A 68373-nucleotide genomic window follows, 5' to 3' on the forward strand; every position below is an offset into this window, starting at 1 on the left:
ACACTGGAAGGACCAGGGGCTCAGACTGGCCAGCCTCAGCCAGGTACCTGCCCACCAGGTCCCACCAGATCCACAAGGCCCCTCCAGGCCCCTCCAGGCCCCACCAGGCCCCACCAGGCCCCACCAGGCCCCTCCAGGCCACTCCAGGCCACTCCAGGCCCCACCAGGCCCCTCCAGGCCCCTCCAGGCCCCACCAGGCCCCACCAGGCCCCTCCAGGCCCCTCCAGGCCCCACCAGGCCCCACCAGGCCCCTCCAGGCCCCTCCAGGCCCCACCAGGCCCCACCAGGCCCCTCCAGGCCCCACCAGGCCCCTCCAGGCCACTCCAGGCCCCTCCAGGCCCCTCCAGGCCCCACCAGGCCCCTCCAGGCCCCTCCAGGCCCCACCAGGCCCCTCCAGGCCCCTCCAGGCCCCACCAGGCCCCTCCAGGCCCCACCAGGCCTCTCCAGGCCCCTCCAGGCCCCTCCAGGCCCCACCAGGCCCCTCCAGGCCCCTCCAGGCCCCACCAGGCCCCTCCAGGCCCCTCCAGGCCCCACCAGGCCCCTCCAGGCCCCACCAGGCCCCACCAGGCCCCCCCAGGCCCCACCAGGCCCCTCCAGGCCACTCCAGGCCCCACCAGGCCCCTCCAGGCCCCTCCAGGTCCCGCCAGGCCCCACCAGGCCCCTCCAGGCCCCACCAGGCCCCACCAGGCCCCTCCAGGCCCCACCAGGCCCCTCCAGGCCCCACCAGGCCCCTCCAGGCCCCTCCAGGCCCCACCAGGCCCCACCAGGCCCCCCCAGGCCCCACCAGGCCCCTCCAGGCCACTCCAGGCCCCACCAGGCCCCTCCAGGCCCCTCCAGGTCCTGCCAGGCCCCACCAGGCCCCTCCAGGCCCCACCAGGCCCCTCCAGGCCCCACCAGGCCCCACCAGGCCCCTCCAGGCCCCACCAGGTCCTGCCAGATGCCACCAGATCCAGGAAGAGCCCAGGCTGCTCCCCACAGCAGAGCTCATCTGAGGCTTCGGACAAAGCCCACCCCTGGCCTCACACAGGGAGGAGCTGGCGAGCTTGTGCCTGTGAAGGACACAGCCTGCATCTGTCAGGGCGAGGGCTCTCTCAGTCCAGCTCGGTGTGGTCGTGTCGTGTGTCACATTCACGGGTCTGCGTGGCCCTGGCTACTTCTAGGACCCAGAACCTAAGCAGATGGTACCAGAGCAAAAGCAGGACAGTCCTCTTAGCCTCACACCCACGTCTCCTACCAGTTCTCCCGGCTCCACAGGTGGACATCCAGGCCCTGCTGGACCAGGGGGTGGGCATCGCCCCACACGCACCAGGAGACCATGCTGGGTGTGCTGGGCAGACCTCCCCAAGTAGCCTTCTGATCTGCAAAGTAGAAGCAACAGCTCCTGGCCACTGTTTGCCAGAAGACAAAGAAATTGTTACCAAAATCTCGGCTCCCAGCCCACCGATGCTGAACAGAAATAGGGAGACAGAGTTTGGAAGAAACAGAGTGGCCTTATTGCTTTTCCCGGAGGAAGAACACGGCAGGCTAGCACCTCAAGAACTGTGCCCCCTCCCAGGGGATCATAAGGAGCCTTCCAGGTGGAACTCGTAGTCCAGGGTAAGTGGTTAGGATCAAAGAGGTGACGTGGGTTTGCACCCTTCTTCTCCTCGCGTTGTTTTAAAAGTCACCACTGAGGTCAGGCAGCCAGGTAGCTGGGTCCGCTCGTCTCTGGGTTATCGGCCTGGGGCCTTCTTTCTGCAAATGCAAACAGCTCTGAGGGGTGATTTGCTGTAAGATAGTGCAGGTGGAGCAAATACCAGCTGCAGGACGTGGTGTACACAGCGTCAGGGGGTGACAGGCCAGCTTCATGAAGGACAAGCCTAGTTATGGACACTACAGATTAGTAAAGTTAAAATGAAACTAAGGCTGAGGAACGCTTCACAACCACCCAGGAGTGTGGGTGGGTCTCGGGGCTTAGGCGAACACCCGGGGCCACAGCAGCTCCAGAGGACCAGCCAGGGCTCCTCAGATCGCGCACGGAGCAGATGCACGTCACAGGGCTTTGTCTTTAGCATTTCTACCCCGGCTGGGTCAGGCCTACAGGTCCGCCCTCACACCCGGCCGGCACACTGGCCTGCTCTGCCTCAGAAACGTGCGCAGGGAAGTCAGGCAGCCCACGAACGCGCAGCCGCAGCGATGGCACCGGCGTGCCCAGCGTTCTTAAAAGCAGAGGTGCTCGTGTCTCCCGGAGGACACGGGCGTGGAGCGGGGTGCACAGCGTCTCCGTGGAGGCGGCCGTCTGGCCCCGCTGCACTGCTGACGTCGGCGGGCTGATCACTGCTGCCCGAGTGGTCAGAGCCAGGGAGGTCAGTCCGCAGGATCCCTGTGCGCCTTTCTTCTGGCCTGCAGGGCAGGCAGAGGAGGCTCGGCCTCCGATGGGGGAGCAGAGCCAGCACCAGCAGGAGAAACAGGTCCTGGAGGGCCTCTCCATGGCGGTGGCAGTCGCCCACCCACTCCGTGCGAGGGCCGCTCATCCACCACCCCAGCTGTCTGGCAGTTACGTGATGTCCGTGGTTCAGTGGTCTCTCAGGCAGCACAGTCCTCTTGGTCACGGAGACCATGCTTCTGTCCAGACCAACCAGCCTCCCAAACTGGAGTCTGCTTGCGGGGAGCCCCCGCTTTGGGTACCCCTGTGTGGTCTGGCTGGCTGCTCCCAATCTAAAGGGCCCAGGGTCTCCCCAGAGCCCCTCAGATCCTGCAGTGGTGTAGGGGTGTCCCTGGGCCCGCCAAAATCAGGGTCGAGAGATTCCAGGGTCCCCATCCCTTGCAGTTCCTTCAGCAACTCCATTTTGATGTTTTATCCACTTTTATTTACGTATATTTTTGGTTATCTATTCATCCGATCAATCTGTCAGGGTTGAACTTTAACTTTCTTTAATTTTTACTTTATACTGGAGAGTGGTAAAAGAACCCGCCTGCCGATGCAGGAGACGTAAGACACGCTGGTTCAATCCCTGGGCTGGGAAGGTCCCTGGAAGAGGGCGTGGCAGTCCCCGTGGACAGAGGTCCTGGCGGACTGCAGTCCACAGGGTCACAAAGAGCCGGACACGACCGACGCGACTTGGAACAGCACAGAATTGATTAACAGGGCTGTGCTAGTTTCAGGGATACGGCAAAGGGATGCACTCTCGCGTGTACAGGTATCTATTCTTTTTCAAATTCTTCTCCCATTTAGGTTATTAGAAAATATCGAGCAGCATTCCATGTAGAGCCTTGTTCGTCATCTGTGTTGAATACAGCAGTGTGTGCGAGTCAGTCCCAAACTCCCTAACTATCCCCCCCGCCTCAGCTCTCCCCGCCAGTAACTGTAAATTCCTTACCTAAGTCTGTGAGTCCGCTTCTGTTTTGTAAATAAGTTCATTTGTATCCTTTTTTTTTTTTGATTCTACACATAAATAATATCATATGATATTTGTCTTCCTCTGGTTCCTATTAAATCTTTGAATGTGACGTGGGTTGAAAAAGGCTCATGAAGTCAGGCTGCTCCTGTCCTGATGCCCAGGACGGGGGTGTGTCTGTCCCTCGGAGGCTCCAGCCGCCCCCGCCCCCAAGCATGAGGCTGCCCTGCAGTTTCCTTGCTGTGTGGGCTCCAGCCTGGCCCTAGTCGCACCCACAGGATTGCAGGCAGAGGAAATGGGCCCCCGACTCTGTGCGGATAAGGATTCCCTGAATGTTCCCGCTGACCTTGGCTAAGTCCAGCCTCCTCAGCAGTGCATAAGTTCAAGCTCTCCTCAAGGTCAAAGCAGGACTGGGTGTCCGCTGCGCCTGCTTAACGAGCCATGAAATGAGCCGGGTGGGCAGTTGCTTCTCACGTCCCAGCCTCAGCTTGAATGAGGGCCTGGACGTTGGGGGAGGGAAGCTTCTTGTCACAACAGCTCCAGGCACTGCCCTGTGTGACCACCTCTGACTGAAGGATGAACATATATGCACACACCCCATTTCCCATTATCTTGAATTTTTCCTGTAATTAGTTCCTCCATTATCATTTTGGGAGAATGTTAACATCATTGATCTTCGTTTTTTTGTTATGAGGAGCCTGGATGGGAGGCCCCCAGAGTTGGGGCTCCCTCACTCAGACGCTCTCCCGACCTCCCCCACAGACCCCCCTGCGCCCCGAGCCCCCAGGCCCTTCTGGCTCAGTGAGGACCCCAGCCCTGAGCTCTTGTCTCCTCTGTTAGCAAAGCCTGGGTCTCTGTTGGAGAGAAATCTGAGGAAACACCACCCGTAATCCTGAGACTGTAACAAATCCTTTTCCACGTTTTCAGCACTGATGTGGACACTGCACGTGACCTCTGTCTCAGGACACAGACCATTGTTCTAGAACGTACTTGACACTGTTTCTCAAGACCCAAGTCACGTTGGAGCCTGTTGTGACTACATCGTATTCAATAGCTTCCTCCGCTGCGATTCGCCTCCCGCCCTCCAGCGCTGAAAGGTCCTCTTCCTCCGTGTGTGCGTTTTACACATTTTGTTTGTTTGTTCGTTTGTTTAGTTGTGAAGTTGTGTCTGACTCTTTTTGACCCCGTGGACTGTAGCCCACCAGGCTCCTCTGTCTCTGGACTTCTCTAGGCAGGAGTCCTGGAGCGGGAGCCATTGCCTCCTCCAGGGGATCTTCCCAAACCAGCGATCGATCTCCTGTCTCCTGCATTGCAGGCGAGTTTTTTACCGCTGAGCCACTGGGGAAGCCATTACCACAAATATCTTTAGGAATGGAGGCCTTTTTGTTGTTGCTATTATGTTTTTATTTTTCAACTGAATAGTTTCCTTCTGAGGTCGATGGGATGAATAGTTTTAAGAGTCTTGACTTTCAAAAAGGCTGACTGACAGACTGCAGGGCTGTGACACTTGCCTCTGGGGGGACCCGGGTGGGTCCTCAGGATGGAGCTGAGGCGGGCACTTGGGACAGAGGACAGGCCCGGCTCTGGGGTCCCCCGCAAGTGTCACGTCTCGGCGTCATCATCCCCAACAGGAGGCACCCTCCTGCAGCCCCTCACCGAGTGCGTGGCCAGGACCCTGGTCTAGGTTCCGCGGGACAGTGCAGGGCGGAGGCCTCCTCAGAGCTCAGTGATCCGGTTCTGACACCCCCACCTCCCTCCCTCTCTCTTCCCCTCTCTCTCTCTCTCCATTCTGCTGTGAGCAGAAGGAGGCAGAGAGGCCCGTGTGACCTGGACCTACCCCACCCCTTGACGGCCCTCAAGGCTGGAGACTCACCAGGCCACCAGAGCCCTGAGCACGGGAAGCATGAGAGGCCACACGCTGTCGAATTACGACGCTGAGCCTTGGCCTCAGCCGCGCCCACTGTGGGCCAGTTCACACTTCGTGCCTTCCCCCGTCAGGGGTCCACACGTCTGCCCTGGACAGCCAGCTTTGCAGCTGCCCACCGCAGGGCAAGGCCACGCTAGCCCAGGGCTGTCTGCGGGACGGGGCCCTGCTGTAGGAAGCGGCCTCCGCCCGGAGAGGCTGTCGTGGAGCCTCCAAGAAAGTGATTCTGGGGCCCCTGCTCACCCTGGAGAAGGAGCGAGGCGCCGCTTGCCTGGCCGTGAGCGGAGCCCCAGGCAGCCGTCCGGGGGTCCCGGGCCTCTCAGTCCTGGACGCAGCCACGCTCAAGGGCTGAGTGCGCCCGGCTCCCTGTGGGCGCGGTGCCACGTACGCTCAGCCAACAAACAGGTGAGTGGTCCAGAGGGTTAATCAAGATGTGTGAAAGTGCAGGGCCTCAACCCCAGGGGGCCCTTTCCAGGGAGCCATGGCCAGCAGCACAGGTGGAGGTGGGCGGGCGGGGCCGCCCAGGACCCACAGGAGGACGGGGCCGACGGCCGTCCTGCTGCCTCTGCTTGCTGCCCAGGGCGCCTGAACGGCTCCAGGCTGGAGCAGATGCCGCCTCCCAGGTGGGGACAAGAGCGGAGAGGGGGCTGTGGCCCTGGGGCATCAGTGGAGGGTGACCCTTCCAGACCAGCAGGGTCCGAGGGACTTGGACCCTCTCGGGTGATTCTAGCACTCGGTACAGCAGGGCCCGTGGCCCCGGGGGTCACTCACCTCCAGGCAGCTGCTCTAGGATACGGCCGACACCCAGCCTCCTGGATGGGGAGGAGCAGGGGCTTCCTGACCTCTGGGCCCGGGACAGGGCCCTGCACACGCTTGGTAGCTCAGCTGGTAAAGAATCCTCCTGCCTAAAAACCACTACAACATTGTAAAGTAATTAGCCTCCAATTAAAATAAATTAATCAATTGGGAAAAAAAAAGAATCCGCCTGCAATGTTCAATCCCCTGGTGAAGGGATAGGCTGCCTGCTCCAGCTTTCTTGCCTGGAGAATCCCATGGACAGAGGTGTCTGGCGGGCTACAGTCCATGGAGTTGCAAAGAGTCGGACACGACTGACTGACTGAGCACAGCACATGTGTACGCATATCAACACCCACATGTGTGCACACGTATGTCAATGCACCGGCACACATGTACATGCATCAGTACACATGTGTGCACACACCCCACACAGGAATGTGTGTACACACGTGCACACCCATCCACATCTGTGTGTGCACACGTATGTCCCTTGTCCTTCAGCTCCTCCCAAAGGGGCACGTCCTGATTTCCCTGTGATGGGCCTGAGTGTCCAGCGTCTGAGCCCTCGGGCACTGCTTGGGAAGGCCCTCCCCACTGTCAGAGCCCTGTGGGTGGCAGCCCTGCTCGCGCGGCTCCCCTGCCATCAGGACCAAGACCTGGGCCTTCTGGCCACCAGGGCCTGTGTTTCGGGGGCACCAGTACCCATGGCTCCAGGGCCTCCGTCTCAGGCCAAGCCTGGTGTGCCCACCTCGGTTTACCCACTTGTGCAGCGAGCTGAGGGGCCACCAACCCTGGTAGGGGACGACACAGTGCCACTTGCCCAGATCCTGGCCGGTTTTTCCTGCATCCCTGCGGTTTCCTGACAAAGGGGAGCATGTTAGCATTTCAAGTGTTCTCACCTCTTGCTATTTTTGCAAGAGGCCTGAGCACAATTGTTAAAAATAGAAATAATGAGGGAAAGCAGAAGCTCTGACCTTGAGTCCTGAGGCCGGGACAGGGTTCCCAGTCCCCTCTCTGGCTTGAGATGATAAATGATCATGGTGCTGTGTCTGCCCTTAGCTAATTTATCCTTGGCTTAAAGAGAAAGGTTCTGCCTTTTTTTCTTTGTGGGGGCAGGAGCTGGAATGGTGCTCAGGCCTCACCGCTGAATCCGGTCTTCTGAGGCATCCTCTGTCTGGACCTGCTGTGGGGACCCAGTTCCAGGGCCCCCAGGAGCCTCACACCCCCTATACTGGCTGAAGACCAGTGTGTCCCTCCCAGACGTCTGAGGATGTGCAGGAAATCAGCCTCCACCTCCTGCTGCCAAGCTGCACGTAAACACTGCCAAGCGATCAGAAGACGGGCCCTCCTGCACCCACGCCAGTGGGACCAGGGCGTCGTGCCCGCTATTCGCCTCCTGGGCTTGTTTGCAGCAGGTTGGAGATCTGGTATGTGGGGCGCACTGACCCTTCTGGGCTCTCCGGGGGCCCCAGCGGGCTCCTGAGGCCCCAGTGCGCTCCTGAGTCAGGAGGACCTGTGGGAGGACCCGGGTAGAGGCCTGGGACTCTTTTCCAGTTCCCACACCTGCGTATGGCTGTGTGCCAGCCCCCAGCCCAGGACGCGAGTCTCTGAAGTGCACGCACAGCTCTGTACAAGCTCCAGAGCAAGCTCCCCGCCGCTGTGGAGCCAGAGAGCTGGTGCCTCCGACCTCACATGGAGCCTGGGCCACCACTCGCCTCCCTCAGCTGGTGGCCAGCCCTTAGCACGTGGGGTCCTTTGGGCAGAAGGAGCTGCAGAGGGTGGGTGGGGTGGCCGGCCCGTGTGGTCTGATACGTGTGAGCTGGGGGCTGCGTGGTCTCAGGAGCTGCCCCCACCAAGGCTCTGGGACGGGTGGCCTGAGGCCCAGAAGTCTAGGAGGGACTCCAAATTCTGCAGCAGGCGTGCTCCTCGAGTAACACGGCCGTCTTTAAAAAATGTGCATAAACAGAAACTTTATACAATATTCTGGTATATAAAGTTATGCAAACCAAAGTGGCTCTTTAAGAAGAGCCATCTGAGGCCGGGGCAGGATACTGCAGTTCTGGAATCCTGTTCTGCTTCCATCTTCACTTAGCAGCGAACTGAAATGATTTTTGTATATATAAGTGGAGGGAACAGATATAAAGAAGACTCTCTCTTGATGTGCGAATCTTATGAAATTGAAGTTCAGGTGTCCATGGTGAAGTTTCGTTGGGCCCCAGCCTCCCACCAGTGACACCGGCAGAGGCTAAGTCACCCCAGAGCCCTGACCTCCTGCGTTGGGCTTGATGAAGGGCTGGGGAGAGCCGAGGAGGCTGGTGACCCAGGCATCCCGGAGGCCCAGCTCTTCTAGGCAGAGGAGAAATGATGCATCTCAGGAACTGGGAATAACTTGCCCAGAGGCTGATGGATCATGGCTGAAGCAGCCACTTCTTTGAGCGCCGTCTGGAGGCCAGCCAGGCCCTCCTGCCTGCACCCGAGTAGACACAGAAACGGCAGGTCTGCAGGTGGTGTGGGGCAGAGGGTGATCAGGCCCCAGGGGAGCAGCGGCTGGGTTGGCAGCTGGGCCGGCAGGGGCCCCAAGGAAGCCCCTCAGGGCCTCTCTGCTGGAAGAGGAGCTCTCTGGCCTCCCCTTCCCCTTCCAGCGCTCTTCCCGGGCCGCGTGCCATCCACCGGGTGCTGGTCTGAGTTCTGGGCACTTCCCACACTGTTCCACTGCTCACGCTTCCCAGGTGGCTCAGGGGTAAAGATCCACCGGCCAATGCAGGAGACACCTGGGTCAGGAAGACCCCCTGCAGGAGGGCATGGCAACCCACCCCAGTATTCTTGCCTGGAAAGCTCCATGGACAGAGGAGCCTGGTGGTCTCCCGTCCGCAGGGTCAAAAGAGTCGCACACAACTGAGCACGCGATACTCACTGCCTACTCACCCTGCTGCTTACAAGGTGGGCGGGCGGGATGGTGGCTGGTCCAAGCAGGGGTCCGTCTCCTTCTGTCTCACCGATGGGGCTCTGGGGTGAGACGAGACCCAGGCGTCCCTGCACCATTTCTACTGCAGACTGAGCATTTGGGTCCCCAACACATTTGGGTATTGAGACCTAACACCCGAAGTGACTGTATCAGGAGATGGCTTTGGCGGGGGCGGGTGAGGTCCATGCGGTGCAAGCCTCGTGAACGGGGTCAGTGCCCTTGTGAGAGGAGACCCCAGGAAGCTCTTCTCCCCTTCGGCCAGGAGGACTCAGTGAGAAGGCAGCCAGCTGGTGACCAGGAAGGGAGATCTCACCAGACGCCCAGACCTAGACATCCAGCCTCCAGCAGAGAAATCAGCATTTCTGTTAAAGTCCCCTGACTGCCCTGAGAGACCCACGGGGACCACGGGAGCTGAAGGGACGTGGACGCGGGCGCCCTGCACCCCGCCGCTGCTGAAGGGATATGGACGCGGGCGCCCTGCACCCCGCTACTGCAGACATAGGACGGAGGCGGGACTGGAACAGGGGGCGGCGGGGGCGGTGAATATTCTGCTGCTTCCAAGCCCAGTGGTTTCAGAGAATGGTTTTGTTTTTCGATTGGCCTCGTAGGTATTTAAAACATCAGCCACACCCCAAATTCTTTGTTCTTGGTCCAAAGACACTGAATTGGGGTCACAGCTGAGGCTCCAGACCCTGGGGGTCTCCTCAGCCTTGTGGGAGCCTGGCGACTTTGTCCAAGGGGCCCTTCCCAGGTATTCAAGATGGAGCAATGCCCCCCAGTCGCGCCTCGGCCCCTGCTGCCCGTCGCTGCTGGCCGTGTGCCCAGAATCCGAGGGAGCTACTCCAGGTTCCTGTGAATTACGCAGGCCACACCCCTGCGGGCAATGCAGGGCCTTGGGAGCCTCTGAGGGAAACCAAACCCTGGGGTCTCCCCTCACCCATCCTGCAGCACAAAGGGTGTGTGTCCAGCAGGGGACGCCAGCCCGGGGGCAGGAAGCCGTGTGACTACAGGCGGAGTTTCTGGAGAGTTCCCATTCCTCTGTGTCATGGTGGGTACCAGTGTTTGTCCAGCCTTCCACTCCTGCTTCTTCACTTCTCATTAACCCTATTTTTACTCCAAAGTGCTGAGGCCTCTGAAAACCATTCAGATCTTCGCACCTGCCTTCTGAAGTGAGAGGGCAGGCTGAACGTCAGATGTGAAGCGGAAGAAGAGACCTTTGCCAAGGCTGTGTCCCAGGAAGGGTCCTCTCCCCTGCAGGCCCCCAAGGCCTGGGGCAGGGCACTTTCCAAAGAGAACTTGCTGCCCCCGCAGCCTCTCAGAGGCCTCCCCTGGCTCCTCAGAGAAAATCAAGACAGCTCTGGGCGGCCCCAGTGTGGACCACAGTCAGACCCTGTCTGCAGGGCACACCCCAGGGAGGGCTCTGTTCAGAGGGACGGGTGGGGACGGCGGTCCGGGAGGTTCGGGGCGCCTGCTGTGTTGACTCAGGTCACAGAAGAGCTTGAGAGAAGTGAGTCCACTTGGCACCTGGCTCTCCTCCAGCCTGGAGCTGGTGACATGGGCTTGGGCCATTGGGACCCCCTCCTGTCTTGGCCGGCCTCAGTCCCTCTGTCCCAACCTGGGATCAGTCCCCACCGAGGGCCCCGCCCTGCTGCTCCTGCCCTGGGTGCCACGCCCAGCCTTTCTCCAACCACTCCTCCTGTGGCTCAGCTGGTTCCCAGGAGCCGGCCCAGCTCTGGCGGGCCCATGTTCATCTTTGGAGAGAGTGCAGACGAGGAGCCGAAGCTTTGGGAAGAGGCTGAAGCCACAGGCTCTTTTGGCCAAACGCAGTGATTTCCCTGGAGCGCACTCAGCCCTGTCCTGATTCTGCTGCAGCACCGGCGAGGCTGGGGCGGGTCGGGCCTCAGTCACAGGAGCCCCGGGCCGGTGGGGGTCTGTCGACCTTGCGTCTGACAGAGTAAGCGGGGGTGGGGGGGATGGGGGGGCCTTTGGCTTTCACCCCTCGGTGAGGGCCTGGGCTGGAGAGGCTCAAAAAGGAGGAGCTGCTTTCCTTGTCTTCTCATAAAGACAACGGGATTTGGCCAAGGAGGTTCCTGCAGGTGTCTGCAGAACAAAGGGGGAGGAGGAAGGCCAGAGGCCTCCGTGGGGCCCGGAGTGAATGCCGTCCCTGTGAGACTGGTCTGGGCCAGGCCGTGCCCAGAGGCAGGGCGGGAGGGCGTGGGCGCTGTCGCTGCAACCGCTCGACGGGCAGGGAAGCTGGAGCGGGGAGCACACCTGGTCAGGCGTCACCTGGGCTGCCGCTCAAGGCTCGGTCTGCAGGCTCTGCCCACGTGTCCCAGGCAGCGCACCACCTGTCACCACAGTGATGGCACAGAGGTGTGATGAAAGCCATCTGCCGTCGTAAAGCACGACATCGCTTTTCTGCTAAGCCAAGCCTAGGGCTCAGCCAAGAAACGGCCTATAAAATCCCAAATAATGACCTCACGGCATACTTTCCAATGTAAAGACCATTCTGGGCAGCTGTTTCCAGATTCTTTAGGTTAAGCCACTTTACACCCTGGCTTTTACCGTGTTCGCCATCTGACCCTACCAAACGCTACCCCGCAAGCCGTCTCAAGATGCAGGCCCTGTCCTTCTGGGTGACATGTGGCAGGGCTGTGCTCCTGAGCCATTTGCCCGCAGACGCCCCGGCAGGCTGGGCCAGAAACACCCATGGCCTCCACGGTCTCCAGAGTGCCAGGAAGGAGGTGCCGGGCTCTGTCCTGTATCTGTTTCCATGGTAACAAAGAGAACACAGGTTTTGTCTGGTCTGGACATAAGGCCCTAATTCAGGGGGTTGCCCCTGGAGAGAGCTGTGGGAGGCCCCTCTGGCCAGGTCCCCCCGACTCTAGAGGAGTCATGGGATCTTCACAAGCTGGGTGGGGTCCTCAAACGTGGCTCGTCACTGGAAGCATGGCTGAGGCAGCCGGCAGCGTGTTGGACGGTGCCGTCAGGGTGGACCTGAAGCTGGAGGGGCGTCAGGGGACCCCGGGAGGACCGGCACCCCACCATGTCAGCAGGAGGTGTCTGCTCTAGAGCCAGAAAGTTGACAGCTCTGATTAAGAAGTTTTGCTGTAATTTATTCTCTCACTTGAATCTTGCATTTGCCTTTAAATATCAAATCTTATTTGTCTGATATTTGCATTTTCATTCTAATCAGTAAGCCTGTAAATTACATTCATGCATAAAATAATGATGTTTGTTGAACACCTTTTTACAAAATGCCTGCTTCTAAAATTATTCCCCTATACCCAGGAAAACACAGAATAGTGTCACTGGTAACTTGGAGACAAAATTGTCTAGTCCGTCTTCTCAGTTTTGGCTTTTGACACTCAGATTAGCAGTGGACAACCAGTAAAGTCCCTCGGCCGTCTCAGGGAAACGGACGACTCAGTGAATAATGTCTTTAGTTACCGGGCCCTCCTCCTGCCCGGACCTCCCAAACTGGGGGCCACGGCCTGGATGACGCAGGGCCCCAGTACTCAGTGTGCCTTTCTGCTTGGGTTGAAGGCGCCTCCACTGTGGTGCCTGGTTGTTCCCAGGACGGAGCACTGTGCTGTTGCCGGTGCCGCAGCCGGCCGACCCGGCAAGCAGCGTCCAGCCCCAGACCCACAAACCAGCCCTGAAGCTCCTGGGGGAGCGTCTCTGCCCCGGCGCCCAGACGCTCCGCCAGACCCGAGTCCTCCTCCTCCACCTGCAGGTCTCCACCCTCGGGGCGCGCCCCGGGCCACAGAGATCTCACACAGTTCTGAGCACCCCACCTTCCCCCACCCCTGCTATCCCAGAGGCCCGGCTTTCTCCTCTTTTCCGGCAGATTCCACAGCGTTTTCCCTCTCCCACTGGCCTTTTCAGAGAAATACCTCTTGTCTTACAACATCTGCCGTCCCCACTGTTTGCTTTCTACGGCGTTTGGTCTCGGTTTGTTCTGCCGGAATCATCCCTTCTTTATTTGGGCTTGTTTTATTGTTCTTTTCCTAGTTTCTTTAGCTGAAAGTTCGGTTCACTCAGTCATCGCCGTTTCCCAGCAAACGCAGTTTTCACTCCAGGTTTCCTCTGAGGCCCCTCTGGCGGCCATGCATGGGTTTTCATAGGGACTATTCTCATAGTGTTCACTTTCAAATAGTCTAATTTGCCTTTTCGTTTCCTTCATAAACCCCAAATTATTTATAGCAGTGTTTTCACTCCTGGTATTAATTTCCAGGTAGAAATATTTTTAAAGCTTACCTTTTTTTTAAAATGAAACTGCATTCTGTTCAGTGAACAGACTGTAGATGATACACGCCAAGTGTATCTGTATACACGTATGTGGGTATATGTAAATCCAGACTCCATGAACCAACCGTAGATTATATACGCTTATGTATGTGTATGCACGCACACACACACATGCACACACACACTCAGTGAATAGACTATAAATTTCCTTCCTTTAAAATTTCTTGACAATCTTCCTGATAGTCAGATGGTCAGTTTTTGGTGGCTATACTATGTGATAGAAAACAATATAAATTATGTATTTGAGCGATATCAAATGTACAAAATAAAGTCAAGCTTTTTTATTGTTTGATTCGCTCTTTCTCTTTTTTTCTGGCTTTTGATGTGTTGTGTTTTAGTTAGCACAAAGGGGCTCTGTTTCCCAGGGGCCCTCAGGCTCTGGCTGCACGCGGGGGAGTGAATGGGCCAGAGTCCCCGCAGGAGGTGCCTGATGGGCCGCCCGCCAGGTCAGGGGGCCGGGTTCATCCACAGGACGCTTCCCCCAACCCAGACGGCTCTGGTCTTCTTGTCCCCCTCCTGCTAGTGGTCAGAGTAAACCCCCTGCGGAGGCCCATCACTCCCACCAGCCCCAGGTCCAGGCAGGCGGGGAGGGCAGGGGTCTCCCCATGCTCTTTCATCCCCCAGACGAGGGTTAAAGCCCCGAAGCCTGGGACGCCTGGGCAGGCACAAACGGATACCCTGTGCAGACCAGGACCCCGCCCACCACCCGGAGGCCAGCGTTCCCACCAGGCCAGCTGCCCCCACCCCCAGCTCCCGGAATAGCCTGTGGCCAGGGCAGGCCTGTGGTAAACAGCCCAGGAGCCTCCCCGGTGGGTCTCAGATGAGTCATCCTCTGAAAACACAGGACTGTGGGTGCCGGCCCAAGGCGGAGGGCAGGGCCCTGCAGGCCTCCTTCCTGCTCGGCAGGCTGGACACAGGCTGGGCCGGGGGCGGGCAGGCTGAGCGAGCCACAGGGAGGGGCAAGCCAACGGGCAGGCTACGCTGCTCTCCTCTGTGCCTCGGGAAGGATGGTCCTGGCCCCCCGGAATGTCCCCCGGGCACTGAGGCAGGACCACGTTCACCCCGCACCCAGCAGTCCTGCCCACCCGGCACTCAACGCCCACGTCAGGGCACAGGGCTCCTCCCAGCCTGGCCCAGCCGCCTGGGCACCCCTTCCGAAGGTGACACTGGATTAGGTTCCAGGGCTGGTCCCACCACCTCACACGTCATCCACGAGGTGCTCACAACACCTCTTCGGCACAAAGGCCGCCACTTCCCTGCCCTTCCCTGTCCAGGCACCAGCTTTCTTGCTTGAAAAGACTAACTGTGCCCCTGCCAGGCCCTCTGGCCTCTCCCTGCACCCCCGGGAGGTTGGCACACCAAAACGTTCACTTCCCTGAGGATGACGGTCTCACCGAGGCAGGACTCAAGGAGCACCTGGCAAGTGGGGAACCAGGGGTCCTAAACGGGTACGAGGCAGGGACCTCACCCCTGGATCAATCCCCGGGACCTCGCCTCTCTCCGCCTGAAACACTCCCCCTCGTTGGGACTCCCCTTGTCCTCTGCCCAGCCCCTGCTTCCCGGGGCCCACCCAGCCCTGCAGCCAGCACCTCCTCCAGTCCTTGCAGGGCAGCCACGGGGCCCGGGGCAGATTGCCTTCAAGAAGCCCAGGGAGAGGTTGTCCAACGGAGAAAGGGGCTCCAGACCAGGATCCTCAACAGACACAGGACTGGGCTGGGCCTGCCCGGACGCCAGCCCCCCAGGCCTCCAAGCTGCTGTTCTCTCCAGGCCAGGTTTCTACACAAATGTCATTTTCTCAGGGGCTGTACCTGCTAAACAGCCATCTCCGCACCCAGAACGTGCGCTATTCCCTCTCTGGGGCACCAGCTTGATCTTCCCATGTAATTCCTGGGGCCGCTCGACTTGGCTAACACTGATGCGCTGGAGCGCCAGTCTTGGGAAGAAAGCCGTCCCCAGACCTGCCCCCTGGTCTCGGAGTAAGACATTTAGCCTCCCTGTGCCCTTCGTGAAGCAGCTCGCCTGGCCCAGTCTCTGCCCGGGACAGCACAGCGGAGGCCTGAGGGAGCTTCAGCCCCGCGCGTCTGTGTGCACATGTGCTTTACCGACTGCGCTACAGCCTTTGACCGTGTGGGTCACAAGAAGCTGCGGAACATTCTTAAAGAGAAGGGAATACCAGACCACCTGACTGCCTCCTGATAAATCTGTCTGCAGGCAAAGAAGCAACAGTTAGAACTGGACATGGAACAACAGACTGGTTCCAAATTGGGAAAGGAGTACGTCAAGGCTGTATATTGTCACCCTGCTTATTTAACTTCTATGCAGAGTACATCATGAGAAACACTGAGCTGGAGGAAGCACAAGCTGGAATCAAGATTGCTGGGAGAAATATCAATAACCTCAGATATGCAGATGACACCACCTTAATAGTAGAAAGCAAAGAGGAACTAAAGAGTCTCTTGAGGAAGGTGAAAAGGAAAGTGAAAAAGCTGGTTTAAAACTCAACATTCAAAAAACTAAGACCACTGGCATCTGGTCCCATCACTTCATGGCAAATAGATGGGGAAACAATGGAAACAGTGACAGACTTTATTTAATCACTGTGGATGGTGACTGCAGCCATGAAATTAAAAGATACTTGCTCCTTGGAGAAGGAAATGGCAACCCACTCCAGTGTTCTTGCCTGGAGAATCCCAGGGACGGGGAAGCCTGGTGGGCTGCCGTCTATGGGGTCGCACAGAGTCGGACATGACTGAAGCGACTTAGCAGCAGCAGCTCCTTGGAAGGAAAGCTATGAACAATCTAGACAGCATATTAAAAATCAGAGACATCATTTTACCAATAAAAGTCCATATAGTCAAAGTTATAGTTTTCCAATAGTCATGTGCAGATGTGAAAGTTGGACCATAAAGAAGGCTGAGCACTGAAGAACTGATGTTTTCAAATTGTGTTGTTGGAGAAGACTCTTGAGAGTCCCTTGGACTGCAAGGAGATCATACCAGTCAATCCTAAAGGAAATCAACCCTAAATATTCATTGGAAGGATTGATGCTGAAGCTGAAGCTCCAATACTTTGGCCACCTGATGAGAAGAGTCCACTCATTGAAAGACCCTGATGCTCAGCAAAGTTGAGGGCAAGAGAAGCGGGTGACAGAGGGTGAGATGGTTCGATGACATCACTAACTCAATGGATATGAGTTTGAACAAATTCAGGGAGACAGTGATGGACACGGAAGCCTGGTGTGCTGCGTCCGTGGGGTTGCAGAGTCAGACATGACTGAGTGACTGAATAGCACAGTGCATACCCGTCTGTGTGTCTGCGTATGTGTCATCTGTCTGTGCCTGTGCCTCTCTGTGTGTGGGTGTGTATGTGTGTGTCTGTGCATGTCTGTGCATGTATATGTTTCCTTTTTGTGATTTCCGAGGATGAGTCCATTAAACCAAACCAAATTACTTCTCAGAGCAAAATATGAAGGAACCAGGCAGAAAGATTTGGCCAGGAGTTTCCATTCTCTGACCTCCTGTGGTGGTGGTGGTGGTTTAGTCGCTAAGTCATGTCCAACTCTTGCAACCCCAAGGACTGTAGCCCACCATGCTCTTCTGTCCATGGGATTCTCCGGGCAAGAGTACTGGAGTGGGTGGCCAGGGATCGAAACCGGGTCTCCTGCATTGCAGGCGGACTCTTTACCAACTGAGCGACAAAGGAAGTCCCCTGACCTCCTGCGGTGAACACTCTGTTTTGAAAGGCTTCTGTCCTCTTTGCCTGTTGACACTGGACCCCAAGTTGGATAGTGGCTCGTGGTTCCTTCCTTGACACATGCCCTGCACCTGCCCAGGGCAAGGGTGTGAAGAAGGCGCTGATCTCAGTGGAGCATGTGTGTTTTGAGGGACAGAAACCATAAAAGAGAACCGAAGGTGGTTTGGTATCATGATGGCGTCAGTGGGAAAATAATTTGAGTGGCAGGTCGAGAAGAAGGTAGGTGGGGCTAGTGAGACAAGGCTTTTGCCAGATGCTAGTTGAAATAGAGCGAGAGCTGTGTGTGGGAGCCGTCGTATCTCCCAAGAGCATGGCGACTGCGCGGAGAGGTCACCGAAGTCACAGAGAGCCCCAGAGAGGCCCCCAGCCCTGACGTCCACGCTTTCTGGGGTCTGCCCACCCCATGGCCACTAAAGGACACTGAGTGTGCGAGGCCTGGGCCGTGGGGCTGGAGCCTACAGAACCCCAGGGCCAAGGGAGACACTCTGATGATCTCAGACCTAAGCGCCTTCCTGCCTGGTTCCCCTCCCCAGATGGGGGGCTGCTTCTCAACCTCCGACGCAGTTTGCGTCACCTCCTTGGTCTCTGAGTAACCCTGTGCAGAGCCTTATCTGCGCGCAAATGGCACTGTCAGTGCGAGAGGGGGGAAGGGATTCCACATCTGGGGGATGAATGCCCCCAAATCCCCATCTCCGGTCAAGCCCACCTCCGCCTTTTTTCCCCACCCACCCTCAGCCCTAGCCGCAACACATCACCCACACCAGCTCCAGGAGGGCTCAGCCTTCACCGGCTTCACATGGCCTCAGAAACATCTCTTTTACTGACTTGCTGGGCTGGGACTCCCTTTCTTCACCTCAAGTATCTAATGGGCACCTTCTGACTGTCAGGCACTGAGATTCAGTGCCGAGTCTCAGGGAAAGTGGACCCTGAATTCACACTCGAGGAAACATCGGTCCTGAGAGAGCAATACAGTGAGTTGGTGGGACAGTAGGGGTCCCACCCAGGGCCCCCACCAGAGACCGGCCTCCCCTCAGTCCTGCCAGAGAGGCCTCATCTATTTGCTCTGGAAACTTGCAGGGCCTAAGGACAGGGGGCAGGGAGACTGGTGGTGGGTGTGTTTGTGACGTCTCCCTTGGCAAAGTTCACCTCCCGTCCCAACTATGATTTCAGGCAGAAATGCACATTAATATTTCCTACTGGGGGTCCAGAAGCTGCGTGGGCCGAGGGGTACCGCCCCTCTAGCTGTAGGTGGCCGATTCTGCTAATGTGGGGAGGTCAATGCATACACACACACACACACACTCTGTCCACACAAACACACACTGTCCCGCCCAAAGCGAGGGAGGTTCGGCACACCCAGGCCCCTCTCTCCGTGCCAGGCGGATTCTAACCCGGGCGCCGGCGGGGCCAGAGTTAAGGAGCAGGCTGGTCCCCTGGAGGTGGAGTGGCCTGCGCGCAGTAGCCCCGAAGCTGCGCAGGCCTCCCCTCCGGGTTTGGGCCAAACACCCCGCCCCCCTCATCTTCTCCAGGGGCGGCGGCCACAACACCCCCGCCTCCCCGTCCGCCCGGCCAGGGGCGCGGGACCCGCCCGAGGCGGGGGCGTGGGGCACAAGGTCGCCGCCCGGGGGGAGCTCGTTCGGCGGCGCAGACGCCCAGCGGCCTCAGGGAGGGACTTGGCCCGGGTTTCGGCCCTCGGCTCTTCCGGGAGAGCCGGGAGGCTGAAGCGGGCCGAGGTCGGGGCGCAGGGCCCCTCTCGGCGGAGCCTGCTCAGCGCGGTCCCCGCGCCCTCCGCCTGGCTCTCCGCGCTCCCTCGGCACACCGCGGGGAGGAGGCGCCCTCTCCGTAGCGGGCCCAGCGCTGCAGAGCATCGCGGGGCGCGGCCGAGGGGAGGAGAAAGGAGACAGCGGAGTAGGCCCGGGCTCCCGGGACGCCGGCTCCGCCAATCTGCGGGCGCTGACGCGGGGGGCGGCTCCGCGGCGCTCGGATATCTGCCCGCCCGCCGGGGCGCCGGGCGCCGAGAGGTTGGGCCGCGAGGGCGCCGCGCTCGGGGACGGCCGCTGCACCTGCCCGGGACCACGCCGGCCGCTCCGCGCGCCCTGCCCCTGCCGGCCCTGCTCCCGCCCTCTCCTCAGTCCCAGCGGCCCCGCGCCCTGGTTCCCTACCAGGTCCCCACCTGCGGGCCGCGGCGCGCGCGCGCGCGAGAGAGCGCCGACCCCTGCCCAGGGAGCCACCCCTTCGCCTGGCCGGCCGGGCACCCAGCGCGGCCCACGAAGCCGTGGAGACTGTTCCGAGCCTCGGATCGGATTGCGCCGCACGGTTGCCGCCGCCACCTCCGGGCCGCCGCGCCTGGGCCGGGATGGGCCTAAGTATCCGGCCCCTGAGCGCCTGATGAGCGCGGCCGCGGCCCCGGAGACCCAAGCGGGCCGCTACGTGTGCGGGGCCTCACCAGGCTGTGCCCCTAGCTCCGCGGACCAGGACCGCTGGGCCGGGCCGGCCGAGGGCGCCGCCGCTCCGGAGAGGAGAGAGGGAACTGCCCGGACATGGCCGGGCGAGCGGGCGCTTTGGCGTCGGGCGCCCTCCGCATGGGACAGCCCCAGGGCTGGTAGCTGGCCGACGCCAGATGGACCTTGACCCGCGCGGCGGCACCGCGTTCGTGCCGAGTCAAGGCTAGAGGGGCACGGGCGGGCGGCGCTCCGGGGGCGCCCGGAGGTCCAGGCCGCGCTCGTCCGGGACCATGAAAATGATTCTGGTGCGCAGATTCCGCGTGCTCATCCTGATGGCCTTCCTGGCGGCTTGCGCGCTGCACCTCGTGCTGGATCTGCTGCCCAAGCTGGAGCGGAGCGCCGCGCGGCCCTCGGGGGAGCCCGGCTGCTCCTGCGCGCAGCCCGCGGCGGAGGCGGCGGCCCCCGGCTGGGCCCAGGCGCGCGGACACCCCGGAGGGGAGCTGGAGGCCGCAGCCTCCGCCGCCGGCGACGCGGGCTGGCCCAACAAGCACACGCTGCGCATCCTGCAGGACTTCAGCTCCGACCCTTCCTCCAATCTCACATCCCACTCGCTTGAGAAACTGCCCCCCGCAGCCGAAGCGGCCGAGGGCGCCCCGCCGGGGCAGGATCCTGGAGTCCGGCGCCCCCCAGATCCGGCTCACCGGCCGCTCCCCCGCGACCCCGGCCCGCGTGGACCTGTGCTGCCCCCTGGCCTGAGCGGGGACGGCTCCCTCCTAACCAGGCTGTTCCAGCACCCACTGTACCAGGTCCCCATTCCACCTCTAACGGAGGGCGATGTCCTCTTCAACGTGAACAGTGACATCAGGTTCAACCCCAAGGCAGCGACGGCGGAGAACCCAGACTGGTGAGTGGGGCGGTGGTCATTGAGGTGGGCGCTGGAAGGCTGGACTCCCGAGGCAGCCAGGAGCCATTTGAGAATAAAGACCCACCCAGGGCTGCTTCCCGGGAGGTGCCCTTGCACATCCGAGGTGCTGTGTACAGAGCGTCAGGGTCAGGGACTCCCTGGGGCGTGGACCCTGCAATAGGAGCCCCAGGAAGGGGAGTTTGGGGGCACGCAGTAGGCAGGCTCCAGGCACTGCCTTTGTCTCCAGAATGACCGCCTCCCTGAGGAGGACTGCTGGGCGGCTGGGAGCTCTTCCCTGTGGCCACTGGCCTGGAAGGCAGGCGGGGCAGGCGGGAGCCAGGAAGAGTCGGTTCTGCACTTCCCGGAAAGCAGTGCTGGCCTGCAGGGCCTGATCTCTGGCTCACAAAGGGACTCGGGCAGGGAGCGAAAGCGCTTCCTTGGGAAGCGACTGGCTGCCGGCTTCCGGGGACTTGGCAGCGCTGCTCTGGTGGACACGTCAGGAGGGTCTGAAGCAGCCTAAGGAGCTTTGTAAACCAGTCCCTGAGAACAAAATTAGTGAGGGCATGCTGACCCCCCTGAGGCATTACTGAGGGGTTCTCCTAGCCAGGGTGCCAACCTTGCCAGCTGCAGACAGCAGCGGCTCCCTAAAAGGCAAGTGGCGTCCCCCAGGGGCATCCCTTTAACCGCTTTAAACCCCTGCCCCCAAGGCCCTCGGCCACACAGACCAAAGTAAGCAGATGCTGCAGCCCAGGTGATGAAATATTAACCAGCAGCAAGGCCAACATAAATAACTACCTGCGAAAGGTTACCCAAGCAGCTGAGGGGAAAGGCCAGCTTTCCAAAACATCTCATAAAAGCCTTTCTCCTTTGCATTTGGATCAGGCCCAGGGTTTTCAGTCTAAACACACCAAGCTGTTTGGTAGCCTCTGAGCTTTGTCTGCTGGCCAGGTTCACCGAAATGCTCAGCAATTTGAGAGGCGGAGCCGTGAGCCAGGCCTGAGCCTCTTTGTAGGAGAGAGAGCGAGCCTGGAGCCAGCAGTCAGTGATGGGGCCCCTGGGCAGCTTCTTGTGACCGTCATGTCCGTCTTGGGGCAGCATTTGGCTGAAAAGGCCTCACTTGCAGGTGAATTAGCACTTCGACAAGTTCCGCTGTTCCCTCCGGCAGCAAACAGGCTCTGTCCTCCCTCCGACTGGCCCTTTGACTCCAGAGACAAGGACGGGCCACGTGGGCAGCAGGTCCTCGATTTGCGCCTGGGCTGGAGTGAGCACCACTTTCCTCTCTCCCCACCCAAGGCTGCTTCCTGAAAATCAAATTTAGCCTCTTGCATCATTGCTGCCCTGAAGCAGAAGACCCAGCGAAGGCTTCCGCCAGACTGGGCTCATCTGCTCCCAGGAAGGCAGCAGCCCCTCATACCCCAGGCTGGCAACGTGCTTGTCAGGCTGTTTCAGAGACCCCAGGACAGACCCGGCGGGGCCAGGCCCTGACAGTCTGGGTTTGGTCTCCTTTAGTTATAGCTGTCTGCGGCGTCTCTCGAGGGTAAGTGAGAATTACGGGCCCTCAGATATGTTATTAGTCGGTTGAACAACAGCCACAGAAAAAGTGCGGACGTCGCAGGGTCCTGTTTGAGCAGAGGCTCCTCTAAATAAACCCACATTTGTTTGGATCCACAGTGAAAACTTTGGCATCGGGGCCAACTCACCCGTCCGTCCTGAGGCCTTGCTGTTTGTCCTTTCCCTGCTGACCTGGGTCACCTTCATTTGTGCAGGCCACACGAAGGTCCTGAGGATGAATTCCTGCCCACCGGGGAGGCGGCCGTGGACTCCTATCCCAACTGGCTCAAGTTCCACATCGGCATCAACCGATATGAGCTGTACTCTAGACACAACCCAGCAGTGGGGGCCCTGCTCCAAGACCTGGGCACCCAGAAGATCACCAGTGTGGGTAGGTGCCCTTGTGCCCGGCCGGCTCCTTGCTGAAGTATCACCTCCTGGGCGAGTTATACCAGCAGCCTTCCTGGAGGAGGCACCCACAGGCCTTCAGTGCTCTCTGTAACTGAGGGGATGTGGGGGAGAGGGAAGGGCTGCTTTCTGCTCCAAAACAAGCGAGGCAGGACAGGATGCCGCCCAGCCCACCCTGTTGTCCCGCCGGGCAGGGGGGTGGGGGCCAACCCTGCAGGTGGGGAAGGGTCAGCCCTGGCAGCCGCAGGGAGACACCGCAGAGAGGCCAGAGGCTCCTGGAGCTCACATCTGCTCCTGGATTCGGGGTGGACGGGGAGTGACCGGGGCTCCACTCTGCCCGGGGCAGAGCGCCATGCACCGAGGTGACATCTCTGAGGACTTTGGGATCTGCAGAAGCAGAGGATTCAGGGCATCCAGTTACTGATTTCAAGAAAATGTGTCGGCGGTGGTCTCTAAGTGTGGAGGTTTGGTGCCATTGTTCTCGGGCCTGTAGGAGATTGTCTGTGAAGGTCCCCGGTTAGTCACCAGTGGCTCCCAGAGCAGAGGGGGCGGGCAGAGGCCCTGGGTGGGAGGAGAAGTCCTGGAAGGCCCAGAGGGTGGAGGAGGACTCGGGAGCATAGTGCTGGGAGCAGGGGGCTCCAGGCAACATCTTCCTGACGTCGGGACTGTCCTGTGTCTTAAAGGTTCTGCTAACCCGGGTTCTGTCTGTCTCTGGTGCCAGGGAGCTAGGTGTTGCCTGCGAGGCTGGCGGCTGGGGGTTCCCAAAGCTCCTCAGAGGCCGCGCTGGGTGTCTCAGCCCGGCGCTGAGTTATTTCTGGCACCCGCCCTCTTCCTAGCTGTTCACCCTGAGAACATGATGAACACCCTCCCGGCCGGGGCAAGGTGGTGGTCTCCCCTCCTCGACGCCACCCAGGAGGAATCTAAGCGCCTCCAGCCTACCTGTGTGCTGGAAGGCGGTCTGTGCGGCCGGCGGGGACTGCTGGGGAGAAGCTGCAGCTGCCGCATCCCCTGCCCTCCTGAGCAGACGAGGCTGTTAGAGAAACGCCCAGTGTGGTGACCGCTCATCGTCTGTTCAACAGGCTCTCTTGAGCACCTTCCGCGTCTCAGGGCCCTGTCTGGGCAGGCGGCTGGGGTAAGCCCAACCCCGGCAGGCTTCTGCAACATCCTGACTTGCTTGTTCCTGGGGGCCCAGAAGTGCACACAGGATGGGCAGAGAAAGTCCAGGGCGATAAGGGAGGAGGGGACCGCCAGCCCGCAGGACTGGGTCCTGGATGGGGCAAAGGCTTTCACAGTGGAAGCCAGCAGAGGACACAGGACTTTGGGGAGAAACTACACCAGCGTTTGAAAACTAGGGCTTAGGGGACCGAAGCATTCACGCTTGCAAGCCACTGCCCACCGTGGTCTCCCATCCGTCCAGTAGGCTTGGGCACATTGCGTCTTAGTCCGGGAAGCTGGCCTATGCGCCAGGCGTGTGCTGCACTGACTCGGGCTCTGAGCAGGGCCTTGGGCAGAGGCAGGGCTGGGAGGGCCCCACAGGCTGGCCAGGCTCCCCTCAGTCCTCAGGGCACGGCCGGCCGCATCGCTCTCACCAGACGTTGCTCTGCGCCCAGGGGCCTGGGAGCCCTGGAGGAAGAGGATGGGCCTCGTCCGTGCCCTGGGGACTGACCTTGGGCCACCCCGTCGGGTCTGCCCGTCCCAGGCTTGGTGCCCAGGCTGCCTGACATCCCAGTGGCCCACCCCCAAGCCCTAGCCTGCTCTGTGCCCAGCAGTGGGGCCTGGACTGAGGGCCTGCCCAGCTGTGTCCTGCGGGCTGTTGGAGCTGCCCTTGCTGCTGGACGACCCTGGCCAGCTGGCCCTAATCTGTGGGCCGGTCAGAACCCAGGCTGGCACTCACAGGCGCCCAGTGAGCATGGGAAGACTGGTGACGGTCCTGGGCGGCGTCCCCCGCAGTGAACAGCAGGCTCAGGGTGTCCCGGCTCCCCCAGTCATGGGCCGGAGTGGCTCTGGGCAGACAAATCCAGATCTGTGGGCCTCCTGGAGTCTCTGCGGATCACAGAGGTGGTCATAACCTCGACCCTGTAATCTCCAGCTTGCAAATCCAAAATCATAACCCATTTGACAGCAAAACCCGACCCAACATGAATGGACATGGAGGCAAAACCTAAAATGAGAGGCTGTTTCTGAATCTTCGTTTTTCTGTCTTGGAGTGAACGTTCTCATGTTCCTCTGCAGACACGGCAGTGTGTTTAAGTCCCGGGCTCTGCCCCTGCCCCGCCCCGCCCCGCCCCAGCTGCAGGCCCTCTGGGCTGGATGCCCTAGAGGGTGTGTGTCTGAGGCCTGCCTCGAGGGCTGCTGAGAGGTGGGAACAGAGGCTGGGGCACCTCTGCACAGGGTGGCAGTGCTGGGCAACCCGGAGCCTGGTGAAGGCCTCAGCTGGACGCTCAGCCCCACTCTGCATGGCCTTGGGCCTGGAGGCACTCCTGGGAACTCACACTCAGGAGGAGACCCTCTTCCTGGAGAAGCAGAGCATCTCACTGGGAGTGCGGCTGGTCTGGCCAGGCACAGGGCTCCCCTGGAGAATGGACGCTTTCCCTGGGGCGGGGGCGGTGGGGTTGGCTCTCCCATCTGGCTGGCTGTTTGGATTAAAAACCCCAGTGCTGAGACAGTGGCTTCTGCCTGGGCCCTTGGCCTCACAAAACCACAGGGTGGATTTAGAGACAGGGGTCCCTGGACAAGAGCTGTCTGCCGCTGGGGGCCCTGCCCTGGCACTACTCTGACCTGTGGGTGGGAGCAGCCCTCAGAGGCCCCTGGGAGCCTGGGGTGCAGCACTTTGGGGAGCCTGGAACCGCCCTTGGGGTCAGGGTTCAGCACCGCCGTCCTTTTGAGCTTAGAATGGAAGAAGAGCTAGAAATCCAGCCTGTCTCCCAAGTCCCATCCTGCAAATAAGCGAACAGGCCTCCGAGAGGGCGGGCTTGCCCTGGTCAGCTCATTCCCGCCCCCAGCTCCCGGCTCGGTCCCGCCCTGAGCGGTCTCTTCAGTCTTGGAACGTGAGAGAAGGTGTGGCAAAGAGAGTGGCTCCTTCCAGACCCCCAGAGACATTTCTTTACCGCTGGCTCCTGGCTTCGTGGTAATGGCCCTTGGCCGCCTTTAAAGAGTTCAGATATTGTCTGCCTCCGTGCAGCTTGAAGCCAGGCCTGTGGAGGTCTGGGCTTGCTGGTGACGGTGGTGACGATTAAATCGATATCGTGGACAATTACGCATACAGAGTAAATGACACAATTGACTACTCTGTGCTCTGAGTCATTTAAAAAGAAGTCACGTTGCAGGAGAGGATTCGGGCAGCCTCTGACCTGAAGCGCAGGCCCTGCTGTTGTTTGTCCAGGTCAGGACGGAGCTGTGGGTGGAGGTGAGCAGAGGAGATGGCTCCACTGGATGGACTCCCCGGACACTCACTGGCCTTCTCTGGCAGCTGCCCCAGGGGTCTGGGGGCCACGAGGCCACCCTGCCTAGTGAGCAGGCCCCTCAGGAGGGCAGCTCCTGTTCCAGGAAGGCCACAGTCCCAGGCCCACCCGGGGACACCACTGCTTCAGGCCCTAGTGCCCGGAGCTCTTCCGACTCAGCATCGGGGAATCAAGAGTACCCTGTAAGCCGGATGCCCAGCCTGGGGCCAGAAGGCCTCTGTCATCCCGGAGGAAGGACCCAGGCGCCTCAGGGCTCCAGGGGGAGGCGGCGAACAGCTGCATCCCTTCCCTGTTCTCTCCGCTGTCGGGCGAAGCGAAACACAGAGTCCCCATGGTGCTGACCCAGCGCCCGCTCCGTCCACGCTGAGCTGACGGTGGCCGCGGCCCTGGACTCCAGCGGACGGCGCTCTGAGTGGGTTCCCGAGCCCCGGGCGGGAGCTGCTTTCCACCGGGGGTGCTGTGGTTTCCCTTTCCTGGGAGTGGGTCTCAGCCCTGCCCCAGCCCCATGGGGGTGCTGGGCGAGGGTGCGGAGCCCCCTTCGAGAGAGGCGGCTGTGGGTGAGCGGGGAGCCAAGCGCCCCGCCCCCGTCTGCGGCCCTCCCATCCCTCCCATCCATCCACTGTCGCCCGTTTCCCAGGCCTGGCCACCCTCCTGCTACGGCTCCTCCAGCCCGGGCAGCCCTTCCTGACCCTGAACACACTGCCTGTCTCAGGCCTCCGTTCCTGACCCGCCGCGCCCGGGTCTCCGGCTCCCCTCTCCACCAGTGCGTCCGCGCTCACAGGCCTCTGTGGGCAGCAGGTGACCGGGCTCTTTCCCTCCCACTGCAGCCATGAAGTCCGGCGGCACACAGCTCAAGCTCATCATGACCTTCCAGAACTACGGGCAGGCGCTGTTCAAACCCATGAAGTAAGTGCCGGGGCAGGGGGCGAGGGTCGTGAGGTTGCGTCTCAGCCACTCAGCCCTGGTCTCCTCACCAGAAGGCAGCCAGGCTCTGTGTGCATGGGCTCAGCTGTGCCCGTGAAGCTTTATTTCTGAAGCTAGCACGTCAGCTGATTTGACCCCTGATCCCTATTCCAGATAAAATAGAAACTGTGCTCCCAAAATCAAAAGGAAGCACTCAGTGGCATCTGAAAATTGTGGGGACGGTGGAGAAGGGACGTTTGGAAGGCAGACAGCCCCGGAGACTCAGCACGTGCATCTGTGGCCTGTGGTGTCCACCCTGGCGGTCCCGGGGCTTGGGTGTCTCCCGTGGGCTGTTCGGTTAGTTTCACATGGGCCATTTCTGTCCTGACGAGAGGGTTCATCGTGTTTAAAGCACAGGTTGCACCCCCAGGGGCCCATGAGGCCACTCTGTCAGTGTGGAAAGGAGTCCACGTTTCCTGTGGACTCGGGGAGACCTCTGGCTGACCGCTGCTCTATGACTGTGACGACCACCTGAGCTCACATGCCCCGTGCTCAGGAAGGGTGAGGTGGGCTTCACATGGGCCCCTCGGGCCCTGGAGGAGACGGAACTCCCTGGCACCGTGGGCACCTGCGTGCCCTCTCAGGCTGCAGCTTGAGTAGAGGGGCCCCTTCAGGCCCTCGGCGATGTGCTGGGGAGGAGGATGCTCTGGGCAGGGGCAGGCTCCTACACTCACTGCTGGCCCAGTGACCAGTGGGCCTGGCGCTCCCTGGCAGTCACAGAAATCCAGGACAAGAACCAAAACCCACCACGTCCTTGTCACCCCCTCAGCCGCACTTTGGGGCACAGGCCTCTCGTCTCCAAGATGCATCAAACACAGTCCAGCAGATCAACCCCGGGTGTGCGCAGAGCCACGAGGTGGGGAGGGGGGCACGCCTGGCCCTGGAGGACAGGAGTCCAGTGGTGCGGGCAGGGCAGCCTCTGCAGGGGCCCCGGGGCTCGGGGCTTTGTGTTGCTGGGACTCTGGCGGCCCGCCAGGGCGGTGGCTCTGGGCTCCGCACCTTGGCTTGGGGTGGGGGTAGGGGCTCTCGGGGGACTGTCCCGGTCAGTCCTCACCTTGGGCGTCCAGCCGTGCCGTGCGTGCCAGTGCCCTGGGGCCACGCCTGTGTCGAGGGCTTGCACACTGTGGTTTGGTGCTCACGCACGTCTGTGGGTTAGAGGACGTCACTGTTATCATTCTTCTGCCGCATAAAGATGCGGGAACCAGGGCTTGGCAAGGCGGTGCAGACCCCCCAAGGCTGGCCCAGACTCTGGAGCCTCCCAAGGCCAGGGCACCCAGCCTTGAGCCCCTCTCGGCCTACCCAGCCTCCCCCTACCGCGAGGTGACCGTCACCTCCGTGGTCACAGGAGGCGTGAGTGGCAGCCTCTGTGCCCTGGCAGCCGGGGCAGCCAGGGTCCGGAGGCCGTGTGGAAAGGCTGCAGAGTTCACACCTGCCCTGAACTCTCTGCCCTCAGCCTGTGTGTCCTAGGAAGGACGTCAAAGTTCCTGTTGGAGGGCCGCGCACAGAGGGACAGCCTAGGGCGTGGCCCATGTCCCATGGGCTGAGGCTGAGGCCGGGCTGAAGCGTGGAAACGGTGGGGAACCCCCCGGGGGCCGGGGAGGCTGAGGCCGGAGGACGGATGTGTGCACGGCCAGCCTCCCTGCACGCTGCACTCCCGGGCAGCTGGCCCTGGCCGCAGGGCAGGCTCTGCTAGGCTCACGCTGCTGACCTCATGCCCTGGCCAGCCCTCCTGCCACTCTGGCTGGCCTGGCCCAAGCCGACCCTGGCTCTGGGCTCTGACCCACCCCAAATCCGGCATCCACTGAGGTCTGGTCGCTGGCAGCCGCCACCCTCCCGATGACCCTGGGGCACACCGTTCCTGCCCCTGCGGCCGTGTTCTGAGCAGGAAAGCAGCTGTGGTTTCTGACCATAGCATTAAGAAAATAAATATGTGATTAATAATTCCCTTAAAAAAAAACCCAACTTTCTTCGGTGAGCTCGTAATAGCTCTGCAAGCTGAATGTTCTGAATTAATCAGGTGGTAGTTTTTCTCTGAGATCCTGAAGGACGTGTGCTGAGAGGACCCAGACAGGAGTGGTCCTGGGGCGGGAGGGGAGCCTGGCAGGGCTGCAGGCTGCGGTCCCCGTGGTGTGAGGGGGCCACTCATGGTCTAATGGGTATATTTTAATAGACGTTGAAAAATGGATAACTAGCACGTTGGCCTGTCAGTTGCTGGATAGTCTTGCTTTTAGTGTTAGAGTAAGATGTTTTAACACCTTTATCCACATACAATTCGCATAGAGCGCAATTCAGCCACTTGGAGTCTGTCACCCAGTAGCTCTCAGCACATTCACAGAACTGTGCGGCCGTCCCCACAGTGTTGAACTGCTCCGTTACTCCGGAAAGAAACCTTGTGAAGAGCTGCCCTTCCTCCAGGCCTGGACACCACTAGTCTGCTTCCCGTCTCCGTGGACTTGCCCGTCCTGGGATTTCACGTGGACAGCGTCAGTCACTGTTGGCCTCTGCATCTGCTTCTCTCGCAGAGCGCTGGGTGTTCAGGGTGCCCACAGCGTGGCGCGTACCTGAGCCTCCTTCCTTTCTGTGGCTGAACACTGGACAATGCTGCCTGGTGTGAGTGGGCCACGTTTTACTCGACTTAGTTGCTTTACTTTACTCTCGCCTGTCAACGGGTATTTGCCTCAGCTCCACTTCTCGAGTGCATGGGCGGCGTTGTGTGAGCATCTGTGTACAGGCCTCCACCTCTTTGGGTGAAGCTTGGGAGCGGCACTGCCGGGTCCAGAATAACGGTGCGGCTGCTGAGAAGCTGCAGCCGCCTCTCCCAGCGGCCGCCCTCCCCAGCGATCTCTGCAGGCTCCGCAGCCCTTGTCTTTATGGTCCTTGTTGATCCTCACCATCCTGGTGGGGGGTGGACGGTGTCTCTCTGCGGTTGTGACTCACAGTTCTCTCCGGACTGATGACTGTGAGCATCATCTCACGTCCTTGTTGGCCATTTGGATCTTCTTTGGAGAAGCGTCTGTTCAGGTCTTTGCCGCTTTCTGTTCAGTTGGTTGTCTTTCCGTTAGTAAGTTGCGAGAATTCTTATTTGGGTTCAAGGCCCTCATCACACACGGGAGTCTTCTGAGGCACAGGGTTCTCGTTTGGAGGACGTTGGATCCAACTATCGTGTTGCTGCCGCTCGTGCTCTGGTGTGGTATTTAAATTTTAATGTCAGAAGAAGTCCATGCTAGCTCGCAGCGGTGCTGGTGACGTGTGTGCCTAGATGGAAGCCCTGGTGTGTCCGCAGAGACAGGAGGCCTGGCAAGGCCATGCATGTGTGACCTCCAGTAAGTTCCTTCCCTCCCAGGGACTCAGTTTACCCAAATGTCAACGAGGGCATTGTAGGCAAAGGACTGAGGTCTAAACTCTACTGGACTGGCTTTAGGAGACAGGGCACCACGTTTATGAAAGGAAGCCGGGAGGGTTGGTGGTTTGGCGAAGCTGGGCGAGACTGCACAGATAAGCCAGAGTGTACATCAGATTTCACCATGCTTCTTAGTAAGGAAGCTTCCAGGCCTGCTCATGACACTGGCTGTGACCACCTCCTGGCATAAATGTATATTCAGCCACCGCACTCACACCGAGCCCAGCCCGGCCTCCTGCCAGGCTCAGGGGCAGGCTTGACTCAGGCCTGGTGCTCCTGCCTCTGAGGGCCTTGACCATGGGGTGCGGGGCCTGGTGCTCAGGCCTGGTCTGCAGGACGGATGGGGGAAGGAGGGCTGAACACGCGTGTGAACGTCAAGTGGGCATCACCCCAGGCCAGGAGTCCAGCCTGGAGGGGGTGACACATTCTAGGACTGGGTGGCCTCTGCAGGCTGGAGGAGCAGGGCCACTGTGTGGAGGACTACCATGTGGCTTTCTAAACTGAGATTAACTTAAACGAGATGAAGTTGCAGCCTAGTCTTTCGCCACACCTGGGCCATCAGGGGTTGCACGTGGCTGGTGGTGCCATGTTGGACATGCCCAGAGTCACAGAAAGTTCCCTGGGACAGAGCTTGTGGGGAGATGAGGCCAGGCAGCTGGAGAGAGGCAGGGGCCAGGCCCTGGCGGGCATCTGGACTGGATATGATCTCTTCCCGCGCTGTGCAGGGACAGAGCTGGGAGGGCGGGAGGGCTCCCCGGGAACAAGAGGTGAGGTGTGGGGTGAGGACGGGGACAAGCCTGGGTCCTAGAGACTCGTCGGGGCAGGGGGAGGCAGATGCCCTGGGCCCGGGGACAGACTTGCTGGGGCCGAGAGAGTGAAGGCTTCCGGCCTGGGGGACAGTGGCCAGGGGGCCCTGTCAGGGGTGTCCAGGCGGGCCAGGAGCATGGGGCAGGGCTGCATCGCAGAGGGCATCCTTTCTGTAAGACCTTGCAGCCCCCATGCCATCTGTGGGCTGCAGTCGCCTTCTGCTGCTTGAGGCTGGACAACAGGAAGCTTTGGGTCCCGGCCCTTCTGGGACTTATCTGTCTTCAGCCAGTGAGGCCGTGGGTTCGTACTGGTGGGGGTCTGGGAGCCACTGCAGCCCCCTCCCCAGGTCCGTCCTTCCTGACTGTCTGGGTGTCCTGAGGTTTTCAGTTTTGAGTTGTAGGCATTAGAAGGATGACAACGATTGAGTGAGCTGTTTAGGGTGCACAGCTGGACGCAGGCTGCAGACCCAGCTGCAGCTGTGCTTCTGCTCAGGTCGCTGGCCAGCAGAGACTCATCACTCCCCGCAGCCTGGCGAGGCTGCTTTGAAATCCCTGTCTCCACCAAAACAGCCGGGTGACCACCTGAGAGTTTGAAACCCAGAGCTACCACGCCCTCTGTGCTGCGTGTGGTTTGGGATCCAAAGCATGTTCAGATGCAGGGAGGGAAGGGAAGCACACGTCCCCCAGGTCGCTTTGAGGCAAGAATAACTCTAACAGCAAGGCGACACCCCCGGGACAGAGGGGCCTGCTGCTGGAACTCTGCAGACCCAGCCTTGCTCGCAAACCAGAAGAGAAAGAGAAAAGCCCCGTGGGCCAGGCTCAGGGAATCTGAAATGTGTCATTTCAAGTCTGGCTTAACGAGCACCTGTCATCCAGGGCTCGGGAGCTGGGGGGACAGTGGGAGGTGCCCCCAAGGAAGGCCCCAACCTGGCCTGGAGGCAGGTGGGGCTGAGGTCGTAGGTCCAGGAAAGGGCACCACGCCAGGCCTCATGGGCCAGACAGAGAGGCCACTGTTGCCTGTAGCCGTGGTTGTAGACAGGCAGGCTGAAACTCAGAGTGGCCGGGGACATGCCCGAGGGCACCAGCCAGCAGGAGGTGGAGCTGGAAAGACCACTGAGAGTGAGCGTCACTCAGTCGTGTCCAACTCTTTAGGGCCCCGTGGACTATACAGTCCATGGGATTTTCCAGGCCAGAATACTAGAGTGGGCGGCCATTCCCTTCTCCAGGGGATCTTCCCAACCCAGGGATCGAACCCAGGTCTCCTGCATTGCAGGTGGATTCTTTACCAGCTGAGCCACCAGGAAAGCCAGTGTGATGGAGTGGCCACTGCATGGTCCCTATTCAGATCTCAAAGCAGTGGCCACTGTGATCTTTGACGTCACTAACATGTAGGTTCCTTCCTGGCTCCTTAAGTGTAGTACAGTTCGATTGTAACCCCACCTGTCCACACCATGTGGGCATCAGGGCTGTTGTGGGGAGCCGTTACCGCTCGGGCCATGTGGGCATCGGGGCTGCCATGGGGAGCCGTTACCGCCCGGGCCATGTGGGCGTCGGGGCTACCATGGGGAGCCGTTACCGCCCGGGCCGCTCAAGGCATCGGGAAGCTTTTCTCGCTCCCAAGTCGGAGACCACGGTGCCGCCTCCCCAAAAGCTCCAGAGGGTCCCTCCTGCCTTTTCCCTCCTGAGTGTGGCGTCGAGTCTCGGCTCTGTGCCGTGGCCACGTCACCCGTGTTTCCACCTCCGTTCACGCGGCCTGTCCCGTGCATCCCAGTCCAGACCACCCTCTTCTTATGAGGACGTCGGGCACTGGATTCAGGACCAGCCCGATCCACGGGATCTTTTCCTAGTGAATCCCGTCTGCCACGTCCCTATTTCTGAGCAAGGCCACAGTTACAGGCTGGGTTAGGACTTGAGAAGACGGCGCAGCCCTCTCCCACACACAGGTGAGCCGAGCTCTGTGCTCACACCGCTGCCCGCATTGGTTTCCTCTGTATGTTGGACAGGGAGGGTGATTAGATCAAGGGCAAATGTCGTCAGTGCTCGTAAAACGCACCACAGCTTTAGCTTTACCAACGCTTTGAGTTCCCCACTGTCCCAACTTCTTAAAATATAGATTTGCATTGACTGGAGCGTTCATACAGAAATGCAGATGGTAAGCAGATCTTTGCAGCACAGGCAAGTAACCAGGTGCCCAGGTGCCCAGATCAGGAACAACGGGCAGCCCCCGGGCTCCCGTGACTCCTGCAGTTTCCGCCTCCCAGGGTGACCCCTGCCTTCCCGTTCCTGACACGGGAATCCTCACTGCCTTGCCCCCCTCCCTTGCTGCCGGTGGGTCTGTGAAATGCCTCCCCCAGTGCCCAGGCTGGATGCCAGTGCCCGTGATGGCGGTACACGCAGAGCCTGGACTGCTCACAGGCGGTGAACGACTTGCCCGCCTGGACCAGGCCAGGCCTAACCCATGTCTGGCCCGTGGAGCTCACTCCCTGCGTTTGCGGGCAGCAGCTCCCCTCTGTCCTGCCATGGGTGCCTTGGTCTGGAAGAAGCCCTATGGAGCCTGGCAGGGGAGGCATGTTGCTGCAGGCCCTGCAGGGACACACGCCCGCCGCTGCCCGCCGCGCGCGCTCCTTGTTCATGCTGCAGCTTGGTCTCTGTGAGGCTGCTGCGCTGGGCCAGGGTTTCCCGCTCCAGGGCCCATGCCCTCCCCGTCTCGAGCTCGTCAGGGTTCTACAGCCTCCGCTCCGGCCGGCAGAGGCAGGGACCCTGTCACTGACACGTCAGGTGGTTTTATTTTTATCACCAGCTCTCCTTCAAGGAGGAGGAAATTGAGGCTCCGAGGTCTAAATGTGAATCGGGAGTGGGCGGCGGGCCAGGCCTTGCTGGGGCCCGAGGGTCTGAGACGTCAGGTCCCTGCCTGTGGGGCACAGCCTGGCGGGGAGCCTGGACCCGGGGTCTCTGCTGGGGGTGGGGGGCGCCCATACCGCCCGCTCCTCAGGCGCCACGCATGAGGAGACTCTAGGTGTGCAGGCTCCTGTTACGAAGGAGAGGGTGTGTGCGCTCGAGAGCATGCGCGTGCGAGCCCCTCCCAGAGAATCCGGCCCTGAGCAGCTGTCAGGAGGCCCAAGGGGCACACACAGGCAGCCGCAGAAGCAGTGCAGGTGGGAGGCCGCCTCTCTTGGAGCTCAGCCTCCCCGCCCCCAGGCCGCGCTGTGCTCTGCCGGCCTGGCTGCCCTGCCTCAGCAGGCCGCTGGCACCCGGGTCCCCTTCCTGCATTTACCCCGGGGAGGCCCAGCCCCTGCCCTGGATGCCAGGCTGCCCGGAGCCCTGCGGTTTATCCGCAGCCTCAGTTGACCCCCATTGAGCCCTGGGTGCGGTGCTGTGGGGCTGCTATGTGACCTGTCCAGTGTCCCCGGGAAGCTGAGTCCAAGCGGAGGGCCCGCCTCGGGCCGCCCCACGGGTCCTAGTGGCTGGTCCAGCCCTTGTGCTGGGCGCTGCCATCCACGGGCTCGAGGGCCCGGGGCGACATCACTCCAGCTCCACTCACGCCTGCTGGCTCGCTGTGGGCCCAGACTGCGTAACTCAGGTGACAACAGGGGTCCACTGTCTTCTCCTGCTCCCACTGGGAATTTGGAGTGATTATTAAATCTGTAACCGTTGCAGGGAGGTTGGCAGGGAAGTAGCTACACAGAAAAAGCTTACCACAGCCTGCCGAGAGTGTGGTTCTGGCCCAGCCCCGCGTCGCCCCCGTCGAGCAGGTGGGGGCCGTGCTGTCTCCCAGGCCCCCAGCTCCTTCAGGACGCCCGCCCTCATGGGCCATGACACGTTTCCTTGGGAGCTTCTGGAAAAGATTATCCCCTTTGTTCAAATCAAAGCATCAAGTCATTCTTTCCGAAAACACCCTCCTGCACAGCAGGAGAGAGTCTCTTTGTGCTTCTCTCTGGTGTTCGGGTCTCGGCTCTGCTCCCTGGGGGTCGTCGCTGTGCTGTCGTGAAAGGGGCAGAAGATGAAAAGGAGGGAAGAAACTCCTGTCACAGTTCCCTCGTGCTGGGAAAGAGGCCACATTGGGGGTCTCAAGAGTCGTTTGATCAGCTAGTTGTTTTTTATGCCCCAAAAGGAAATATTGCAGACCCGAGCTCTTAAAAAGCCTTAAGAATGAGCCAGAATCTATTCCCTATGCTGGGGAGGAAAAACATCATAGCAGGCACCTTGGTGCTAAATACTTACTCCACAGTGTAGTAGATTAGGGGCATCTTTTCTTACCTTGAATAAAAAGATGAGGAACAGGGGCTTAAATACAGGAAGAAAAGAACTGGGGGCCTGTGTGCACGGTTGCCGGGGATAGCACTCATTTCCACTCTAATTCTATTCCTTAGTCACATCCTCAAACCCCAGACGAGCTGGCAGAACAGTATTTAGAGCAGAGTAGAGCTTCCACTTCCAAGCAAACCTACCCCCCATCCCCACCCCTTTGCTTTGGAAAGTGAGTGTCACTACAGCTCCTTTTAATGGAAGCGATGTCAGGCACGCTTTACAGTTACAGACCTTTGAACTGTTTTCAGATTGGTTTGCATGAAATCCACCTTAAGACACTTGAGTGTCTTATGAGTTAATTATTTTACCCAACCACGAGTGAGCGTCTTGTCCCGTGTCCCACTTTGAAGAGCTATCTCTTGGAGACCCTGGGAGGGGAGCGGGGATTGGCGGGGGTGAAAGCCCCTTGGGACCCCGAGGGCGGCCAGTCAGCGCTGGTCCCTGACACTCCGGCCACGTGGCCTGCGGGGGCCGGCTGCTCTGTGCCTGACTCCCGTCCTCAGGTTGGTCATCCTGAGGCCAGCGGCCTCCAGGAAAATCCTCCCGACAGGGAGATAGGATGGTAGGAGTGGAGCGCGGATGCCCGAGGTTCTGAGTAAGACAAGTGCGTTCTCCCAAACAGACCCCCACCCCCACAGGGGCCAGAATTAGCAGGAGCTTCTGAGGGAGCGACCTGCCCGCCCGCCCCAAGCATCTGCCACTGAAAACCTGATATTAAACAGCTTAATATATCTCCTTAATGACAAGGTGGCTGCCTTCTGCTGTGTGAGTGGCAGGGAGGCTCGGGACAGGAAGGCTGGTTTCTGCTCCCTCGCCCACCTGGTGCGTCTGGCAAGAAGCAAGGTCTCCCCATGGGCTTTGCCCCCATCGGGAGGCGGAGCCTCGTCCCCGAGGCGGCCTCTGCCCCAGGGTACCACCTGGTCAGCAGCAGGGTCTTCACGGAAGTGGCGGGGTCAGGGCCCGAGGTCGAGGCGGTCACCTGGACTCCTGAGCAGACTTGCCGTGCAGTTGTGTGTGTCCTTTGGAGACGAGAAACCAGAGGAGGGATGTGGTGACGGAGGCCGACCTGGGACCCAAGAAAGCCGGGCGGCCCGGAGCGGTTCCACCCCGGAGACACCTGGGTGGGGCCGGGCGGGCCGGAGCGCTCCGCACCCACGAGAGAGCCAGGCGGGGCCAGGGCGGTCCGCGCCCCCGAGAAACCTAGATGGGGCCGGGCGGGCCGGAGCGCTCCACACCCCCGAGAGAGCCAGGTGGGGCCAGGCGGGGCCGGAGCGCTCCACACCCCCGAGAGAGCCAGGCGGGGCCAGGGCGGTCCGCGCCCCCGAGAAACCTAGATGGGGCAGGGGTGGTCCGCGCCCCCGAGAAACCTAGATGGGGCCTGGGCGGTCCGCACCCCCGAGAGAGCCAGACGGGGCCAGGGCGCTCCGCAACCCCGAGAGAGCCAGGCGGGGCCGGAGCGGTCCGCGTCCCCGAGAGAGCCAGGCAGGGCCAGGGTGGTCCGCGCCCCCGAGAAACCTAGATGGGGCAGGGGTGGTCCGCGCCCCCGAGAAACCTAGATGGGGCCGGGCGGGGCCGGAGTGCTCCGCAACCCCGAGAGAGCCAGGCGGGGCCGGGGCCGTCAGCACCCCCGAGAGAGCCAGACGGGGCCAGGGCGGTCCGCGCCCCCGAGAAACCTAGATGGGGCCGGGGCGGTCCCCACCCCCGAGAAAGCTAGAAGTCTTGGACGGGGCAGAGCGGTCCACGCTCCCAAAGTGGAACGGGGCTGGAGTGATCCGCACCGCAGTCCATGGTGGGCTGTGACCTACCCAGGCCCTGGTTTTGGGTCCTGGTCCCCAGAACTGCAGGACACGGACCCCCCTCCCCGTGGCCCCAGCACCTGAAAGGAAGAGGGGACCTCCCCAGAGGCGGTGGGGAGACAGGAGCTGCTGGGCTCTGCGGTCTGTGGCCTCCCCCCACCCTGCCACCTCACCCGGAAGGGGATCCAGTCAGACTGCCTGCCCGTGAGCCCTGGCCGTGCGAGCCTGTGGGCACAGCCCTGGCAGCAGCGCCGGGCACTGGAGAGTTCTGCGGAGGCGGAGCTGTCGTTTGCTCAACAACTACAGAAGGGACTCGGGGGCCGGGGGAGGCCCGTGGGAGCCCCGTGCTGTCTGTGCCCCGGGCGAGTGGGCCCTGCAGGGGCGGCTCCCTGCCCTGGGATGCCGTGTCCCCGCCCGACGCGCTGCAGACCCCTCTGCCTGGGCCTCAGCTTCCGGCCTGAGTTCAGGCACTCGGGGCCCTCAGCGCAGACGGGACATAGGAAGGCCGTGTGACAGCTGTGTGTGCCCTGAGCGGTTGCACAGTGCTCTTTTTCCAGAGTTTGACCTGATGATTAGCTGCCTTCTCTCCCGCTCACCGCGTGGGAGTGCGTGGCCCCGTCCCACTCTGCACGGGCTGGCGGGGTGGGGCCGGGGGCTGTGGGGCTTTGCTCCCCCTGCAGGCATCCCCCCTGAGCCATCGCACCTGCCACACTTCAGAGGGCATCAGGGGCGCATCCGCTCCGTCAGCCTGGTGGGGGCGGCAGCCAGGGTGGGCCTGGGTGGGCAGAGCTTCCCCGCCAGTGTTCCTCCCAGATGTCCAGTGCAGAGGGGCCCCCTCCGCCCAGTGCAGCCCCAGCCTCCGTCTCAGACCCGGGCCCCGTGGGCTGAAGCAGGGCCTCGGACCCAGCGCTGGGCCCTGCACTGGGGCCCCTCTGTTCGCGAGCTGGACCCCCTCACTGTGTCCTTGTCTACAGGGTGGGGGACACTTCACGTCACAACCCAGGGAGTGTGCACACAGAAAGCGCTCAGCAGGGCACTCTGCTCGGAGGAAGAGCCAGTTAGATGTTGGCTTTTGTTCCTTCACAGATTTTGGTCATAAGCTGCCAATTTACTCTATTTTTAACCAAAGCAAAAGTTCTCTGTTTTCCCACAAGTTGAGGAAGGCTGAGATGCTGACGGTAACAGTGGGAATAGTCAGGGGGCTGCTCCTCTGCAGAGGGGACGGTGGTCCGGCAGCAGCTCTGGGGGGGCACCATGGTGAAGCCCTGTGGGGGCTGGGGCAGCACCTCGAAGAGACTAGATGCACCTCCTGGGAGGCACGTCCTCCCCTGGGAGCCAGGACCTTTCTTCGGGACATGGGGACGGTTTTTGCTGCCAACCCTCTGGGGCTGTGGCCCCTTCTCCTCTGTGAGCAGACACCTGACCAAGTGGCTGGAGGCCAGCACCCTCGAGCCTCACTGTGCCGGGAGGTGGTTCTGATCCTGGTAGATTCTGATTTTCAGGCCCCACAACTGGAGCCGTGTCTGACTTTGGGAGCCCAAAAGAAAGCCTCTGACTGGGTCAGACACGCAGTTCCTGGCCAGGGCCTGCCATTTCCAGATGTGTGTTTCTGCAGACGACCTGTGTCATTAAAACAAGGACAGGGGATGTCCCTGGCAGTTGAGTGGTTAGGACTCCATGCTCCCAGGGAAGGGGGTTCGATCCCTGCTTGGGGAACTAAGATCTCTGCCTCTCAGCCCCAAATCAAAAATGACCAGAAAACAGGGACAAGGATCAGAGCCTTGCGAGGCTGCCCCAGGATGAATCGTGCAGCCCAAGGAGGGCCCGCGAGGCTTCTGTGGAAACAGAGGCGCCTTCTCTCAGAACCTTCTGCGTCATTTCTTAAAAGTGTGGTGGTTTCAGCATGACCAGTTCTGGAGGAGACAGACTGGATTGCACAACCTTTCCAAGGTTGCTAAACCCCGGTGCCCTTTGTGCTGCTGTGGTGTTGCCAGAGATTCTGCATTCGCTTCCTGGTGCTGCTGTAGAAAGCGATATAGGGCCAGATTCAGACTGAAATTGAAGAAAGTAGGGAAAACCACTAGACCATTCAGGTATGACCTAAATCAAATCCCTTATGATTATACAGTGGAAGTGAGAAATAGATTTAAGGGCCTAGATCTGATAGACAGAGTGCCTGATGAACTATGGGATGAGGTTCGTGACATTGTACAGGAGACAGGGATCAAGACCATCCCCATGGAAAAGAAATGCAAAAAAGCAAAATGGCTGTCTGGGGAGGCCTTACAAATAGCTGTGAAAAGAAGAGAAGTGAAAAGCAAAGAAGAAAAGGAAAGATATAAGCATCTGAATGCAGAGTTCCAAAGAATAGCAAAGAGAGATAAGAAAGCCTTCTTCAGCGATCAATGCAAAGACATAGAGGAAAACAACAGAATGGGAAAGACTAGGGATCTCTTCAAGAAAATCAGAGATACCAAAGGAACATTTCATGCAAAGATGGGCTCGATAAAGGACAGAAATGGTATGGACCTAACAGAAGCAGAAGATATTAAGAAGAGATGGCAAGAATACACAGAAGAACTGTACAAAAAAGATCTTCATGACCCAGATAATCACGATGGTGTGATCACTGACCTAGAGCCAGACATCCTGGAATGCGAAGTCAAGTGGGCCTTAGAAACCATCACTACGAACAAAGCTAGTGGAGGTGATGGAATTCCAGTTGAGCTATTCCAAATCCTGAAAGATGATGCTGTGAAAGTGCTGCACTCAATATGCCAGCAAATTTGGAAAACTCAGCAGTGGGCACAGGACTGGAAAAGGTCAGTTTTCATTCTAATCCCAAAGAAAAGCAATGCCAAAGAATGCTCAAACTACCACACAATTGCACTCATCTCACACGCTAGTAAAGTAATGCTCAAAATTCTCCAAGCCAGGCTTCAGCAATATGTGAACCATGAACTTCCTGATGTTCAAGCTGGTTTTAGAAAAGGCAGAGGAACCAGAGATCAAATTGCCAACATCCGCTGGATCATGGAAAAAGCAAGAGAGTTCCAGAAAAACATCTATTTCTGCTTTATTGACTATGCCAAAGCCTTTCACTGTGTGGATCACAATCAACTGTGGAAAATTCTGAAAGACATGGGAATACCAGACCACCTGATCTACCTCTTGAGAAATCTGTATGTAGGTCAGGAAGCAACAGTTAGAACTGGACATAGACCAACAGACTGGTTCCAAATAGGAAAAGGAGTACATCAAGGCTGTATATTGTCACCCTGCTTATTTAACTTCTACGCAGAGTACATCATGAGAAACGCTGGACTGGAAGAAACACAAGCTGGAATCAAGATTGCCGGGAGAAATATCAATCACCTCAGATATGCAGATGACACCACCCTTATGGCAGAAAGTGAAGAGGAACTCAAAAGCCTCTTGATGAAAGTGAAAGTGGAGAGTGAAAAAGTTGGCTTAAAGCTCAACATTCAGAAAACGAAGATCATGGCATCCGGTCCCATCACTTCATGGGAAATAGATGGGGAAACAATGGAAACAGTGTCAGACTTTATTTTGGGGGGCTCCCAAATCACTGCAGATGGTGACTGCAGCCATGAAATGAAAAGACGCTTACTCCTTGGAAGGAAAGTTATCACCAACCTAGATAGCATATTCCAAAGCAGAGACATTACTTTGCCAACAAAGGTTCGTCTAGTCAAGGCTGTGGTTTTTCCAGTGGTCATGTATGGATGTGAGAGTTGGACTGTGAAGAAGGCTGAGCACCGAAGAATTGATGCTTTTGAACTGTGGTGTTGGAGAAGACTCGAGAGTCCCTTGGACTGCAAGGAGATCCAACCAGTCCATTCTGAAGGAGATCAGCCCTGGGTGTTCTTTGGAAGGACTGATGCTAAAGCTGAAACTCCAGTACTTTGGCCACCTCATGCAAAGAGTTGACTCATTGGAAAAGACTCTGATGCTGGGAGGGATTGGGGGCAGGAGGAGAAGGGGATGACAGAGGATGAGATGGCTGGATGGCATTGCTGACTCGATGGACATGAGTCTGAGTGAACTCCAGGAGTTGGTGATGGACAGGGAGGCCTAGTGTGCTGCGATTCATGGGGTCGCAGAGTCAGACATGACTGAGCGACTGATCTGATCTGAACGCCACACAGCCCTAGTCTCTTATGGTTCTGGAGGTCTGAATGTGAAATGGATCTGTGGGCTTCCAGAGACTCTGGAGGGAGTTGGCTTTCTGCTGAGGGATGCTGGAGAAGGCAACAGATCCCCTCCCAGAGCCTCTGTCTTCAAAGCCGTCAGTGTTGCCTCTCCTGCCTTCAAGTCTCCCTGCGCCTCCCTCTTTTAAGGACACTTTTGATGATGTTGGGTCCATGGAGATAATCTAGGATAATCTGTGCATCTCAAGATCCTTAACTAGATCACATATGCAGAGTTCCTCTTTCCATTTAAGGTAGTATATTCATAGGTTCTAGGGATTTCAATCACAGATTTCCTGGGGGAGGTCAGCATAGTAGTCAGTCTCACTTTAGTCTGAACAACCACAATCGGGTATTATTGTGCTTTCTTCTGAGCTCAGGGAAGTCCCTCTAAAGGAAGGGGCTTGGCTGTGGTCCTCTGGAGAGGCAGGAGAGAGGGGCACGCATGCGGCCACCAGAACACTGGCTGGGTTTCACAGGCCTGGGGTTTGAAGGTATCGGGGTGCCCTGCAGAGCCTGCTGTCTGGTGGCCTTGGGGCTTCTGAGCCAGGAGGCATGTGACATTCTAAGGCCTCCTCATTTCCACCAGCTTCTGCCTGTCTGCCCCTTCTCACCCCAGTCACCACTGCCAAGGCCCTCTTTCACTCCAGCGGCCACCTAAGCCCATGGTTTGCCTTATTCCCCAGTTGCTGACCAAGAAGTCAGCCTTAAAGCTTTTCATTTCTCTGCTGCGCAGGCCCCAGGCCAGGGTGCCAGGCTGACCTCCGAGGTAGTGTGGGGGCTCCAGGTGCTGACTGCTGTCCGTGGGGGTGGGCCCCGGGAGGCTCCTCTGGCCCCTGGTCCCGGGTCCCTTAGCAGAGGAGGACCGCACACCTGAGCTCCAGGGAACGCTGATCTCCACCCCCGACTCAGGGTGAGGCCCGGGTGCCCAGCCAGCCCCCACTCCGACAGCACCTCCTGTTCACATCCGCATGCTCCCCTTCCGAGGAAAAGGCCTGTGATGGGCCTCGCCCCACGACCCCCCTCCCACACCTGAAGGAAGGAGAGGCTGCCAGGCGACCTGGTTCAGCTGAGTTCACTCTCCCGCCCAGTGCACTGGGCTCAGTACTTTTCCAAAGCACCTGCTGCTCCCCAGCGCAACCCAGGAAGTGGCAGAAGAGTGGGCAGACAGGCGAGGAAAGAAGTCCTATTCTCCCCAGAGGGGCCAGTGCCCTGGGCCCGGCTTCCCACGGACACTCCCAGGTCGTGCCCGGCTCAGCAGCGGGGCCCTGGACACGCCAGCATCCACCACCCACCCTCCACACACACGCACAGCCCTGAACCCTGCGATGTCCTCTCAGGCTTGGGCTGCTGGAAAGGGCATCCAACAGTGGGTAAGCAGAGCTGCCTTCCTGTGGATGGCCCAGGGACGGAGGTCACCGGAAAACCCCGAGGTGGGAGATGGGAAGGAACAAGGAACTGTTCTGGAACCTGGTCACAGAGCCTCCAGGAAGTGTCTGGTCTTCTCCCAGAGCCGCAGGCTCAGAGCCACCTGCGTTGCAGGTGACCTCACTGGGGTGAGCCAAGGTCAAGGAGAGGGGACAAAGGCTAAAGCGGTGGTGGTGGTGGCGACTGAGGTCGGAGGCCCTGCTGAACCGCGCCGGGCTGCGGAGGGCAGTGCAGGCCGCTCTCAGCAGAGTTGGTGACCGCAGCCCTGGAGCGGGGTGGGGGGCCCCGGGACGGGGTCTGAGGGCCCACTGCAGCCCATGTTTGTAAAGGGCTCTGTTTGGAGGGCTCTGCGCCACAGGCTGGCAGTGAGTTCTGACGTACTTTCCAACAAAAATAATTCTTAATTCCACAACAGACTGAAAAAATAAAAGGCCAGGGACGTGTGGGGTGGGGTTTGCAGGCGACTGGAAGACGCCGCCTCTCGGAGGGGGCCATCCTGGGGTCTGCATGCTCCAGGCACACAGAGGGTCTGCAGAAAAGAAACCTGGTATAATCTGCACCACCCCGTTTCCAGTTAAACTCTGGAGAACCAGTGCTGTGTAGACAATGCTCGGCTCAACCAGGGACTTGAGTCAGCCACCACTGTCAGCCTCAGAAATGCCCAGCCCGCCAGCAGCTGCAGACACAGGGCCGTGGGCGGCTTCCAGTAAGGGAGCCGCGCTTATTTGGTTTGAACCACAGCATCTTCTGAAAAAAACTGGCTTGCCAGCATTTAAAATCAGGATATTCCACCAAGAAACGCGGACTCAGTCTCCATGAAGTCTCAGGATCTTCGCTAGTGTGGCCCTCCCTTCCGCTGGGCACCCTGCAGCCTGCGCCCCGCGTGCCAGCCCCCTCCAGGGTCTGTGACGGAGAAAGCCGCACCTGGGGACGAGGAGGCCTGCGCCTGGGCCACCAGCAGCCGTCCCGGGGGTGCGCTGTGCAGCTCACAAGGGGCCCGGGGCAAGGCCAGGCCGCCCCAGCCAGAGTCCTGTCCTGGCCAGTGTCACCCCTGCCGGAACTGTGGGCAGTGGTCTGTTGCCAGTCACAGGCTGGTTCCTGGAAAGGCTGATTCAGGTGACATTCAGGGAAGCCAGGAGGAAGGGGTGTGTCCTGCCAGGCGCTCTGAGAGCACAGGGAGCGAGGGGCCACCAGTGGGCTTGCGCCCTGCCGGCCTGAGCCTCACATCCTGAGGGTGGCCGTGTGGTCCCAGCACCTGCGCGCGTGTGGCTGGCAGTGCTGTCGGCCGGCACGGGCGTCGGACGCTCCAGGGGCTCTGGCTGAGCCCTGCTGCGTACTGGGGAGGAAGGCCTCGGACAGGGGAGCAGGCTGGGAAGCGTCACCTGGAAAATGCGCTGCGTCTCCTGGGCTGGCGCATTCCAGCCCCACCTCGGCCTCCGCCCTGAGGGGAGGTGTGCCGTGCGCCAGGCCACAGGAGGCCCGAGTTCTGGATCTGTGTTCCCAGCTTGGGGAAACGTCGCGACCTTTGCAGATTCTTGAGTTTGAGGGCTGCGCTTCCTCCTGGGTGGTGCTTCCTGGAGAGAGGGTCCTGGTGGTGGAAGCGGGCCCGGAGCAGACCTGGATCTCATCCAGGGAGGGTGCGTGCTCCTGCTCGGCCTCAGACATGTGCTCCACATGTGAGGTCAAACACCGGCCATCACTGTGTTTGCAGGATGACTGACGTTCGCAGGGTGACGTCTGCCCTTCAACGCTGTCCTGCATGTGGTCTCCTGCACATGGCTGGGTGGGGGGCTGTCTGCTGCTCACGGGGGTGCCCAGGACATCAGAGCCATGGGCTCCTGGAGCTCCTCAGTCCTCCCGTCTCGGGGGGACGTGGGGCCCAGGCAGGGCCAGGCTCTGCTCCCCTCACCACACGCGCCCATGGAGACTGGGCGGCCGGCCCAGCGGGGCTTCCCAGGGGCCCGGGGGATGGGGGATGTGAGGGATGGGGGTGGCCATGCTCGCTGTGGTTCAGGGGAGGCTTGGGAAAGGAGCCACCTCCGAGGAAGAGGCAACAGATTGCAGTGAGAGCTCAGCCGGCAGGTCTCACACGCGCACGACACGGTGTCCGCTGTGACCCCCATGGGCCGGGCTGCAGGCCTTGTCAGCTCTCAGGGTGCTCACGTGCCCCGTGGGCCAGGCTGCAGGCCTTGTCAGCTCTCAGGGTGCTCACGTGCCCCGTGGGCCGGGCTGCAGGCCTTGTCAGGTCTCAGGGTGCTCACGTGTGCTCTGTAGGACTTTTACCCAAACGCCGAATTCCTTTGACTGAGGACTGAATTTCTGAAGACTCCTTTTATGCTGGGAGCTGCAGGCTGGTGGGGACAGGAGGCTGACTGAGCTTGGGGAGACTCCAGGAAGGTGGGACAGCAGAGCGGACACCTCGGAGCAGGGCCCTCCCCATGACTACGTTTAACACTCACTCCCAGGGTTCCTGAGAGCCTGACAATCAGCTCCTCGGAGCTGGCACGAGCCGTGCACCTTCCACTGGGAGGATTTCTCCCTGAAAACTGCTTCAGCCTTGTCCTGTTCTTTCCAGGCAAACAAGGGAGCAGGAGACGCCTCCCGACTTCTTTTACTTCTCCGACTATGAGAGGCATAATGCGGAGATCGCCGCCTTCCACCTGGACAGGTGAGTCCCCTGCGGGCGCCCCGCATCATCGTCGTCCCCCCGCAGGCGCCCCGCGTCATCGCCACCACAGGCGTGGGCTGCTGTGAGCTGGCTGTCAGGAATCGGGGCCAGGAGACTTGGGGCGTCAGCTTCTCTGACGAGACCCAAGGTCGCGAGTCCCGCAAAACGGCCCTTCCCTTGGTGGCCCTGGGTCTGGTGCAGCTCTGCGGAAGAGGATAGACTGCTTTGGGGCTCTGCGGGGCCCCTGGCTTCTGGGGAGGAGTGGAGGTTGGGGCCTGACAGGGGAGAGCAAGTCCATTCAGATCGGTGGAGCGCCCAGAGGCATGAGTGAGGACGCCGCTCCCTGTCCTTCCACCAGGATCCTGGATTTCCGCCGGGTTCCTCCCGTGGCCGGCAGGCTAGTCAACATGACCAAGGAGATCCGGGACGTCACGAGGGACAAGAAGCTGTGGAGGACCTTCTTCATCTCCCCAGGTGAGCCCTCCCCAGTGAGCCCCCTCCCCGTGTGACCTCTCTCCCAGGTGACTCCCTTCCCTGGTGACCTCCTTCCCCAGGTGACCCCTCCCCGGGTGACTTTCTTCCCCGGAGGACCCCACTCCCCAGGTGACCCTGCTCCCGGGTGACCCCCCTCCCCAGATGACCCCCTTCCTGGGTGACCCCCTCCCCGGGTGACCGGGACTGCCCCTGCGCCATGAGCAGCCTGGCTTCAGTGCTGTGTCTGCGTTGCCGTAAGTCTCAGAGCTGCCAGGTGGTCTTCATCATTCCTGACTCTGCCCCTGGGCTGCGGGAGATGTTGCTGCTACCAAAGGCTGAGGCAAACTCCCACCCTCCTGGGAAGTCTTCTCCAGGTGGTGCAGCCAGAGCGGACCTCCGTTCTCTGGACACCCCGGAAAGACCCTCACGTGGCTCAGGGCCCTGCAGCTGCCCTCTCCTCTGTGCAGCGCTGGACACGGAGAGGGGCTTCCCCTGGCCCCTGGGGGGTGGCACTGCCCCGCCCTCGGGCCCCTGCCCACTCCAGGCGCATTAGGTCCCGACTGCCTGGTGTCACCCTTCAGCGCACGCACGAAGGAGGGCCAGGCTCAGTGGGGTCGTCTGCCCACTTGCGTCAGACCTGATCCTTGGGCTCCCTTCCTCACCACCCTCTTTGGGCCAGGCGACCCCTCCTGAGACTGGACCCCGAGGAACCCCTCCTACATCCTGGGGCTTTTGTTGCTTGTATTTCGTCTTGGAACGTTTTGCGTTGTCCCAGTGATGCTGGCACAGCAGAGTGGAGTGACCCAGCTGGGCCACCAAGACCCCACAGAGCATGGCCCTGGCCCCGACCCTGCAGGGATGCCTCAGCTGTGCCAGGCACCCGCCCAGCCAGTTCACACAGACAGAATCCACTCGCCAAGTCCAAATATCCACTGGCCCAGAAGCTCCTTCCTTGTAGGTCAGCATGCTTCTCAGCCGCGTGATGAACTGGTCAGAACTGAGGCCCACGGCCCTCGTCTCATTAGGGGCCGTCTCTGTCACCCAGTGCTCGCGGCTCCTCCTCTCCGAGCCCACAGAGAGGAGAGCAGGACGGGACCCCCGAGGCGAGAGGGCTCCATCCCCTTTGAACAAGTGTCTGGCCCACGTGACGAAACCAAGGGCCTGAGCGAGAGCCTTGTTGGGAGGGTCTCTGAGGTCCTCCCGGCCACCCTGCCCGAGCCCTGCAGGCCTGTGGGGGCACGTGCCCACCTCAGTCACTTCCAGGGGACACAGGCTCACCCAGCCACCTGGGGCCCCCCATCCCCACAACCCGGCTTTAAATGGTTTAGTTGCCACTTGGAGTCTGAGCAGTTTCGCTACATCTGGAAGCATCCTCACAGCGAAGGTGACTGGTCCATCCCCAGGGTCCCCTCCCAGCCCTGCGCCCGCCTTCTGTCTGGACGGGGCTGCTTCCGCCAGTCCCTCACTGGGGGGAGGCGCTGGGCAGCTGTCTCTCCGACCTCGGCGTTACCCTGAGTCGCCGGTTCTGCGGCCCGTCCCCTGTTGTCCCTTCCATTTCTGAACCAGTTGATGAGCCCGAGCAGAAGGGACAAAGTAGCTTGTCTCAAGGAAGCGGAGGGACTGAAGTCCGAAATCTCAGGAAACGGACACGAGTCAAGCAGTCTCTCCACTGGATCTCCCTCCCGCTGGGGCCCAGGGGCCTCCTAGCTGTGCCGCTGCTGTGTTCCTCGAGCTCGGTGGTCTTACGGAGGTTTGTAAAGGAGCAAGGGCTCCTTTCCACGGTCAGCAGACAGTCAATTGTTAGTCTAGGCGGGTGATCTGAGAGGCAGGCGTCCCACCCCGCCCTCGTACCCATTCACACCTGGACCGGGTCTCCCTCGTCGTCATCGGCAGGCGCTGACACCCGCCCTCGCGGCCCCAAGCCGCACCGTTGCTCAGCCTGGTCAGTCCCAGAGGCGGGACCCGTGGGGGTCCCGGCTCCTGGCCCCTCTCCTGGTCCTGTGGGCCCCCAGCTTGGCGTCTGGCCCTGCCTGGATGCGCTCCTGCTCCCTATCCTGGAGCCGCAGGCTCTGGGCTCAGCTCCGCCTGCTGCCGCTGACACCCGCCCTCTCCGCCCAGACTGTTTCTGTTCCCACCGCCTCTGCTCCGTCAGCCAGATTTCTCCCCCAAAGCCTTGGGAAGCGTTTGGTTTTCTCTTAAGCAGCAGGCTAGCAGGAAGCAGCTTTGATCGCACTGTAGAAAATGAGGTCTGTTCAGATTCGTTTGGGGCGTTTCTGCTTTGCTGGCGTTTCTGCGCCGTCGCGGGGTGTAGAAGCACCAGGAAGGCTGCAGAGGCCCAACTTTGCTGGAGCCGCCGATCCATGCCGCTGCCTCCAGCCTCAGGGCCCTGAGTAGCCCTGCTCCGGGGCCCGTCAAAATGGGGGAGACGTGTGCAGCCTGCAGAGGCTGGGGAGCCCGGTGGGCTAAGAGGTGGGGTGGCCAGCCAGCTGGGGGCAGCGTCAGGTAGGGGGCAGCAGAGTCCCCATCACCACGGGACTGAGTGGGGGCCAGCGGCCAAGCCCGCGTCTGCCGTGTGACACCTTTCTCCTGCTTTCCTGGTGACTGTCACCGCGTCTCTTATCCCGAGATCAGCCCGCGTCCTGTGCAGGTCTCAGCTGCGAGGGGTGGGTGCGCGGCAGATGGGGAGAGGGTGCGTCGTGCACCGCCCCCCCCAGCCTCTCCTGCCCCTCCCCGCCACTCAGCCACCTTTACATCAGCTCTTCCCCACACTAGGGGGTGGCCGGGTGGTCCCTGGGCCTCTGTTACTCTGTGGTCAGTGTCCAGACTCCCGCCGGGGGCCATACAGGTTCCCAGAGCAGACATACCCCTCCCCAGCAGCCCTGCCCCTTGTGACACCCCCCACACACCCTTGGGGAATCTGAGATGGGCAAGGACTCACCCCTCCTGCCAGCAAAGCCCCAAAACATTCAGAGGAACCAGCCTGGATTCTCCAGGACCCTCAGGCTGGCAGGCTGGGACCCCTTGATCCTCACGGAGACCAGGGCCCTCCCCAGGGAGCCTGTCCCGTTGGAGTCCTTGGGTCCTCCCCGCCATCTGGCCCGCTGCCCTGGGCATCACTGTCAAGGGGAACGGGCACTGCATCCCCAAGCCCAGCCTCTCCACACCTGTCCTCTCTGTTCCCTGGGTCAGGAATGGCACAGCCCCATGTTCAGGGACCGAGGCTTGGAGCAGTGAAGGCCCCAGCCCCACATGGGGCTACAGAGCGGAGAAGTGAGAGGCTGCAGGCTGGAGGAGCCCCACCCTGACGCCCCCGTACAGGCCCGGTTTGGGTTCCTGACAAGGAAAAGGCTGCGGGCCCAGGAAATGCTTCTCTCTTCACATGACTCCAACTAAAGCCAGCTTAGGCTTAGAGGTTACAGACAGGAATTCCAGGGCTCGGAGAGGATTTTCCTCCTGAAAACGGGCTGAGATTGAATCATGTCGACACAAGAGACCTCAGGCTGAGCCCGGTCTGCAGCAGTGGCTGCAGGATCCTGAGGTGCAGGGCGGGGACGGGCAGGCCTTGCTGCTGGCAGGGCGGGGGCCGGTGCGGAGGGGCCACGGGCTTGGGGCTTGTTTCCCCCACAAACAAAGGCAGTGATGGGGCGGGAGACCGTGGTTCCACAGGTAAACACACGCACAGACACGCCTGCCGCCCAGCCCAGACGCGCTGCTCGGCTCTCTCCCGTGGGGATGTGACCCACATGTCTTAAGTCTAGGGTTTGAAGTGTGCAGTTCAGTGGTTTTTAGTGCATTCTCCGTGTTGTGCAACAGTCCCCGCTGATTCCAGGATATTTGCTCACCCCGAAAGAAGCCGTCACTGTTCAAAGCCACCCCGCTCTCCCCTCCTCTCTGCTCTGAGAGCCGCCAGCTCCCGCCACTGTTCAAAGCCACCCCGCTCTCCCCTCCTCTCTGCTCTGAGAGCCGCCAGCTCCCGTGCACGTCTGTCTGTTCCCAGGGTTCCATGCACAGTGTCTGGCTTTGTCCATAATGTTCATGGTTCATCCACGCAGTGCTCCACTTCATTCCTTTTGTGGCTAAATGCTGTTCCGTGTTACGGGCAAACCACGCTGACTCTGGGGATGGTCTGCTGGGAACATGTCTGTCAAGGGTCTGCGTGGACGTGTGTCTTCCCTTCTCTCGGGTGTGTGCCTGGGCGTGGGGTAGCCAGATCACCGGTTCTGTGTCCAAGGCAGCAGCTGCGCCGTTCGACATTCCCACCACGGCTGCACCAGGGTGCAGCCACCGTCTCCACACCTTCAACCACACTGTTTATTATCTGTCCCAGTGGGTGAGAAATCGTGGATTTGATTTGCGTTTCCCCGATGACTCACGGTGCCCAGCATCTTTCCCTGAGCTTGTTGGTCATTTCTGTATTTTCTTTGGAGAAGGATGCTTGAACTCCTTTGCCCATTTACAGATTGGGTTATTTACCTTTTTATTACTGAGATGGAAGGGTTCTTGTGCGAGTACTAGGTGCTTATTCGGTCACGATTGCAAGCATGTCCCCCACGCTGCCTCACTTTGGAATGAGGCCTTTTGCAAACCACTGAACAGAACCTCCGCAGACCCCAGACTTAGTTTGGAGGGTAATGAGGAAGAACCCAGACTCCGATCCGAGCTCTGCGTCCCGAGCTGTGTGGTCCCGTGGTCTGCGACGCAGGGCTCGGGCAGGTGGCTGAAGTCCAGGGTGAGACCGTGGGCGGGCCCCGCCCGGGAAGGGACGAGTCAGACGTGGTGCCCACGCGCAGAGCCCGCCCGCGGGCCCCTGCTGACCGCCCCCTCCGCCCGCAGCCCGGGAAGGGACGAGTCAGACGTGGTGCCCACACGCAGACCCCGCCCGCGGGCCCCTGCTGACCGCCCCCTCCGCCCGCAGCCAACAACGTCTGCTTCTACGGGGAGTGTTCGTACTACTGCTCCACGGAGCACGCCCTGTGCGGGAAGCCGGACCAGATCGAGGGCTCGCTGGCCGCCTTCCTGCCCGACCTGGCCCTGGCCAAAAGGAAGACCTGGCGGAACCCCTGGCGACGCTCGTACCACAAGCGCAAGAAGGCAGAGTGCGTTGGGGGCGCGCTGGGCCGGGGACTCTGGAATCCTGCCTCCCTGGGGTCTCGGGAGGGCTGGCTCCTGCCTGACCTGCTGCAGAGAACAAGCCCCAGGGTCTCGTCCACAGCAGATGGTGTGAGGAGCAACGGGGCTATGCCTGAGGCCGAGACAATCAGAAAGGGCCCCTCACACGGGCTGGGCGCCGACTGCCCCCCGGCTCTCTCCACGACTGGACGAGGCTTCAGGTCCCCTCCCCCCTTGAGAGAGACGCTGACCCTCCAGCCGTGGAGATGTCCTTGCGAGAGTGCCGTCCCGGGCTGTCCACACACGTGGCCTCCGGGTGGCGTAGTCCAGTCACCTCCTGGCCCCGCAGTCCTGCTGCTGCTGCAGCCTCGGCCCACGCAGGCCGCTATCACCTGCAGGCAGACCCTGTGCTCTTCGGTGACACCTGCTCTCACTCGGTCCCGCCGGCTGCCCCGTGGGTCCGCTGTCCTGAGCCGGGCAGCCCCAGGGGTGGTTTGGGCCTCCTTGTCTTAGAGGAGCCGCCATTCTGATGCCGGGCCCCCTGCAGGTGGGAAGTGGACCCTGACTACTGCGAGGAGGTGAGGCAGACGCCCCCCTACGACAGCAGCCACCGCCTCCTGGACGTCATGGACATGACCATCTTCGACTTCCTCATGGGTACGTCCAGGGCCCCCGGCCCGCCCCGCGAGTGCCCCGCGCAGGCCCAGAGCCGCGCTCACACTCCATGCTCCCCGTGCGGACGCCAGACGGGCAGGGAGGGCTCGCCTCTGAGCCGCACGCAGGCTCCCAGCAGGCTTGTCCCCACAGGAAACATGGACCGGCACCACTATGAGACCTTCGAGAAGTTTGGGAACGAGACGTTTATCATCCACTTGGACAACGGGAGAGGGTGAGTCCTTCCAGCCACCGCAAGGGGTCAGCTGTCCCTCGGCCCAGACACACCCGGGGGTCAGGCGCTTTGTGGGAGGGATGGCCCGGCCCCCAAAGGCCTCTTTGGGTGACGCAGGGCCCTGGCCTGGGCTCCTGTGAGCTGGGGGACGGGGCCCCAGCGCGGGCATGTATGCAGGCTGTCAGGCAGCCTGGCTGTCAGCCCTCTGGCTGTCAGGGCTGCAAGTGCCTGGACGCCTCGGGGGATCAGCTCTGGGCACCTGGGCAGTGTGTGGGGCCCCACTCTCAGCTGTAAAAGACACCCCTGCAGCTGGATCCGAGGCCCCTTGCCCTCGGGCCTTGTCCACCCAGCCCGGCCAGGGCCTCTCACTGGCGAGCTTCTGCTCAGTCCAGCGGCCGAGGGTCCGACGGGTTGCGCTCACCTGCCTCATCCCAGGCCCTGCGTCTGGGCTGGGGACGGCAGGAAGCAGGCCCCCGCCCAGCCCCAGGGGCGGCCTGGCAGCTCTGCCCATGTGCCCCGCCCACCCCCCAGCTCTGCCCTTCTTCCCTCAGGTTTGGGAAGCACTCTCACGACGAGCTGTCCATCCTGGTGCCTCTACAGCAGTGCTGCAGGTACGGCCCTGCCCCGCAGACGCCCCGGCCCAGCCCTCCCGCAGCCACAGGCCAGACCGAGCCTTCCCACCCCACCGGGGGGAGTGCCTCCCGGGACCCGTCTCCCCGTCCCCACAGCAGCCCGCCCACCATGCAAAGGAAGACGCCGAGGCCCCTGGCCCCCATGTTCCCCACATGTGACTCCCGAACCCAGCCCCTCTCTTTAACAACCGGGGAGACAGGCCGTAGGGCCCAGCCTCCTGCTCCGCATGCCCCTGGCCCAGAGACGGAGCCAAGCCACGGCTGCCTCCCGCCCCACTCCCGCCAGAAAGGACGGGGCCTGCTGGACCCCCCTGCAGGTGGGACCCTCCCCGGCACACCCGAAGCCGGCCAGAGCAGGGATGAGGCTCAGGCAGGCTCCTCCCTGGGCGCCAGCCTGACCTCCATCTCCGGCAGGATCCGGCGGTCCACGTACCTGCGGCTGCAGCTCCTGGCCCAGGAGGAGCACCGGCTGAGCCTGCTGATGGCCGAGGCCCTGCGCGCGGACCGTGTGGCCCCCGTGCTGTTCCAGCCACACCTGGAGGCGCTGGACCGGCGGCTGCGCATCGTGCTGCGGGCGGTCGGGGACTGTGTGGAGAAGGACGGGCTGCACAGTGTCGTGGAGGACGACCTGGGCCCCGAGCACAGAGCCGCGGCTGGGAGGTAGTGAACGCGGGCCGCGGCCAGGCCAGCCGCCCGGGACCCAGGCCCACACGGGGCAGACAGGCTGCCGGGGCAGGCGCCTCGCTTCAGACCCGGGCAGCCGGGGGCGCGCGCTGTGCCCACGGACAGAGGCGGCCTGGTGGCGGGCCAGCACCCTTTTGTACGGAAAAGAAGCCTTTACTTACGATTTTGTATTTATACATGATGTAAATGTACGTGCACAGAGACGTTATCTGTACAGACCCTGACCACCCGCAGGCCACACTGGGGGCCACCCGGCCGGTCCAGACGGTCCTGAGAAGGGCTCCCACTCTGGACCGAGCTTGCAGTAGAAACTCTCCTCCCTTCCCGGGGCCACAGGAGGCTCCCGAGGCCCTCACGGACTCGCGTCGAGGGATGAACACCGCGTGGGTTTCAGGCAAAGTCAAGGGCCAGCCGCCCCCCAGGCACCGCGCAGTCCTCACACCGTCTGAAGCCAGTGCACACGCGACCAATCTTGCAGCTGGCTACCTTCGAGGCATTTTCATGGAATAGTTTGCAATGTGGTAAAAGTGCAATAAAGATGAAGCAAGTATGTGCTCGGGCCTCATTGGCATCTGGGTCCCTCACTTCCTGCTGCCCAGCAGCCTGTCCACCCTTGGGCATGGCCAGTGTCCGGCCTGGAAGGAGGGCGTGCCTGTCCCATGCCTGGTGTGGTTGCTTCCAGAGAACTGAGTGCAGCTCCCCGAGTCTCTCCAGGGCTGGCATCACATGGGCTCCGTGTTCACCTGCAGGAACTGGCACGCACTGGGGCTGAGCCAGGGGTGGCCGGAGAGACCCAGCCCCCCAGGGCCCCACTGACGGACGCAGGGGGTCAGAGCGCCTCCTGCAGGCAGGCCGGGCCCTGGAGGAGCCTGCTGGCCGAGGGCTCACCTGAACCTCCTGTTCTTCGGGCAGAGAAATCACAGCCCCTGTTCCTTTACTAGGCTTCCCTCACCTGTCCCTGTAAGTGTCCCGGGCACACAGATGGGGGCCACGTGGGGACTAGCGGAGGAGACGGCCGTCCGCAAGGTGGGAGAGAGGACCCGCCAGAAACTTGGCCTGGGCTTCCAGCTCCCAGAACACAGAGAAGAGCCTGCGTCTCAGCCGCCCCGTCTGTGGTGTTCCAGTACAGCAGCCTTTGAGCCCCGACCCAGAGCTTCCCCGTCCGTCAGAACTCCCTGAGCTGAAGACAGAAGGAGAAGGGAGCAGGGGAAGCCTGCTCTGGCCATGACCAGGGGGAGCAGGGCCAAGGCTGTGGTGGTTACATGCGTTTAAGTTCGTGCTCTCCCCAGTAAGAGTCTCTCTGGATCCAGAGTCACCCCCGCTTTGGGCGGAGAGGGACACTTGCAGAGAAAGATTCCCTCAGCCATGGAACATCCCTCCCCAAAGGGCAATGTCCCCTCCGTTCTTCAAAGTGATGGCCACGCCAAAGGGGCACACCTGGGGGACATCGCCTACCCCCCAGAGGGCACGCAGCCTCACCAAGGAGGCCCTGAGCTCCGCGGAGCTGCCCAGGGGCCCAGAGCTGGGCAGCAGGTGAGCCCTGGAGACAGCTTTGCTCGGCCTCAGTGCAGTGGGGACAAAGGGCCTCAGTCCAGGACTAGCTGGGAGCCCAGCGCGGCTGCAGGTGGGGCCGGCCAAGGGGTGGGTGGAGTTCCCGGTGACGGCTGGCTGGGGGTCTCCGGTCCACCTGAGTTAACAGGATTCTTGTGAAGACTGGGTGATGCACAGTCAGACCGCAGAGGAGCCTCGCTGCAAGAGGCTCCCAAAGAGTCTGACGGACACCCATCCGGTAGCACGGTCTCATCCCCTCACCGCAGGAGGCAGCGCTCAGAGGCTCAGAGCTGGGGCAGGCCCCTGAGGCCTCCCGGAAGCCGGGAGGTGAGGCTGGACAGATGGACATGCAGCAACCTGACTGCACACACACCGAGGGCCCGCAGACGCTGCTTGGTGGGCTGGGGACGGGCAGGAAGTCAGGGCAATGGGCAACGGCAGGCGGCCAGGCCCCAGTGTGACGGCGAAAGGCACAGAGCGGGCTCAGACCCAGGAAGACCAGGACAGAGGAGCCCTCGTCACGGTGAGGACAGGCCTAGGGACAGGTGACGTCTGGGTGACAGTCCGCTCGGCCGTGCTGAGCTTCCCAGCCACGGCCACAGCAGCACTCAGCGCTGTTTCCCTCCAAAGGAGAATGTGATACAGCTGAACTGAAAGGCAGTGGGGAGACCCAAGGCCTCTCTCAGGAAGATGGGAGGTTAAAAAAAGAAAAAAAAAAGGGGGGGGGGAGTTATAAAACTTACAAAATAAAACGTTTGCCATTTCGAAACATGGAGATAGCATGCAAACAAGGCAGGAGAGCCCAGCCTAACCCTGACCCTGACCCAACCCTAACCCTAACCCTAACCCTAACCCAGGAAGGCGGACACAGAGCGACCTCTCTGGGCCTTGGTTTCAGGAACAGGGGTGAGGTGGGCAGGGGTCCGCTCTCCTCCCTGATCTGATCGGTAACGTTGTTTGACTTTGAAACTGGGTCCGTCTATTCAGTCAGTCAGTTCGGTCCTTCAGTCGTGTCCGAGTCTTCGCGACCCCTTGGATGCAGCACGCCAGGCCTCCCTGTCCATCACCAACTCCCGGAGCTCACTCAAACTCATGTCCATTGACTTGGTGATGCCATCCAGCCATCTCATCCTCTGTCACCCCCTTCTCCTCCCACCTTCAATCTTTCCCAGCTTCGGGGGCTTTTGTAATGAGTCAGTTGTTCACATCAGGTGGCCAAAGTGTTGGAATTTCAGCTTCAGCATCAGTCTTCCAATGAATATTCCAATGATTTCCTTTAGGATGGACTGGTTTGATCTCCTTGCAGTCCAAGGGAGTCTCAAGAGTCTTCTCCAACACCACAGTTCAAAAGCATCAGTTCTTCGGCGCTCAGCTTTCTTTATGATCCAACTCTCACATCCACACATGACTACTGGAAAAACCATAGCTTTCACTAGATGGACGTTTGTTGGCAAAGTAACGTCTCTGCTTTTTAATATGCTGTCTAGGTTGGTCATAGCTTTCCTTCCAGGAGCAAGTGTCTTTTAATTTCAGCTACAGTCACCATCTGCAGTGATCTTGGAGCTCAAAAAAAAATAAAGTCTCACCGTTTCCGTTCTTTCCCCATCTATTTGCCATGAAGTGATGATGCCATGATCTTAGTTTTTGAATGTTGAGTTTTAAGCCAGCTCTTTCACTCTCCTTTTTCACTTTCATCAAGAGGCTCTTTAGTTTCTCTTCACTTTCTGCCATAAGGGTGATGTCATCTCTGTATCTGAGGTTATGATACTCCTGCCAGCAATCTTGATTCCAGCTTGTGCTTCATCCAGCCTGGCATTTCACAGGATGTACTGTGCATATAAGTTAAATAAGCAGGGTGACAATATATAGCCTTGACCAATATACTCCTTTCCCAGTTTGGAACCAGTCCATTGTTCCATGTCTCGTTCTAACTGTGGCTTCTTGACTTGCATACAGATTTCTCAAGAGGCAGATCAGGTGGTCTGGTATTCCCATCTCTTTAAAAACTTTCCACAGATTGTGATCCACACAGTCAAAGATTTTAGCATAGTAAATGAAGCAGTAGTAGATGTTTTTCTGAAATTCTCTTGCTTTTTCTATGATTCAGGGGATGTTGGTAATTTGATCTCTGGTTCCTCTGCCTTTTCTAAAACCAGCTTGAACATCTGGAATTTCACAGTTCATGTACTGTTGAAGCCTGGCTTGGAGAATGTTGAGCATTACTTTGCTAGCGTGTGAGGTGAGTGCAATTGTGCAGTAGTTTGAACATTCCTTGGCATTGCCTTTCTTTGGAATTGGAATAAAAACTGATCTTTTCCAGTCCTGTGGCCACTGCTGAGTTTTCCAAATTTGTTGGCATATTGAGTGCAGCACTTTCACAGCATCATCTTTCAGGATTTGAAATAGCTCAACTGGAATTCCATCACCTCCAATAGCTTTGTTCGTAGTGATGCCTAAGGCCCACCTGACTGCATTCCAGGATGTCTGGCTCTAGGTGAGTGATCATACCATCATGGTTATCCAGGTCATTAAGATTTTTTTGTACAATTCTTATCAGTATTCTTGCTACCACTTCTTAATATCATCTGCTTCTGTTGGGTCCATATCATTTCTGTCCTTTATTGGGCCCATCTTTGTTTTCCTCTATTTCTTTGCACTGATCACTGAGGAAGGCTTTCTTATCTCTTCTTGCTATTCTTTGGAACTCTGCATTCAAATGGACATATTTTTAGTTTTCTCCTTTGCCTTTCACTTCTCTTCTTTTCTCAGCTATTTGTAAGGCCTCCTCAGACAATCATTTTGCCTTTTTGCATTTCTTTTTCTTGGGGATGGTCTTGATCACCACTTCCTGTACAATGTTATGAACCTCTGTCCATAGTTCATCAGGCACTCTGTCTATCAGATCTAATCCCTCAAATCTATTTGTCACTTCCCTGTATAATTGTAAGGGATTAGATTTAGGTCATACCTGAATGGTCTAGTGATTTTCCCTACTTTCTTCAATTTAAGTCTGAATTTGGCAATAAGGAGTTCATGATCTAAGCCACAGTCCATCTATTACTTTGATACAGGTTCAAACAGCAGATAAAGCTGCTGGACGGGAGGAGGGAGGGGGGCAGGGCTGAGCCGTGAGCTGGGCGAGGGCCCCCTGCCCGGTCCTGTGCGCGTCTCAGCGCAGCTGTGCAGGAAATCTGAATTCCGATGTGCCAGTTCACCATCTGAACCAATGCCCAGCCGGGTGAAGGGACTTTCCCAAATTATCATGGGAGTGCCTGGTCCCTGGGACTCAGACTGCTGCAGTGGGGGATTGGGGGGGGGGGGTTGCCGAGGGGGTCAGGGAGGCAGAGGACATTGTGAACAGGCCAGGAGAGGCTTTCAGTTAAATCCCTCTCTGGGAGCCGGCTTCCCCATGAGATTTGGGTGGCGTGCTGGGTCCACAAGCGTTATAGGACAGCACCTGCCACAGGGCCATGGAGAAAGTGGCAAGAATTCAAGCATGATTGAAAAAACAAATGGGGGAAATCCAAACAAAAGCCCTCCTCAGGCAGCCTGAGAGCTGGTTACGTAGGATCAGGGGGCAGGAGGCGGCGGCCGTCTGAGGGCAGAGAGCACTTTTTGAATTAAGTTCGTTGAGTGGACAAGTCAGCCAGTATCTGGGTGGGGAGGCATGTGCGGCCCCTGCCCCCTGGGTCTGAGGGCTGCAGTGTGTCCGGGAGGCTGCAGAGATGCAGGTTGGGGGCTCAGCGTCTCTCCTGGCCCCGCCCGCAAGCCTGAGACAGAGGACAGGGAGGCCCCGGCCCTGCCTCCCCACGGGGGAGCAAGTCAAGTGTGCAATTCTTGGGACCAGCCCCCCAAAGGCCATGCCCAGAGGTGCAGGTTCCTGGATTCAGGGGCCCCAGGCTACCCTCCCAGGGTCCTGCCCAGTTCCCCCAGAAACTCTCCCTCAACCCGCTGCCCCAGCCCTCGCCCAGATGGAACAGAAGCAGAGGCGCCCAGAAGCCTGGGGCAGGAGGGGCTTGGACGCAGCCCGCCTTGGTCAGGAGAGCCCGTGTTGGGGGCCCACGTGCACAGGGGGCTCTTTCTTACCTTCTTTAAATTGGGGTTAGTCGCTTTGTAACGCGTTAGTTTCTGCCGTACGACAGCATCAGCTACGTGAGTGTGCTCACAGATGTCCGGCTGCGACTCCATGGACCAAAGCCTGCTCCTCTGTCGATGGGATTTTCCAGGCAAGGATCCCCTCCTGCACCTCCCCCCACCCACACTGCACGGAGCGCCGCGGAGCACCGAGCTGGGCCCCCGCGTACGGCAGCCTCCCCCACCTGTCTGCTTCACATGGGGTCGTCCTGTGTGTCGATCCGTCTCCTGACTCTTCCCACCCCACCTTCCCCTCCTGTCTCTCCCTTCCCCCTCCCTCTCCAGCCCGGGGTCCACATGTTGTTCTGGACACCTGGGTCTTTCTTACTCTGCTTGGAGCTGGCGTTCAGGAGCAGGCGTTTGCGGGCCAGGCAGGGGCTGGGAACCATGTTCACCCTCCAGGGGGGTGGCTCCCAGCCTGCAGCTTAAATGGGATCAGAGGGTGCCTACGGCAGCAGGGGGCCTGTGGGGCCACAGTGGGCCGCCCAGGTCCAGAGCAGCCCCGCTGGGCTGCGGGGGCTCGGATTGGCGCCCCCCCCCCCGCCCCCTGAGGCCTGAGCTCTGTCCCGTCCCTGCTCCAGGTTGTAACCCCCCAGCTACACTCAGTCAGACGTGCCCTGTGGTCACTGTCGTCCTGGGGGAGCCTGGGAGGCGGTGGCGGACACGCTGTGCCCGGCTCCCTTGCACCATCTGGAGGAGACCCTGAGAAAAGCAAGAGCAGCCTCCTAGGGCATAGGCGACCAGTCCGGCCTGGGAAGCACCCGCCCCGACGACTCCTGCATTCACGATCAGAATCCAAGGCCTCAGAAGCAGTGACCTGCAGTTCTGGCCCGATGGGCCCGTCGGCCTGGTGAGCTGTCAGCAAGCCCTGCCCCCCACGGGGCCCGGAGTGGGCCGGCTGCCCGTTCAGTGACCAGGGCCCGGGGCCCCGCCAGCCCCCAGGGCAGGCCCGGAGCCGGGGGGGTGGCCTTGCCACGCTTTTGTCCAGGAGCCAGTGCAGCGCCCAGGCCCAAAAACACCCGTGGGGTCAACGGGTCATTCTTCAGCGAGTGCTGAACAGGAGTTCTGTGCACTGGTAAATATTTCAGCACCGAAGAAGGAGAGGACAGAATTTACATTGAGGGTTGAAGGGCCCTGGCCTTCCTGGAGCTTCTAGAAGTACCGTCTTAGGCAGCCCTGGGCTGTAGCCCCGCCTTCCACCCCACCCTTATTTCGTTCTGACCTCAGGTGCTGCCCAAATGCCTCATCCTGGAAGGTCTCCTGGCCCCCAGCCTGGGTGACTTCAGCATGCTCTCCCACGCCCCCTCCGACCACAGATCTGAGGTCGGGTCCACTTCCCACCAGACGGGGCCGTGTGAGGACTAGGGGGTGCGGCCCAGCACTCCAGCAGCTCTGCCCGCTCAGCCCCAACTCAGCGGCCCAGCCACCCCCGACCCTGAACTCCCGCTTCCGCAGGGCGCCTGCCCCCCAGCCCCGAGCCCAGGCCTTTCCGACCCGAGCCCGAGCCCACGCATACCCCATGGCCGGGCTCAAGGGTTCCCACTCCCCTGTTCATGGCCCCCAGTGGTCTCGCTTCCTGGGATTCAGGCCTGGCGAGCCCCCTCCCGAGAGGAGTCCAGATTGGTGAGGCTGAGAGGACCCTGGAGGGGCAGACGGTCACCGCCACAGCGGAACGACAGGGCACAGCGGGTCCTCTCTCCACCTTTGCAGAGGGGGACAGCTTCTGTCTCTGAGATTTTCTATTTTCAACCTTTTTGTCCTTTATGAACCTTCTGTAACACAACTTTTAATTACAAAATACAGAAGTGTGTAAGGGCAGAGGTCACACGAAGTCCCATCTTCGTCCTGTTCTCTGGGGTCGTCTGTGACACGTCTGTGTCGGAAGTGCTGGTTGAGGGCTGCTGGGGCTCAGGGCTGCCCTCCCGCCCAGCTGGTGCCCCGTCTTCACACAGGCCCCCTGTGCCCAGGCATGTGAGCGCCCACAGGCCGCCCCTGACCCTGGAACTGCAGCCGCATCCTCCCCTGAAGGGCCTAGGTCCCACACGGGTGACCTGACTCAGGTGAGCTGGTCACCCTCCCGGCCCGTGGAGGGGACTGCACGGTCGGCCTGGCTCATGGGGTTGTTGCTCTCAGCGGTGTCTTGAGGACGTTTCCGGCTGACAGAGCGGAGAAGCCGTTCTTCCCACTGCCAGGCCCCAAATAATGACCCAAATAATATGTCATTTTCAGAAGGAAGCCAAGCAAGGCTCAGACACCTAAGGAACCAAAACACGTTGGGAAGGTTTTCTAACCAATCAGCCTTCATGTTTGATTCAATCAAACAAGTGACCAGGTTGAAGTGCCTCTCCCACCGTCCACTCTCTTATGCAGCAGAAGCTCATCCCGAGACCTGTCTCTGGACTGGCCACAGCCCGGGGACGAGGCCCTGGCTGGCTGGCCCTCCCCGGGCCGACGCTGAGGGGCCCCGGGGGGCACTGGGCACATCCGCGCCCCTAGACTGGCCCCTGCATCCTCTCCTCCCCTCCCAGGTGCAGCAAGGCCCACGGGGAGCCGGCCGCGCTCCCTCGGCTCAGCAACGCCCCGCCCGGCCCGCCTACAGCAGGCGCGGGCTTTCAGGACTGCTCTCCTCTGACGGACCTGCTCCCCTGGGTTACAGTTGTTGCCCTGAAGCCTTAGCTCTCTGACAGATTCAAGAAAAGTCATGACTGTGCAGATCGCTGGTTTTCTCGCTGTGAGGGGAGGGTTCTGCTCATTTCACTCTGTCGGGGGGCTTCCGGACCAGCCACCGGACCTCGGCGCCGTGGTGGTGCCTGGCGTGTGGCTGGACCACAGCTTGCCCCATGCCTCCCTGCTGATGGACATCCAGGCTGATTCCAATTTGGGGAAAAGAGGAATGAAATCATTCTGAACACGTCACAAGTGCTTGCATAAAGTTCTGTCTTCACTTGGGATAAACACCCATGAGTGCAGCTGCTGGGTCACGTGGTAGCTGCACGTTTAGTTTTTAAAGAAACAACCAAAATGTTTTCCTGAGGGGCTGCACCGTCTGATGTTCCCATATCCCAGCATTTCTCATTTTGACACCTGGTAGAGAGGATGCTGCGGAGCCCCTGACTGTGTCTGAGCCCGAGTGCACCTCAGATCCCACTGCAGGAGTTGGAGCCAGGAGGGAGCTGGCACGGTGCCCCTGGGTCCTGGGCGCCCACATCAGCAGGCCGGCCACCATCCCCTGCTGGGGCAACAGGCTGGATGGAGCACAGATCATTTCAGAGCTGCAGGTGCAGCTTCAAAGGTAGAATCTTCTGGAAGAAGACTATTCAGGTGTCCTGGCCTTGGGCAGTCGCACTGACAGGTCTCATGGCCAGAATTTTGCAGACTGTTCGTGGACATGCTTTTTGCTGGTACGGCCACCTTGAAACAAAGGGCCCTCCTTAAGATCCCACCTGACTTCTTGCTAAAACGTCCTCCCCCTGTCTTTTCTTCCCCAGGCGCCCACCCGTGACCCCCAGAAGGACCAGTGAAGCAGAGGCTTGGCTAATGAGGAAGTTACAGAGCAGGGGGCCACTGGGCTCAGAGCTCCACAAAGGGCCCCCCAAGGAGGATACGAGGGAGACAGCACAGCAGGGACAGAGCGTGCCAGGGTGGGTTGGACCCTGTGTCCAGCTCTGATCCAGGGTCCCGGCGGCACACACCCTGGCCACCATTGCACCGGGGCTGAAGGTAGAGGGGCAGAGCCTGGTGGGGAAGGGGCTACGCCCCCGCCCTCTCTGTGGTCGGGCTCCTGGCAGCTCCGAAGTGCGCTCTGAGGAGCCAGAAGCCAGGGAAGGACCTCTGAGTCTTGGGGTGCTCGCAGGCTTGGGGGACCCAGGGAGCTCCGCCCTTAAGTCTGGGACAGCGCAAAGAGCACGAGGCACAGTCGGCGGGAGCGGGAGGGGGTGGCCCCCCCACCCCACCCCACCCCCGCCACCCGTGGGACCACCCAGCGCGTGGCTCCCTCCTCCCCCGCGCCGGTCAGGGGGTCACCGCGAGCCTGCTCTCCGCTCCCCTCGGCCGCTTTACCGGCAACAGGGGCCTCCCCCGGTCCGGGATTGGATGCGAGACGACGGGTGGGGGCGGGCGGGGGGACCCGGGGAGCCCAGGTTCCCCGCTCAGGCGGAGAGCAGCCGGCAGCGCAGACGCCGCTGGTCCGCACAGGGGAGAACCTCCGCGCAGTCCTGGAGCGCGCCGGCGGGCGGCGCGGAGGAGGCGGCAGCACTGGCGACCCGCAGGCGGCAGGCGCACCGCGATGTTTGACAGCTCGCAGTATCCCTACAATTGTTTCAATTACGACGCCGACGACTACCCGGCGGGCAGCTCGGACGAGGAGAAGCGGCTCACGCGGCCAGCGTACAGGTGACCGCAGGGCCGTGCCGGGGCCGCAGGGGTCGCGGGGGCCCTCCTCCGAGAGGAGGCCAAGACCAGCTCGGGCGCGGGAGGGCTCACTTCTCATCCGCACGTTGGGAGGTAGCCGAGAAGGTTCTCCAGCCTCCCCGGGGAAGCCCCAAGTGTGAAGGTGAGCTTCCCTGGTCTGCGCAGAGTTGCGCTGGGAGCTCCAGGGGGCCCCGACTCCCAACAACCACCTCCGCCCCCAGCTCCCCGGTGCCCCGGGGAAGGGAGAGCGGAGTGGTCCCCGGGCGGCCCGGAGACTCCAGACGCAGACGCGCCCCGGGGTCCCTCCCCTGCCCCGGCCTGGCCTGAGCGCCGCTGTTTGCAGCTACATCGCACTGATCGCCATGGCCATTCAGCAGAGCCCGACGGGCAGGGTGACCCTGTCCGGCATCTACGACTTCATCATGCGCCGGTTCCCGTACTACCGCGCCAACCAGCGCGCCTGGCAGAACTCCATCCGCCACAACCTGTCCCTCAACAGCTGCTTCGTCAAGGTGAGGCCCCCACCCCCGTGCGGCCCCTGAGTGTCCCAGGCCTGTGGACCCCTGGACCAAGGCACCCCTGATTGGGCTGTGGGGGTGCATTTTGCAGCGGCGTGCGCTGCAAAGTTCACGCGTAGCCTTCGCCAGCTCCCCAGCGACGCGCCCACCCCCAGGGCGGGGCATCCTTCCGGGGCCGCCAGGGGCTCCCCAAGAGAGCGCGGTGGGCGGGGCGCCCCGGGAGCCCGCCGCGCGCTGAGCCCCTCGTCCGCACAGGTGCCGCGGACCGACGGCCACGAGAAGGGCAAGGGCAACTACTGGACCTTCGCCGGCGGCTGCGAGTCGCTGCTGGACCTTTTCGAGAACGGCAACTTCCGCCGGCGGCGGCGCCGGCGTGGCCCCAAGGGCGAGGAGGCGAGGGGGGCGCGCGGGAGAGATGCGGGGGCGCCCCCGGGGCCCCCTGAGCCCCCAGTCCCCCGCAGCGAGCCCCCGACCCCGGCCAGCCCTGCCGTCCTGAGGAGGGACGCGCACAGGGACATCAAGTTCAGCATTGACTACATCCTCTCCGCCCCTGACCCCTTTCCCCGGGGCAGGTCACCCCACGTGCACCCCTCGCTGCAGGCCCGCCAGGTGAACCTCCAGCTTTGGACCGTGTGAGAGGGGCTGAGGTGCTCCGCGTCCAGGGCTGGCACCGGTCAGTCTGGAGTGTTCTCGGTGATTTCAGTCCACCTGAAGCAAAGAAGTGCGGTTCTGCCATGCTCCACAAAGTTCACAGACTCGGGCTCAACGCCGAAACCAGCCTGGGTTGGAGGGAAAGACGTGATGGGCTGAAAGGCGCTCATTTCCCTGTTGCCCCATTACCCCTTCAGAGCCTGAGAACTTAAGGGTTTGCTCTTGACTCACCCTGGGATCCTGCCTGAGGGCTAAGCGCTCACGGTCAGGGTCACGTTCACTTAGAGTCAAGGTCACTTCCTAGACTGCTGCGGGGCGAGCTGAGTGTTGTGTGGAGTTGGTGGGCGTTTTCTCTCACTGAAAACAATAAAAGCAAAGTGCAGAAGGCCGAGTCAGCTATTGATTGATCCCGTGGACGTGTCCCTGTCACGGATGATGTGACTGGAAGTGACAAGCGCGTCTCGTGTTGTGGGCTGAATATTTGACGGTGTTTAAAAATTTCTGTGCGCTCTTTTTATACAGGAAAGAAGGCAGGGAGGGAGGAAGGAGAGAGGGGGAAAGAGGGGAGGCCCAGATTTGGGACAGCGTTGGGGCAAAATGCACTTTTCCTGATTCTCCTGAGCAGCGAGGAAGCCCTACTCTGGCACGTTCCATCCAGCTGCTTTCCCGAGAAAGCAGACATTCCGGAGCAGACGGCTGACAAATTTCTGCTACACTGTGAGGTATACGGTTAGGAAGTGCACAATTACAAGCATTGGAGGTGGGTGCATCCATTTGAAATGTAAATGATATAATTACTGGGTAGAGACGGGCATTTAAAAAACACAATTATGCACAGTGAAACTATTTGACCAACCTTACCATTTTTCACCAGCCCATTTTTCGCAGAGTTAATTGCTTTCCGTGACTTAATTTGAACATTAGTATGGATTACACCTAATCTGATTCACTAGGTGACGATGATTGGCTAATTTTGTAAACGGCAAAAACACACCCAAGGAGGCTCGCTGTCTGGACTCAGAATTACCATCTTGCTTTATCGGACTTGGAGAAACTGGGGCTGGGGTAGATGAAGGAGGCAGGCACACGAGACTGAATTGGTCAGGAGACACGGTTGCACTCTGGTTCAGAAGGTTCGGAGTTTCATTAAATCACAGTATCCCGATTTTATCTGCCCTGTGAATAGAAACCCCGTGGAGTCCTTTCATGGTTTTGAGAAGACGTGTCTGGCCCTGACTCCAGAGATGAGCACTGGAAGTGATGCCCACTCACGTTTCCCATGCCCTCTCGGCCAGCCCAGGCCGCCAACAGGTCAACCAGAGAGAACTGAGGTGTGTAACACGGAGGTCACTGCGCCCTCGCAAACACCCACAGACAGAACTCTCTCCTGGGGAAGCAGCCAGTATTGCTGGGCTCTCGGGTCGGCCGGGCACGGTGCTGAGCCTCCCCGAGGGCCAGCACCCCAGCCCTGTTCCCCTCGCTCCATACAGGTCAGAGACCCGCGGCACAGGGGGCCCAGGACTGGGACACAGGCTGTGACTCTGGGGTCAGGCTTCCTCCATGCCGTGGTCACACGCGAGTGTGTGCATGTGTTGTGTCTGTCTCATCCCTGTTACTTACACGCCGTCATCAGTCGTGCTGACATCATTTTAAATTATACCAGATATAATTCAGATGGTCACCGGACACAGCTGGTTCCACACACAAGTATACGGCATATAGACTATCTGAGGGTATATCTTTCTGCTTCCAACTGAGCAAATCAAGTTTCGTTTCATCTTTCAACTTCTCTTTCTGAGTTTCATTCCAGTGATCAAGCGGCCAGAGCCGAGGGGCGGCAGCAGGCTTCACGATCTGGGTATGGCAGCATTTGCTTTGCAAAGGATATCAATCATGTTTTTCGAAGCAATGGGACATTTTCAATTTGCAAGCATGTGACACCCTTCGACTTCAGAAAGGCTCCCAGCCCTCACAGTGAATGGCATTTAATCCCCAACAACAGAGCAGGGCGAGGGCTGGTCTGACCTATTCAAATGTCGCCTCCACCACGCACACCTGCCCAACGCAATTATAATTAAATACTTTATGCCTCCCTTGCAAATCCACTGATTGATCACCGATACATACATCACCAGCACATTACCCCGAGCAGATGTCTGCCACACGTGCCACGGATCACCGAGTTTCCATTAGCCGGAGCCGGGGCTGTGCGTGGGAGCCGTGAATGAGCCACCGTCATGCGGAGCGCGCTCCTGGGTTGCGGCACCAGCTCGCAGGCCATGGGTGTTGCTGCTCAGAGCAGCTGCCAGGTGGGGGGCCTCCACCAGCACTGGCGCTACAGGGCGAGGCCCGACAGGGCACGACACCCGAGGGGAGGGAGGGCGCCCCTGAGACGACAGCGGGCGCTGGACGGCAGCCCCCTTCTCTCCAGGGCCCCAGTGGCCAAGCCCACACGCGCACACGAATGGCCTCGTCCTGCGGCTCCAGCAGCCCAGTGAACAGACAAACAGACACCCGGCTCCGTGAAGCAGGAACAGACGAGGAAAAAGGCTCAGCAAGGCAGGGCCCAGTCCCACCCTCCCCACTGCGGGGGCCCAGGCTGCCCGTCCGGGGGGATGGCGCCCTCTGGCCGGGAGGATGAAGGCATCACACTCCCGGCCCCTCGCCCGCTCCGGGCATACACTAGCATGCAAGCCCTCGGGGCAGGACCTGACCTCTCCGCACCCACCCCAACCCCCGGCAGCCCGGCCTCCTGCCCCCAAATCAGGAGGGTCAGCACTGCCTCCCCGGGGCTCAGCCTGGGGTGCGGTCCCCAGCATCACTTCAAGAGGAGCTCAGGAAGGACACAGTCCGTTACCAGTAATTGTATTCGGCCAAATTAATAACAATCCATAAACATTGGCAAAATTGCTCATTTTCATCCCATTAAAAACCCCAAGTTTGTCTGATGTAAGTGGACCTCGCTGTTCTGGAGAAACCGGTTCCCCGGAACCCAAGGCACAGCTGTCAGGCTGACGCTGAGGACAAATTAACTGTCCTCGTGCGTAAATTACGCGTCCCCAGCTTTAGGCAACTTCAGGCCTAGAGTCCAAACAAGATGTAAGCTCACTCAGCTGAAACTCACAGGATTAGATTTATAATAGGCTGAGGGAGGTCGCACGGCTGTGCCTTTTTTAACAAGCAGAAACCAGGTGGGAGCACTGGGCACCCACTTGGCTTTGCTCTGGTCCGTGCTGGGCTCGGGGGCAGGGACGGGAGGTCCCTCCTGGGGGTCCTGCTGGGCCCACACACTCACCCGTCGGGGGGCGGTTCCAGTCCACACCACCTGCCCAGGAGCCTGGTGTCTCTGGGGCAACCAGCGGGTCTCCACTGCCCGCCAAGCCCAGCGACCACGCTGCTCAGCCCTGAAGAGGATCCAGAACCGCCCTCTCTGCAGACGCTCACGGGGCCTCCAGCTGCTGAGGGGCTCCATGTGCACTGGTGCCCTCCATCACCTCATACTGGTCCCCATCCATCCACACGGAGGTGGGGAGCCACGGACCATGTGTCCTGGGGCCTCGCGGTGTGGGAGACGCGGTGGGAGCAGCGAGCCCCAACGCCCGAAAGGCCGGCCCGAGGCTGACGTGCCTGCTCTCACCGCTCTGTGTGCGGGCACCCTGGACAGCCGTGCCTCACTCGGGTGACCAGGACAGGAGGGCCCGCTCCCCCCGAGAGGGCACCCCACTGGCTCTGGGGCGCAGGGCCCGCACTCCACCCATACGCCTCTCAGCCAGAGGAGCGACTCAGGAGGGAGACCTGGTGCGCCTGGGGGGCTGCAGCGAGGCCTGTCACCCCCCTCGACACAG

At 60.3% G+C, this 68373-nt stretch overlaps 2 protein-coding genes and 1 long non-coding RNA gene across 3 annotated transcripts in view; 2 read left to right on the forward strand and 1 right to left on the reverse strand.

The window, feature by feature from the left end:
- LOC113883676 overlaps positions 1 to 67 on the reverse strand; it is a 6168-nt gene extending 6101 nt beyond the window's left edge. The window contains exon 1 of the long non-coding RNA XR_003508711.1: positions 1 to 67. This exon is cut by the window's left edge and continues 120 nt beyond it. This is a non-coding gene — a long non-coding RNA (uncharacterized LOC113883676).
- An 18788-nt stretch (positions 68 to 18855) lies between these two features.
- FAM20C (FAM20C, golgi associated secretory pathway kinase) lies at positions 18856 to 53816 on the forward strand. Its single transcript, XM_027526573.1, has 10 exons — positions 18856 to 20476; positions 22243 to 22418; positions 26724 to 26802; positions 45384 to 45476; positions 45835 to 45950; positions 50866 to 51046; positions 51607 to 51716; positions 51867 to 51948; positions 52500 to 52559; positions 52995 to 53816. Exons 1-10 carry the CDS (start codon positions 19863 to 19865, stop codon positions 53242 to 53244), a joined length of 1761 nt encoding a protein of 586 aa, XP_027382374.1. The 5' UTR covers positions 18856 to 19862; the 3' UTR covers positions 53245 to 53816.
- A 9264-nt stretch (positions 53817 to 63080) lies between these two features.
- On the forward strand, positions 63081 to 65130 carry LOC113883613 (forkhead box protein L1-like). The gene is made up of 3 exons (XM_027527491.1): positions 63081 to 63341; positions 63703 to 63871; positions 64133 to 65130. The coding sequence occupies exons 1-3, from the start codon at positions 63235 to 63237 to the stop codon at positions 64511 to 64513; spliced, it is 657 nt and encodes a 218-aa protein (XP_027383292.1). The 5' UTR covers positions 63081 to 63234; the 3' UTR covers positions 64514 to 65130.
- Positions 65131 to 68373: the final 3243 nt, after the last annotated feature.

This window comes from Bos indicus x Bos taurus, chromosome 25 (assembly GCF_003369695.1).
Source record: "Bos indicus x Bos taurus breed Angus x Brahman F1 hybrid chromosome 25, Bos_hybrid_MaternalHap_v2.0, whole genome shotgun sequence".
Lineage (NCBI taxonomy): Eukaryota > Metazoa > Chordata > Mammalia > Artiodactyla > Bovidae > Bos > Bos indicus x Bos taurus.

Excerpts from the sequence above, each read along its gene's own strand:
- FAM20C (XM_027526573.1), top strand. The coding sequence starts at position 19,863 with ATGAAAATGATTCTGGTGCGCAGATTCCGCGTGCTCATCCTGATGGCC. Across the intron at positions 26,803-45,383 it reads GCGCTGTTCAAACCCATGAA|GCAAACAAGGGAGCAGGAGA; the intron begins GTAAGTGCCGGG and ends TGTTCTTTCCAG. Across the intron at positions 45,477-45,834 it reads GCCGCCTTCCACCTGGACAG|GATCCTGGATTTCCGCCGGG; the intron begins GTGAGTCCCCTG and ends TCCTTCCACCAG.
- LOC113883613 (XM_027527491.1), top strand. The coding sequence starts at position 63,235 with ATGTTTGACAGCTCGCAGTATCCCTACAATTGTTTCAATTACGACGCC. Across the intron at positions 63,342-63,702 it reads CTCACGCGGCCAGCGTACAG|CTACATCGCACTGATCGCCA; the intron begins GTGACCGCAGGG and ends CGCTGTTTGCAG. Across the intron at positions 63,872-64,132 it reads TCAACAGCTGCTTCGTCAAG|GTGCCGCGGACCGACGGCCA; the intron begins GTGAGGCCCCCA and ends TCGTCCGCACAG.